The 60,948-nt window shown below is 49.1% G+C and overlaps 3 protein-coding genes and 1 non-coding gene across 6 annotated transcripts in view; 1 reads left to right on the top strand and 3 right to left on the bottom strand.

Moving 5' to 3' along the window:
• Nucleotides 1-3,033: 3,033 nt before the first annotated feature.
• Nucleotides 3,034-15,151, bottom strand: LOC132005135 (zinc finger protein 773-like). The gene is made up of 5 exons (XM_059381966.1): nt 14,946-15,151; nt 13,994-14,032; nt 11,988-12,114; nt 11,385-11,483; nt 3,034-5,678 (listed from the first exon to the last, which is right to left on the bottom strand). The coding sequence occupies exons 1-5, from the start codon at nt 14,976-14,978 to the stop codon at nt 4,582-4,584; spliced, it is 1,395 nt and encodes a 464-aa protein (XP_059237949.1). The 5' UTR covers nt 14,979-15,151; the 3' UTR covers nt 3,034-4,581.
• Nucleotides 15,152-21,583: 6,432 nt separating this feature from the next.
• On the top strand, nt 21,584-29,220 carry ZNF772 (zinc finger protein 772). 3 transcript variants are annotated; one of them, XM_059381955.1, is made up of 5 exons: nt 21,584-21,867; nt 22,453-22,491; nt 23,885-24,011; nt 24,367-24,474; nt 25,087-29,220. In XM_059381955.1, exons 1-5 carry the CDS (start codon nt 21,790-21,792, stop codon nt 26,229-26,231), a joined length of 1,497 nt encoding a protein of 498 aa, XP_059237938.1. In that variant the 5' UTR covers nt 21,584-21,789; the 3' UTR covers nt 26,232-29,220. The 3 variants fall into 3 exon arrangements, with proteins under 3 accessions (XP_059237938.1, XP_059237939.1, XP_059237940.1); XM_059381957.1 differs by lacking the exon at nt 21,584-21,867 and adding an exon at nt 22,034-22,112; XM_059381956.1 differs by lacking the exon at nt 22,453-22,491.
• On the bottom strand, nt 27,600-27,734 carry LOC132006264 (U4 spliceosomal RNA). The gene has a single exon (XR_009401037.1). It is a non-coding gene; the product is annotated as a U4 spliceosomal RNA (small nuclear RNA).
• An 11,859-nt stretch (nt 29,221-41,079) lies between the features above and the next one.
• LOC132005140 (zinc finger protein 419-like) overlaps nt 41,080-60,948 on the bottom strand; it is a 23,927-nt gene continuing 4,058 nt past the window's right edge. Inside the window, exons 2-4 of the mRNA XM_059381971.1 lie at nt 52,344-52,382; nt 50,196-50,322; nt 41,080-49,506 (exon numbers count right to left, since the gene is read on the bottom strand). Coding sequence (XP_059237954.1) covers nt 48,422-49,506; nt 50,196-50,322; nt 52,344-52,358 — 1,227 coding nt within the window. The 5' untranslated portion in view covers nt 52,359-52,382 and the 3' untranslated portion in view covers nt 41,080-48,421. The remainder of the gene's footprint in view (nt 49,507-50,195; nt 50,323-52,343; nt 52,383-60,948) is intronic.

Here is a 60,948-nt window from a genome sequence, read left to right as displayed (position 1 = left end):
AAATTTTTATGTCTCCTTTACTTGAAGGAGATTTGTATGTCTCCTTTACTCCTTTTATTGAAGATTTTGTATGTCTATTCAGGTCTTCTGCCCATCTTTTAATTGGACTGTTTTCTTGGTGTTGGATTTGATAAGTTTGTTTTATATATATTGGATACTAACCCTTTATCGGATGTCATTTGCAGGTATCTTCTCCCATTCTGTCAGTAGCCTTTTAGTTTTGTTGTTTCTTTTGCTCTGCAGAAGCTTTTTATGTAGTCCCAGCTGTTTATTTTTGCATTTGTTTTCCTTGTCTTAAGGGACCTACATTTAAAAAAAAAAAAAAGTTGCTTTCTCTTTATTCTTTGTGTATTAGTATTAGGGTGGGTTTTTTTTTTTTTTTAAAGATTTTATTTATTTGTCAGAGAGAGATCACAAGTAGGCAGAGAGGCAGACAGAGGGAGAAGGGGAAGCAGGCTCCCCACTGAGCAGAGAGCCCAAAGTGGTACTTGATCCCAGGACCCTGAGATCATGACCTAAGCTGAAGGCAGAGGCTTAACCCTCTGAGCCAACCAGGCATCCTGGGTGGTTGTGTTAGTATTTTATTTTAGAGAGCGAGCACTTGAAAGTTGGGGGAGAGAGGGAAAGACTCCTCAAGCATACTCCCTACTGAGCATGGAGCCTGATGTGGGGCTTGATCCCTGGACCCTGAGACCATGACCTGGAGCTGAAATCAAGATGGCTGCCCAGCCGACTGAGCCACTCAGGTGTCCCTAACAATTTTTTTTTTTTTTAAGTAGACTTCACACTCAGCATGGAGCTCAGTGTGGGGCTTGAACTCATAACCCTGAGATCAAGACCTGGGCTGAGATCAAGAGCTCGACACTCAACTGAGAGAATCACCCACATACCCCACATATTAGTGGTTTTTGATATGTGGTTACCATTAGGTTTGTATGTAACATCTTCTGCATATAACAGTCTATATTATTAAGTTGGTGGTCATTTAAGTTTGAAGCCATTCTTTACACCCCCACCCCACGTACACATTTTAGGTGTATGTTGTCATATTTACTAGTTTTGTGTTTCCTACCCTCAATACTGTCAGTTTTGGTCTTTCCTTTCCAAAGAGTCCACTTTAATATTTCTTGCATAACTGGTTTAGTGGTCATGAACTTCTTTAGTTTTTGTCTGGGAAACTATCTCTCCTATTATGAATGATAGTCCTGCTGGGTAGAGTATTCTTGGCTGTAGATTTTTCCCATTCAGCACTTTGAATATATCCTACACACTCCCTTCTGATTTGGAAAGATACTGCTGAAAAATCCCAACAGACTTAAGCAGTTGCATTAACTGTCTTTTTTTGCCTTGCCACTTTTAAAGTTTTTTGTTGTTGTTGTTGTTGTTTTTTAACCACTATATTTTGCCTTTTTAATTACAATATGCCTTGGTATGGATCTGCTTTTGCAGATTTTGTTAGGGGTTCTTTGTGCTTCTTGGATGTAGATATGTTTGTTTCCTCAGTTTAGGGAATTTTTTTTAAGATTTTATTTATTTGAGAGATGACAAATGGGGAAGAGATGGAGAAGCAGGCTCCCCACTGACCAGGGAGCCTGATGCGAGCCAAAGGCAAACACTTAACCAACTGAGCCACCCAGGCACCCCAGATGAGGGAATTTCCAGCTATTATCTCTTCCAATAAGTTTTCTCTCTTCTCCTCTTTCCTCTCCTATAATGAGAACGTTAGCACATTTGATGGAGTTACTGAGTCTGTTCTTGTTTTGCATAATTTTTTCTTTTGTCCATCTTTATTACTTTCCATTACTTTTCTAGGTCATTCATTCATTCTGCTTTTTCTAGCCTGCTGTTCATTGCATCAGGTGTTTCTAATTGCATTTATTGCACTCTTCATCTGATTGTTGTTTTTGTCACCATGCTAAGGGTCTCAGTGATTATCTTCCTCTCTTTTTGGCCCTTCATGCCTTCCAAGCTAATTGCTACAGGTATTTTTTTTCCTGTGCATTCCCTCTGTGGAAGTGTCTTGATTATCTCCATCAGCATGATTCCCCACATCAGCCATGATCCTGTTCTCTTTTAAACCATATCACCACACTTCATACCTTCTTTGATGTGGCCTCTTCTCTTTTGTTGTGGAGTTTGTTCTGCCAGTCTTCAGGTTGATTTCTGGGGTATTTAGGATGATCATATTTAGTTGTATTTGTGGGATGAGGCAATCTTACAGTCCCCCTACTCTGCCGCCATCACTCCACCTCCAAAAACTTTTCGTCATGGTTTTGCTGTATCTTATGTTCATGTGGGCATTGCTCTGTAATTTGTTTCACTATCATCCACATTTAGTGTCATGTAGTATTGTGTCCACTTAATTAGTTGGGAAGTGTTTAAACTTTGTTTTGTAAGACTTTGTATGCAGTTGGTACTGTTTTAGCTTTAAATATTGTAGGGAAAGTTCCTACATGTTTCAGGGACAAGCCTAAGCTGAGAGTCACAGAGAAAACAGGAAGATAAGCCCTACAACCATAAGGAACTGAAACAGTCCAACAACTTAAATGAGCAGAAAACAGAATCTGTCTTAGAGACTCCAGAAAAGAATACATCCCTGTGAACACCCTGATTTTAACTTATTGAGACCTGTCCTGTGTAGGACTTCTGACCTACAGTACTATAACAGAAAATGTTTAAGCCACAGGTTTGTGGTAATTTGTTAGGATAGCACTAGAAAGCTAATACATCAGCATTATTCTGTGAGCATTTACTGACTAATCCAAGACTATTTCCTAGGCTCATGTTCTTTCTTGCACCAACATGGAAACAGCCTCTAAGGAGTTCTGGTTCTTTTTACTGAAAACCTGTACCAGTAACTGGGTAAGCTCACATCTACCGGAACGCCACTGCTTTCTAGGCTCTTTCAGAAGAGTTAGGGGATATGTAAACACATAAGTATTTCTACATACACTGAAAATCTTTAAGTACATTTAAATCCACAAAGATTTCACAAGTTTGGATAAGAACACATAAGACACCAGCATACTCAGATTAGGCTTTAATTTATAAGCAAAGATATAGTACCATAAGAAAAAGAGAATGTAATACCAAATGTGCAGCTGCTAACAAATAAAGAAATTGAAATTTATGAAAATTAATAAATTCTGCCCTAGGAAAGAGACTGTTAAGAACTGAAAAATTTGGGACGCCTGAGTGGCTCAGTGGGTTGGGCCTCTGCCTTCAGATCAGGTCATGATCTCAGGGTCCTGGGATCGAGTCCCGCATCGGGCTCTCTGCTCGGAAGCAGGGAGCCTGCTTTCCCCTCTGTCTCTCTGCCTGCCTCTCTGCCTACTTGTCGTCCCTCTCTCTCTCTGTCAAATTAAAAAAAAAAAAAATCAAAAAAAAAAAAAAAAAGAACTGAAAAATTTCGGGGGGGAGGGGGGTTGGGAAAAGGTGGTGGGGCTATGGACATTGGGGAGGGTATGTACTATGGTGAGTGCTGTGAAGTGTGTAAACCTGGCAATTCACAGACCTGTATCCCTGGGGATAAAAATATATGTTTACAAAAAATAAAAAATTTTTAAAAAACTGAAAAATTTTTAAAAAGGAAAAAAAAAAGGGAAAGAAACTCAAAGGCATAGACTGGGAGAAAACACTGGTAAACCATATAGCAAATAAGGAACCTCTATGTATATAATATTAAATCACAAAACAATAAGAAACTGACCAATTTTTCTAAAAGGAAGCAAAAAACATGAAAAGATAATTCACTACAGATGTATGGTGGCAGGTTAAGCAGAGACAGATGCTCAACACTGAGTCATTAGAGAGGTCACAGCCACAAACTTACTAGAATGGCTGGAGTGAATGGCCCATGTCTTACATACAAGGATCAGCAATGATGTGAAGAAACTGGAAATCTAACACTCTGGAAGGAAATATGAAATGGCATAACCATCTAGAACACAAGTTGGCAAGTTCTCATAAAGTTAAATATTTAGATCAATTTCCTGCATGACAATGTGTGAAGAGCTTTGCAGGCCTGCTTCCCATCGAAACTGGGGGAAATGATAAAAACACAACTTAAGAGTCTCTGGAAATGGTCCTAGGGCATATAGCAAATGAGGAAGCACTTCCTCAAGAACATCTAATATTCAGTAAGAACAGCAAGAGCCAGTCACATTGAACTAAGCCCATTCCCTCTCTCCCCACTCCAATGATAGAGGCGGCCACTCCATCCAGACTAGTACAGCCAAGAACACAGGGCTCCCTCTCCCTGGAGCTTCCAGGCAGAGAATTCTCTTCTCAGAAGGCAGTATGTGAGGATATTTGGATGAACAATGTTCAGCTGCTGGCTCCCTCATAAGGGCTACTTCCAGAGCTGCTCTCTGTTTTGTTAGGTTGACAAGGAGACTGTGTGTGTACTGCACTCCTAAAGTCTCTCTCCAGTTTGAACATTCTGGGGCTCAACAAGGTTAAGCCTTTGGCTGAAGACTTTCTTCCCATTTACTGTATACATTAGACTTATCTGGACTGTAAAGTTTCTCTTGCTGAATCAGAGCTGACCTCTGGTTAAAGGCTTATCCATATGAGCTGTATTCAAGACTTTTCTCCACCATGAACTTTCTGGTGTTGGAGGAGGTTGAAACGCTGGCTAAATGATTTCCCACAATTGCTGCACTCATAAGGCATTTCTCCAGTGTGAATCCTCCGATGTTTAACAAGGCTGGAGCTGTGGCGAAAAAATTTCCCACATTCCCTGCACTCATAAGGTCTTGCTCCAGTGTGAACCCTCTGATGTTTAACAAGGCTAGAATTCTCGCTGAAGAATCTTCCACATTCGTTGCACTTAAAAGGCTTTTCTCCAGTGTGAACTTTCCGATGTTGCATGAGGCTAGAGCTTTGGCTAAAAAACTTCCCACATTCACTGCACTCATAAGGCCTTTCTCCAGTGTGAACTCTCCAGTGATTAATAAGGCTTGACTTGTGGCTATAGAATTTCCCACATTCACTGCACTTATAAGGTCTTTCTCCAGTGTGAACTCTCTGATGTTTCATGAGGCTTGAGTTAAAGCTAAAAAATTTCCCACATTCACTGCACTCATAAGGCCTCACTCCAGTGTGAATCCTATGATGCTGAACAAGTGTGGAATTATGCCTGAAGGCTTTCCCACATTCACTGCATGTAAAAGGCTTTTCTCCAGTGTGAACCCTCTGGTGTTGAATGAGGTCAGCATTGCGGCTAAAGGATTTCCCACATTCACTACACCCATAAGGCCTTTCTCCAGTGTGAACTATTTGATGTATAAAAAGGTTTGATTTATGGCTAAATAATTTCCCACATTCGCTGCATTCATAAGGCTTTTCTCCAGTGTGTAGTCTCTGGTGCTGAACAAGTAAGTATTTCTGACCAAAGGCTTTCCCACATTCGCTGCATTTGTAATGCCTTTTCCCAGGGTGAAAGGCCTCCCCACTTTTGGTGCTCCCTTGTGGCTCCCCTCCACCACGGGTCACCTGATGGTTGAGAAAACCAGAACTAACTGGGAAGTCCGTTCCACCCTCCACACTCTCTTCTGTTCTCAGAGGTTTCTCTCCACAGTGCAGCCTCTGGCGTTGAAGTTTTGCTCTGAGCACCCCTTCTATATAAACACTCTGCTCCCGCGGGGCTTCCTCAGCTTCCCCTCTATGGTGCCAACCTGAAAGCAAAGAGATGCTGATGAGTGTCTGCAGGCGTCAGTGGGAAGGCGCAGCGTGCTTACAGATGTCTCACACACCCAGGGAACAGTCTGTCGTGGTGCTGGCAGAATCAGGCCCGAGGTTCAGAGTGAGGAAGGGCTCGCTGTGCTGCACTGGACCTGGCAAGCTCGTGGGTTGGTGGGAAGCCTCAGGAGCAGCGAGGACACTAGGACAGAGTGCAACTCAGGGAGGAGAGGTTGGGTCTCCAACACACTTCTCTGCAAATGGCCTTCCGCAAGGCTGCTGACGGGAACACAGTGCAGGAGGGTGTGGGCAGGCCCAGAGGACAATCAAATGCAACCAAATAGCTGGTGTTCAGGAACTCTTAAGGATATGTGCACACACCTCATGACACATTCTCTGAAAGCTGTATTACGACCCTGAAAACTGCATATTCTACTGCCTCAACCTCCCCACAAACAGGCCATGAACTGCGACCACATACACTAGCATGATGTGGGCCCCTGCCACAAGTCCTCCTTCCTACCCTCCGCCTTGACTGCGACCTAGCCCCATTCACACGCACCAGGGAAATCCCCTCACTCCTTTTCTTGTGCAGCCCACCCTGCCTCCCCATGAGGGGGATCGGCACAGGTCCTCTCTATATCCCCCCGGCCTGGCTGGGCCCATTCCCTTGGGACTCCCTCCCAGGTGACCCCCCCCTTCTCAGTATGCAGTGACTGTCTCTCCAAGATCTTTGGGTATAATAAATTCTTTTATTCCTGCACCTCTCCTGTCATGGCTGCTCCTATTTTCATAAGAGAATACAAAATGATTTACATAGCAAACAGGATGGTCTGTGATGCCAGTCACTCACAAGTGAGGGAAGATTTAGTAAATGCCCCTTAACTGCTTGGCTTACTAACCGGCTGTCTACTGTATGGAAAGGCTGGGTGTCATGCTGGCCTTCCTGTGTGCTGCTCTGGGCTGCTCTGTGTGGCCTCTCCCAGGCACCGCCAAGGCTTTCCACCCTAAACCGTGGTGCTCATTCCCCTAAAATACCCTGAGACTTCACTTCTGGCCAGCCCTGACTCAACAGGTGCTGGTGAGGAGAGGGAGTATTCTCCTAGTGCTCCTGTAAGAGACAGACTGGTAGCATTGGGTAAAAACATTATGAAGGCTCCACTGGAATTGAGCGTGAGCGTGGAAGGGTAAGCTCCTTGCGGCCACCAAAGAAACACTGCATATCAGTTGTTGGCTATTAGCTGATCTGTCAGCAGAGGAGGGCTGGGTAGCCCTTAGGATAGAGAACTCCTGTGGACTTGTGGCACCAGGACTGGGAGGTTTCTCGTGTTCCCATTCTAGTCCATGTTGCCCCTCATTCCTAAGCAGGGATGTGGCATCTCAGTCAGGAAGTCTGCCATGGCACCCTGAGAGGGTCGGTGCTGCTGGTGACCCCTACACTGTGTGTGTCACTGCTGGGGCTCTCTGCCTCCCAAGCCCACGGGCATCAATGGGTCCCATCCCTGGAGATAAATGGCTCAAGTTCTTATGGCCCAGGATCCCAGCATTTCATTCTAGCACCTCTCAATAACCAGAGGAAGTTAGCCAATAATTCAAGAAAGGTAAATGCCTTCAAAACCCTTCTGGGTTCTGCTTCATGCCACTGCCTATCAACTTGCCAACTCTGCTCCCAAGGTCCGAGACCGATCCCAAAAGAACATCCGGCCACCACAGCTCTTCTCAACAGTCCAATCCAGCTGAGGTTACCCTAAGAAATGGGCCACAGGAAGGAAGCACCCCATGTCTTTCCAGACCCAGCAGGTCAAGAACACAGATCACAAGGAATTAGAAACTGAAACAAGTGACTTCAGAAGACTGGAAATCCAAACTACTTTGAAAGATCTCATGCAAAGAGATGGGGGAAAGGCACTCCCTGGTTACCAGGAGCACTTAGTACAGCCCTGCAGCTCCTGCTCACAGGCGGCCACAGAGACGAGGCAGCTGCCGGTGTTACTGAAGAGCCTAAGATACATACTTTACCTAAAGATCCTCTGGCCTGACAAGTTTGAATCTCACATGGCATTTTGGGCTGAAGTCACCCAAGGAGGATAGAGGACATCCCAAAGGCCAGGACAGGGATGACAGAGACCACAACTCTTGATGCGATTAGAAAAGACTCAGGTGAGGAATCTGAAAGTTCTACCAGACCTCAGGGTTCAGAAGCCCTGCCTTTACCGACTGGGATTTTCACGGCCTGGAGACAGGCAACAGAACCATAAGGAAGCCCTCATGCTCCTCCGCAGAAACGAGGACAGTTCGGTGGGTCTGTCGGTACTCCGAACAAATCCCGAGTGTGTTTTCAATCCAGGGGAGGCCCCTTTGTCAGAGTCTAGGAGTTGTTCTTGCAGGTGCCCTTCCCAACAGAGGGCGGCGCTGCTTAACCTCACCAAAAGTCTCACACCACACAGGACGGAACTGGTTTCCTGACGGGCCATGAGGGCTTCCCCTGACACAGTCTGGCTCACCACATGGGCCTCCCAGTGTGCAAGTCCCCCCCCCCCCCCCAACTTATGCTACTTAGTCTGCTCCTTCTTTCCCAACTTGCTGACAACCCTACTGCCTCTGGGGGACTCACGGACAACTGAGACCCCAAGAAATAACTACTAGGCAAGCCATCCCAAATTACAACAGCTACAGGAACTATTAGAGGAGCCTCACCCTTTATTACCCACAGGTCTGGTAGCTCAGAGAGCCACTACTCTGGAACCACCCAAGGATGCTTCCAGCTCCAAAATCCGCAACTGCCAAGGCCAAGTTGGTGAGGGTCCAGCTAGTCCTCAGGCCCCATCATACCACCCAAGGGCAATCACCCACATACAACTCAACTAATTCCCTGGAACTCTTAGACATTTCCTAACTTTATGGGCTACAAGAGCCCAAGTCACCAACATTCCAAGCAACCCATTCACACTTAAAGGAGGTGCCCCTCTCAATTACTGGGTAATGCCAGTAAAACCACTCGTGCTAAAGAAACTGCACTCAGTGTCAACATTGCAACGGTCCTTCTTAATTGGATGCCTGTCACCGGAACCCCTAACGCTTTGTGTTTTCCTGCTATAGACAGAGGTGCCACAAACAAAGCTGGAATGAGCCAAGGTCCCTGGTGCTACCAGTCAGAATTACCAAATGGAAACCTCTGGGGCTGCCCCTGCTGCTGAAGGTAGGAAACACACCACAGTATTACCTGAAACAAGGGACTGCTGGCCTTCAGAGTGCTGTTCAAGATCTACTAAATGAAGGGGTGATGATTCTCATTTCTTTCAGTGATCCTATCTGACCAGTTTTCAAGGTTTCTACCAACAGTGCCACTTAACTGTTGATTATCAAAACCCCAAAGCTTAAGCTCTCCCCATCAAGGCTCTAATACCTAACATAACTGAATTAACTGAAGATATCCAAAGGGTGCCCAGTGACAACTTTGCTGTGGCAGATCTGGGCAACATATTTTATTCAGTGCCTACCACCAGTCACAGCCCCTGTTCACCTCTACCTTTCAAGGAACCTAACATACATTTACTGAGTTGTCCATGAGTAATTTTTTAAGATTTTATTTATTTATTTGACAGAGAGAGATCACAAGTAGCCAGAGAGGCAGGCAGAAGAGAGCAACAGGCTCCCTGCTGAGCAGAGACACCCCCCCACTGCGATGCAGGGCTCAATCCCAGGACCCTGAGATCATGACCTGAGCCAAAGGCAGAGACTTAACCCACTGAGACACCCAGGTGCCCCTATCCATGAGTAATTTAAACAGCCCAATTACTGCCCACAATCGGTACTGTTAGGACCCAGACAGGGTTCCCCCAAAGCACCTTATCTGCTTACACCACCTGCCTTTGTTCCCAACGTACTCACGCAAAATGGCTGCAAATTATAATCAAGTCACCCCCATGGACTTCTTGCTTGTGCCCCCGAGCCAGCTGCACTTGACAGTTCCCCATGTTAGGTCCCTTGCCCTCTTCATGCTAACTATCTCATGGGCACATTATGCTGTAAATAACAGCACCTGAGGGGCACCTGGGTGGCTTAGTCCATTAAGCATCCAACTTCTGGTTTCGGCTCAGGTCATGATCGTGGAGTAATGGAATCGAGCCTGGTGTCAGGCTCAGCGCAGAGTCTGCCTAAGATTGTCTCCCTTCCCGCCACTCGCGCACTCTCTTTCCAACAAATCAGTAAATCAGTAACAGCACGTCTGGGTTCTACTGCGGCCCAAACTCATGGGTATAGCGCTTTATATACTCTCCCCTGCTGACACCCAGTGAGTGTGAGCACCAGCGAGCAGCGGGTACCCTGAGGGGCCCCACGGTTCTTTATCTGCCAGGTTCTTCCCCTTGGCTATCACACCAGGCGAAACAGGCAATTTTTATTCCCATCTTATCAGGACCCACCATACCACAGAACACCAGGGCTGACCCCAGTAGAGCAGGCTTTGTGTCCGACGACTTCACATCATGACTGCCAACCAGCACCTCTTGGCAGCCCGCTCAAGACCATGGACAAAGGCTGCTAAATATTGTCCCTTATGCAACAAGCACGCAAATCTCTAAGCCCAAATGGCATGGGTAACAGACTGGCTTAACTGTTTACTAGCCATGAAAGGAGTGTTGGAGCTATTCGGGGTACCTCCTGCTGTATATAAATGAGTAATTCCAGACAGAAGCAAAGCTATGAAAATTAGGCCAAGAAGTAAAAAATCTTTCATAATATACCAAAATCTTCCAGTAGATTCCCTTAAACCAAGAGGTACATGAGCTGTTCCCTTGGCTTTCTCCCTACTAAGCGCAGGCCTGCCCATGGCCTGGGTTTCAAATCCTCATCATAGGCCTACTAGCACTCCTCTCAGTTGTCACCTATGTCAAAGTTTGCCTTTGATGGGTAGACCTAGCTATTCCAGTCACCTTTAACGTCCCTACAACCCAGGTGGCAAGCAGTAGCCATCACCGTTAGTACCGGTAATGATGTTGAGACATCACAGCGTTCGTTGTATTGTAACCTTTTAAATTTCGTATTTTCCTGTTGCCTCAACATCCCCACAAACAGGCTGTGAGCACCTTAACCAGGCTGTGACCAGCTTAACCAAGTGATAAGGCTGGTTCCTGTCACAGTCCCCCTTCTTGCCCCCTCCTGTGACCTAGGGACACTCAAATGTTCCAAATGAAATCCACTCACACCAAATCTTGTGTATCCCCAACCCCAGACCCCCAGGAAAGGCACATGCTCATAGGTCCTCACTCACTCTCCGCTTCCCCCTGCCTTCCTGAGCCCACTCCCTGGGTGCTCCCTCCCCTGGGAACCACTCCCCACACTCACCCCCAGCATGTCATGACTGTCTCTCTAGACCTGCTGAGCAGAATAAGCTTTGTTTCTCCTGAGCTGCTCCTGTGTCTCCGCTTGTGGCCGTGCCTGACTGACCATCTCACAAAGAATACAAAGGAAGGCCACTGTTGGGAAGCATTGCAGAGGGAGCAGTAGGAAGGCTAGAGATGTGGGGGACAGCCCTGGGTCAGAAATCAGAGTAGACATAGTAAGTGTGCAACTGAGAAAAGACGGAAATTAGCCATGGACCGTGCCTTGGCACCAAATCATCAAGGCCCAGCAGAAGGGTTCCTGGTGTGTCCTGAGCCCAACCCCAGGTTCACACCTGCCCAGCTCCACCCTCCAAGTACCTCTCGGCGTGGCTGCAGTCAGGACTGCACAGGGAGGCACAAAGGGTTCTCTCCACCACTCCAACTGGGTGATTGCATGAGCGCTGGAAGATGCAAGTCCTGGGGAAGAGAGAACACAGGCAGGTAAAAGTGACCACCCCATGGCAGCCCACAGGAAAGAAAACTAAATATTACAGGAGAAAGTGGAGGAGACTCTTGCGAGAACAACACAGGGAGGCAGTTGCCAAGTCGGCGCCTCAACTGCTGGGACAGGCACTGCCCGTATGTTAGCCAGAGGAGGAGAGCAGAGCCTAGGGCATGGAGCTGCTGGGGATCTTTACGGCATCCCCAGGCCACAGGGAGGCCAATAGGCTGTAATCTGTTAGGCTGATGGCAAGACTCCTAATCCCCAAATCCAAATTCAGCTTTGGGGCAGCAAGTACTGAGGCTGCTCAAGAGAGAAGGGGTGGTGCACGCAGCCCAGGCTATCACAGCACCTACTCCCGTGCACAGGGCAGGAAGAAATGCCCATGGTCCGGCCCTGGGAAGGCGAGACCTGCCCCTGAGGGAAAGGGGAAGAGCAGAGCCCAGCCCAGGACACTGCAATGGTTGTAAGGACCTTACCCAGAGAGGCCATCAGTGCAAAGTTCTCCAGCATCACATCACGGTACAGGAGTCTCTGGGCTTCATCAAGGAGCCCCCACTCCTCCCAAGAGAAGTGGACAGCCACATCCTCAAAGGTCATGTGATCCTGTCAAGACAGGAAAGTTGAGCTGATGTGTGGCTTCCTTTCCCAGGACTCTAGGCACCCTCACAAGCGTCCACCCTCCTCCAGAGGTCCCCACCTTAGAGGAGATATCAAGCCCTGGGGCAACTGATGGCTGCTTGCTCCCCACTGTCCCAAGAGGCCCTCAGCAACAGCAGGTGCACAGGTAAATGCCATCTGAGCTCTGGGCCTGCCAGACAACTGACCTGCGGTCTCCTAGACTGTGCTGTCCAAACACATCTAACTTTGGGCCACTGTTCTCCCTTTAGCTCCCAGTACAAGAGCCTGGAGCCATCAGTTTACACTCCCACCCAACATGCACATTGCTGTACCACACCTCCCTTCACTGCCACCAGCATTCCCAACCCACATCCTGCATCTCCCTGGCCTCACCACATGCTAGTGTGGCACATGCCATCCAGAGGGTGCCTGGAAAATGTAATCAGAATCCCATTCTGTCCCGGAATTCCAATGACCCTGACTGCCAGAGGCAACCCCTCAGCCTGCTTTCAAGGCTTTCCTGCCAGGCCCATATCCTTGCTTCATCCTCAGCCACCAGGAACTACACAGAGATCTCAGACACCCTTGGACCTCTTCCACTTCTGTGTTGCAAAGGTGTCCCCTCACCTGTCAGTTTCCTCTGATGCTTATTCGAAGCCCAAGCCCACTTGTCTCTCCAGGGAGGCCTACAATTGTCCCAAAGGATCCCATTTTTCTCTTGAGCTAATCCCCTGGTCCCAGCAAGAGTCAGAACAAGAGCCTGGGAATCCCAGAGCTGAATGAATAAGCAGTGGCACCAGCCTCACTGTCACCCCGCTGCTTTGTCTCTGTATCTATCTCACGTCTGTTGGCCCTGTCAGACCCTCTTCATGCCTACACCCTGACCATAGGGACACTATTCTCCCTCCTGGGTCTTTGTGAAGCCCACTACCCCAATGCAGGTGTCCAGCAAGAGACTCAGTCCTTGGCCCCACACTCTCCTCCTTGTCACCTGAAGATGCTCCACCAAATCTGACCCCTGGCTCTGTCCCGGTCCACACACTATCTGTACTCTGGGTGTTTCCAATATGACCTCTTCACCTCAACTCCACACTCATGTCCAGATGCCCACTCGACACATGCACTGTGTGTCTCTGAAGCATCAGTTCAACACAGCCCCAACCTGACTCCTAATATTCCCATGGAAAATGACTCTTACCACCAACTCTGACATGGTGGTACTTGCCTGCTTCTAGCTACTACGGCCAAACATCTCCAAGTCACTGCTCCTTCCACTTCTCTCTCCCACCCTCCACATCAAAGAGTCTGCTTGCACCTACTGAAAAAACAGACACAGATTCCCCCACATCCCACCTCCACAGCCACGAATGAATAACACTCATTCGGACAACCGCAGCCACCTCCGCCCCCCAGTTTGCTCTCTGCTCTGCAGTGGGAGCAACTCATTAAGTCTGGATCTGTCACTTCCCCCTTCTGCTCCAAACCTTCCCTGGCTCCCACCACTCCAGAAGAGAGGCCTAGCTCCTGGCTTCCATCAGGTCTTATTTCTGTCTCCTACTATTTCCACCAGACATGATGGACCTAAGTTTATATGAGCATTCCCGGCCCAGCCTCACCTCCAGCATTTTCTAACATTCATCACCATGAACGTAAGGTCTTACAAATGTCATGCCACTGGTTGCCAGAAGTGGGAACCAATCCCTGTAATTTCTGGTCTGGACTCAGGCCCCTGACCTTAGGTGATCATCTTCCAGGGATCAGGGATGGAAGAGTAGGGACAAGGGCAGGCAAAGAGTCACAGAATCCTGCACCCCATACAGGTGGGAACTAAACAGGATGAGGATTTGGGATACCCCCTACTTGCCTCTGCATGGTTTGGAAGCAAATCTGCAGCAACAGGAACCTACAGAAAAGCAAAGCCATGAGAAGCAGGCAACAGTGTTGGGCCACAAAAGCCCACCCAAGCCCATCACATCATCCGGGCTTCCTCCTCAGGGATGCCCATTACGTCCTCAGGGATGCCCATTACCAGCTGTGTAACTTAGGATAAATATTCGACCCCCGAGTGCCTCAGTGTTGTCTTCTATAAAATGGGAATAATAGTGGTGCCCAGCCTGTGGGGCCATTACTGGAACTGAATTCTTTCCTAAGTAGTGACTCTTATTGTCCTCATAATTAACACCTTTGTCAATATTTTCAGTGCAAATAAACGGATAGGTATTGACAATGTGTTTTGCACATGACTTTTAACTAAAGGAATGTGATATTTATATGAAGAAGGCGTTTATTTAAACATTAACTGGTAGGGGCACCTGGGTGGCTCAGTCAGCCTTCAGCTAAGGTCATGATTCTGAGCCCCACATAGGGGCTCCCTGCTCTGATAGATCTATCAGCCCGCCCTCCACTGCCGTCAGGACGGTCCAGTCCGGGTCACAGCTCTCCAGCAGTCCGTTGTATGGGCTTCCTCCACCCTCCTTACCCCATCCCTGTGTTCCCCAAAAAGCCTCTGAAAACTTTGAGCAACAGATGGGTCATTCCTCTGTTCACAACCCTCCGTGGCCATCAGCGCCCTCGGAACGAAGGCCCGGCCGCTCGGGCTGCCTTTCCACCGTTACCACCCCCTCTCAGGTTGTTCCGAGGACACGCGGGAGTCCCCAGCTTTAAGACTCTAGCTCGGGCCCCGTAACCTCCCCACGCCCCATCATACTGACCAACAGAAATGCGGCCGCGGACACGAGCGCCTCACCGTCCCGGACCCGGGGGGCCGCTCCCTCGGGGCTCAGCTTGCGCGGGGCGAGCCCGGTGTCAGCGCCTACCTGAGCCAGGTCCCTCCGCGCGGCCGCTGCCATCAGACTCTGTGGGCGAACACCGGGAGGAGGACCAGCCCGCGCGACCCCGATCCCTCGCCGCTGCCGTACCTCAGACCAGCCTCCTCTCGCGGCTCCCGGCTCCCGCCACCCCCAGCCCCTGGTAGCCTCCCCGAACCTCTGATCAGAGAGAACGGCCCCCAAGTACCCCAAAACGCCCGCCCCTGCGGTCGCGCCAGAAGTCCTGCCCAGCGCGTTCCGCCGTGGGGAACGACCGCTTTCATTGGCTGAGCGCGGGCGGCGCGGGGCGCAGCGACTTTCGGGTAATGTAGTTTTCACAGAGCCCAACGTGACAGAAGGGGGCGAACTGGCAGAGACATGGGGCGGTAGAGACCCGGGTCAAGAGCTGTCCCATACTCTCCTCCAGAGACTGTCCTACATGTAGATGTCCCTGGATTCCGGTTTCCCTGCGGAGCTAGTGCTACTACCGTCTCCTTCTCCTGAAGGACTTTAAGAGGGTCTTGAAAACCACGACAAAGGGCTTCCTTGTACTGAACCAGTTGTACGTTACCAAATTTCCCTTGCAAGGCGATGCCCAGTGTCAGAGACAGCCGTGGTGAAGCAAGGCCTGATGGACTAGAAAAGCAACGCAGTTCTGAACGTAGGCGGGGAGACAGATGTTCATCCCAAGCATTCGCCTTCTTGCCTCACCCCGCACATCTGTGCCCTTCCCCTTTTTAAGGGCCCAACGTGGGTGTTCAAGTAGGACAATGGGCCTCAAAACCATAAGCCAACACGCTCTCAGTCCCAGGTTTTCCTTCTTCATCCCTTTCTATTCTGTGTTCCCACTGCCCTTTCGTCTCCACGTACAAAGCAAACCCTTGCAGGCAGAGCGGACTATAGCTGGACTATTACTGACACCGGGAAGAGTTGGTAAAAGAAATGCCACCACTTTAGCATGTGCTCTCCTAGCACCTCCCTTGCCACTGGATCCATTTCTTTCCTGTCCATCTTCATTTCCCCAAAATCTTCTGTCCCTTTTATCTGTGGGCTGAGCAGTGACTAAATTCATCACTGCCTTGGAATGACTCGTGAGCACCAATGATGATGTAGCATTAACTCCTTCCTGAAATTCCCTGGAAGTACTTGTTAAGTACTAGCGAAATACTCTGGAAAGGAGGTGAGGAGTCAGCATTGGAGTTGAGAACATGACATGACAGTGGCATTAGTTATTTAGTTATTTAGTTCAGGCTTCGACATAGCATGGGTTAGGGTGAAACCTAACCCAAGTGTCCACCTGACGCACAGCAAAGCTGATCCGGGATGTCAGGTATATGATAGAAAAATGGGAACCGAACTCTTGAACTTTGATCTTTATAACTCTGCCCCCTTCTTTGTCTTCCTCAGAGCACTATCAAGGTTTCTACCTGAATCTCTGTCTCCAAATTGCAATTCTAATTGCCCAAGCAAGAGTCCGTACGCTTTACTTGGCAGTGAATTCTTTCTTGGTCAACAAAATATACTCCAAATTTTTCCTCTTCTGGTCTGACAAGTATACATTCTGATTCTATGTATTGTATTTAAGCTAAAATTCACAAATATGTATGTAATACATTTGAGCTGTGAAAATTAGTAACGGGAAACTTCACTAAAATGGAGTCAGGAGGTTTCTGCAAGGGAAGTTCTCACTCCCACCCACTTGTAGTTAATTGCAGACCCAACAGGAAGAGATGGACTTGGTCTTACCTGAGCAGGACCTTGCCTATTGATACTACTCTACTAATCCTCTAAGGGCCTACTTAGCCAGATTGGGTCCATCTCGGTTGAACAGCCATTTTGTTGTTTATGCAGTAAAACTTAAACTAACCCTGCCTTCTCCCTGAGGAATTTACTTAGAACCAAGTCCCAGAAACCAGTGAAATGTGGTCGACCAGTCCCTGATAAGAGAGCCCAAATACAACGGCGGGTCAGGTCAGGTGGAGATAACAGAGTCCGAATGCAGGGTTGAGTCGGGCCAGGTAAACATACAGTCAGTGGAGCATGCATGCCGTCTCCCTAGCTACCACGGAGTGTGGGCCCTGCCTTTTGGGCGCCAAACTAGGGCACCAATTCTGACCAAGGTGATAGGCTAGTTCAAATAGCTACTATGGGGTGAATTGTAATTCAATTGGCCACCCATGTGTGACCTAGCATGACTGTGCAGCTTTCTCTGTGTGTTACAATTTCATTGGCCACCTGTGTGTGGCCAGGCTCAACCACATGGCCTTTGCTCTATAAAAGTTATTCTGTGAGGCTGGGAGTCGCTCGCTCTCTCTGTAAGAGGCGGCCCCAAATGGTTTTGAAAGACCCGCGGATCCCCTAACCCAAGAATCCAACACTGCCACTGGATGCAAACAGCAAGAGGTTTATTATCACGCAGGTACCGGCGGGTGGTCGGCAGCTCCGGCTAACCGAGCACACCTGGCTGGGGTGGTGCAGGATTTTTATAGACAGGTACAAACAAGTTTTGGGTGGGGTGCAACTGATTGGTTGACAGTTTGAACTTTTGAAAAAGGCATACTTGGTGTTAGCGGATTGGCTTTGGAAGACCCCCTCGCGCGAAGAGTAAGGCGGGAAGGGGAAACAAAGAGGGGAAGTTTGACCTTATTACTCAGCAGAAAGGCATCCTGCCTACCTGACTATGCAGCCCCCTGTCTACGTGACCTACATGACCATGCAGCCCCCTTGCCTACGTGACCATGCCCCGGCTATTAGGGGAGGGTATCTTGTTCAAACAGGAGTTAAGTGTCATGCCTTAGTAGCCAAGCTGTTACAGAAAAGCAAACAAGCGGTTAGTTATCCTATCTATCTTCCCGGGTATCTAAAAGCCAGCGGTTTACAGAAAAGCAAAAAGCAGTTAGTTATCCTATCTATCTTCCCGGGGAGGGGTCTTTCAGTTTGATTCTCCATGCTTGGCGCAAAATAAAGCTTTGCTTGACCTTCGCTTTGTATCAGTCTCACTCCTTTGATCACGGACCCTAACACTCCAGCCATAGGAAGAAATGTTTTCCTCACCTCCCACCCCAGACAATAGCTCAGCCCGTGCAAAACGACCACACTTTGAACTCCCTCTTTACTTCAATGGATGTGTAGTTCATAACAGCCTTCCCAAGTTCCCTTGCTTCTCCTTGAAAAATTCTGTCCATGGGTGCCTGAGTGGCTCAGTGGGTTAAGCCTCTGCCTTTGGCTCAGGTCATGACCTCGGGGTCCTGGGATGGAGCCCCACATCAGGCTCTCTGCTCAGCAGGAAGTTGGCTTCCCCCTCTCTCTCTCTGTCTCTCTGCCTTCTTGTGATCTCTCTCTCTCTGTCAAAAAAAAAAAATCTTTAAAAAAAAAATTCTGTCTGTCCTTTGTTCCCCAGTCTTGCCTATGGTTTTGCTGCAGCCTGTTTGTCCTGGATTGCAATTCTCTTTTTCCAAATAAACCCATTTCTTGCTAGTAAAATAACTGGCAGCCTCTATTTTTAAGGTAAACAGAGTTACAAATACATTTACTTCCCATTTAGAAATATAAGGGATTTAGAACTTTAAACAACTAGCCTTCTCTCAGTGGATGTTGTCTGAAGGAATGCTTGGGAATTCTGATGCTGAGAACAAAGGTAAAAGAAAAAAATAGATTTCCTTACAACTTAAAGCCCATTAACAAGTCTTTGAGATAGGCAGGTGACCTTCCTCTTGGAACTCAACTGCCTTGATGTTAATACTTTGCTGAGGGCAAAAGGCAATCTTAGCTTAATATTATCTTGACCTCCAAGATCCTGTAAGTCTAGTTTAGCATACAAAAATGCCAGGAATGTCTGGCTGGCTCAGTTGGTAGAGTGTGTGACTCTTGACTTTGGGGCTCTGAGTTCAAGCCCCACTTCGGGAGGTTGAATTTCCTTAGGGAAAAAAATATTTGTGCTGCCCTAATACATAAAAATTCCTTTAGAAATTTCCCTTATCTCTACCCCACCAAAGATATATGTTAGCAATCATCCTTCAAGCATATGACCCACTTGTATACATGGTCTTGTGACTAAGGTTTTGCTCTGCAGTAATAAATGACCTTTTCCTAATGATATCTAGCCCTTCAAGGGTTTAGTTCGTCAAGGTCCTGGAAATCTTGCTTCCAAATTCCTTAGAGACTTAGGCTATGCATAACCCTCTCCCAACTTTAGATTACATAATCAGTTACCCCCTCATAAACCCAGTGCTGCTCCTTCTGCCCACAGGTTCTGTCTCCATGTTGGGCTGGCAGGAAGGGGGCTACCAAAGATGGTGTAAGTTCCCGCCACAAGACCTGAGCTCGGACAGGAGAACAAAGGCCCAAGCAGGAATCTGAGACCCCCGCCCCGGGCTCCTGTGGACCAATGGGATCCCGATGAGCAGGCGGGATATCCAAATAAGGGAAACTTCCAAAAGACCCCTGAGCTTCCTCCGAGACCCCTTAAAAGCCCCCTCCTCCCTGCCTTGGGTGCGACTTCCGCCACTCTGCTTTCCAGAGTGGCGGAACCTCGCCCGAGGGTGCCCACCTCCTCCCGGCGCAACTTTCCTGGCTCCCCTTCTCCTGAGCCCTGAAACTTCGCCGGAGAGCGTTTTTAATAAATCTTGCCTTGCACCCACTCTGCCTGGTGTTGTGTTTATCTCGCCAGAAAAAACTTTACACTCCATACTTGAATTTTAACCATCTTTCTGCACCAATAACGTCTCAAGAATTTCTTCTCAACTTTTCACTCCAAACTCCAACATTTGCATATCAATTCCATCATTTTAATTCCATAGGGGGATATATTTGCATTTACAAAATAAATGATCATCTATTTTGTAAAAAAAAAATGTACCTCTCTCACAATCTTGATTCCTTCTCTCATTGAGACTTTTCATCTGGGATCACTCTTCCTTGATCTTAAATATTTTGCTTAGAATTTTATTTTCTGTGGGTTTGTTTTCCATTACATTCCTCATTTGGGTCCTCATATAATAATAGTCTTATGTCACAAATTCTTTTTTTTTTTTTTTAGATTTTTTATTTATTTGACAGAGAAAGACACAGAGAGAGAGGGAACAAGCAGAGGGAGTGGGAGAGGGAGAAGCAGGCTTCCTGCTGAGCAGAGAGCCTGAGGCTCCATCCCAGGATCCTGGGATCATGACCTGAGCTGAAGGCAGACGCTTAACGACTGGCACCTCTGTCACAACTTCTTAAGAGACATTTTTACTGTGTATAGAAATTTAATTTCGTGGCCACTTTTTTCTGCATAGAGACTGTTCTTACTGCCCTCCTGACTCCCAAACGACATTTGGTACATCGCCTTTCTTTCAGACATTTGTAACATACCTGATGAGGGAGCAGGAGGCTGGCTGAGGACAAAGCAAAAGCTGGCGCCTTGCACCCCCTCTTCACCCGCTCCCCTCCATATGTGTAGCATTCCTCAGGCACCCCTGACTGCCATAAAACGATAAATAGTTAACTTGCAGGGATCGCAATCCTGCAGAACAGGAATCTCCCTTGCCCCACAAGATGTCCTAGAGACCTAAACAGGGAGGTTACCTTATCCATAGCACAAATTTCCAGAGGCAAATAACTCTTGGTTCCTGAAGCCCTAATGTCCCCCTCCCACCATAAACTGGAGGAGACTGGAGTAGAAAGGAATGTAAATGATAGCCAGATCATAATGCCCCACCAAGAATCCCCCATTATCTTGATGTTAGTGCCTGACCTAAAGACGACATTGATCAAGCCATAAGGGCAAAGACTCCCCCCCCCCCCCCCGCACCTTGTAGGCCCTCCCTAGCATGTGAGAACTCTGTCGAAATCTCCCATTCCTTCACCACCTCCCCCCAACTGTGGGGTATATAACATGCCCACCTTCACAACCCGGGGCAGCAGCTCTTCCTGCCCACGGGTCCTGTCCCGGTGCTTTAATAAACCACCATTTTGCACCAACGACGTCTTAAGAATTCTTTCTTCAGTCGTCGGCTCCGAACCTCCTCACCCCACCCAACCTGACTTAGGTTCTGGGACTTCATCATACCTACAAGGAATTGAATACATCTCTATGTACAGAGTAAGAAATACTATTTTGTAAAAAGGGGCTGCACCCCTGTTCTACACAGTCACTGATTATACAGTCAGGAGGAATGACTTCTGAGGTGATCAGAGGCACAAACACTGCCCACGTGCTTGAGCGGCGCTTAATATCCCTCTTCATGTCCACCTGGTCGGGTGTCAAGTCTTTCCGGTTCCTCGCCCTCCACGCTGAGCTCACAAAACTAACTCCAGAGTTGCAGGCTACAAGAGTTTACTTGATGACAATATTTATTAGCTTCCACCTGTAAAAATCTGAGAGAAATTAATTTTCTGGTGAGCAGTCTCTGCGCAGAGTCCTGAAATAATATCTCTAAGCATTTCTGTAATGTGTTACAGCTCGACCTTATGGGAAATATGGGGACGGCTCCTTTAAGGGAAAGAGCAGCCCCGCCAGTCCTCTAGGAGACGCAATTTCTAGACTCCGCTAGCTACGGTGGCTCCAGAGGCGGCGCAAACGCCTCTCTCCAGTGTGGTCGCGAAGGAAACCACATTACCCAGGATTCTCTGCGATGCTGGGCCATTGAAGCCTGGGGAGAGGGGCATTTCCGTTGGTGCGGGAGATGTCAGGGAGAGACTTCCGTTCCCCTCCGGAGCAGACATGTTGTTTGTTTTTAGATTAACCTACCGGGTCAGTGTCCAGACAGCTGTCAGGCTTGAGTGACACGAGAAGGCAAACGCGAGAGGAGGCGTTGTCTCCCCTGAACAGAGGCGGACCTGAGGATCGGGTCCTTGCACCTGTCGACCGCTAATGACCCCCTCCCCTCCGCGCGCCTTCCCCGGTCCGCAGGTTCCGGTGGCCGCGGTCGCGCTGACCGACCCGACGCAGGTGGGTGCTGTGCCCTCGGGTTCTCGCGCGACCTCCGTTTCTAAACGCAGTCCCTCGAATGAGAGCCGCCTCAGGGCGCTGCCGCTTAGGCCCCTGTGTCTAGACAGCAGGGGCGCCCCTGGTTGGGCCCCATTTCTGATCGCCGGTGTGGCGGGGTGTGGAGGGACGTCGCGGACAGAGGGGCCAGCAGATGCAGAGGCTTGGAAGGCGACACAGACGGAGCATTCGGGAAACCTGGAGCCTTGGTGTGTACAAGGATTAGAGTGTGAGGAGGACTTAGACCTGCGGTGTCAGCCGGAGCAGCTCTAACGTCACTGTGAGCGTGCTGGGAGCTATAGAGGGTTCATCTGAAGGCTTTTAAAAGTATTTCATAGGCTGCTTGTGGAACGGACAGACAAGGTTAGGAAATGAGGCGGCCGGTGAGGCACAGAAAGAGAGACCTAGTCCGAGGTAACACAGTGGCCTGAAGACCTAGGCACAGAAGGTAGGCAGTTAGCCCGGGGTATTTGCGCCTGGTCAGCAGTAGGGGACAGGCATGAGCTCCTTCGTGCTTGCTTGTCTCTCACAGTCTCCCTCTTCCCACAGGTTCCGATGAACTCAGAAGTAATTATGGACCCTGTACAGGTGAGGGAAGGGTGTCTGTGCTCTCAGCCATCTGACCCCCCCACCCACCTGGTCTCCAGGATTTGGGTATCATACAGCACTCTCTTATACTCTCTCAGGTCTTGAGTCTGAGGACCCTGGAGAGGTCTCCAGCCCAGGATTTTGAGCCCAGGCCAGGGGTTATATAGAAAGCTTCTCATTTTGGGTAACTGTTGGAATAAGATGTGGAGAGTTGTTCCAGGTACAGGAACTAACATGTGCATGTACTTGGAGGAGAGACTGAGAGGGAAGTTTTCAGGAAACAGCAGGTCTCACCCATGGGTGGTAGGAATCAGGAGCAGGTTGCCGGGAGTCAGGTCTAGACCAGCTGATAGCTAGGCCTCTGTTCTGAGAGTTGTGTAGCCATGGGGGTATGGAGTGGAGGAGGTAGGTGGTCTGCTCCAGGTTTTAACAGGCACCCTGTTGATGCCAAGTGGAGAACAGACTGTGTGTGGTGAGGGTAGAAGGAGCTCTGGTGTACACAAGGAAACGGGGGAGGGGGTTGCTTCAACATTCCAGGTGAGTGGTAGGAAGGGATGGGCCGGAGGGGAGCTGTGTAGGTGGGAGAAGTGTGATCAGATTTTTTTTTCATGTGTGAGAGAGAGAACCCCAAGGTTTTAGCCTATATTAGCTGGAAGGGTAGAAGCTCCGTCAGCAGAGATGGGCAAATCAGTGCTAGACATAACTCAGATTGGATATTAGGATTTTAAATTTGTTGCCTATGTGAAGAGTCTAAGATGTTCCAGAGAACACCAAGTGGAGGCATCAGGTGAGCTGCTGGACACAGGACTGGACTTCTGTGGAGGGGTTCATGATGGAGACATCCAAAAAGTAGCAGGTGGTGTGTAGGCAGGTTTAAGAGGAAGAATGTGCCATGCAGTGCAGTTAGTGAGCCAGGAAAGTGATGGTGGAGGCCAGTGACTGGGTGGGGGGCCAGAGTTGTGAGACAGAGTTGGATCCAGAATTTTGTGCACCTGAAAAGTAGTGTGAACTGATGGCTCCTGGGTCTTGGTTTTGGGGGCCTAAAGGAGAAAGGTGAGCCCAACTTTGGTTGTGGGGTAGCATGATTTTAGTAGCCCCAGGAGAACTGGTTGTCAGGAGGTGGGGGTGGGGGATGGGGAGAACAGAGCAGTCCTGCAGGCTGGGCCCAGAGGTTAGATGGTGCCTCTCTGACCACATGCCTGTGGTTGCTATTGGCAGGCACCATAACAAAGGCATGGTTAGGAGAGTGCAGACACCATTGGCATCCATTCCCTATATTTCCTGAGTTGAGGAATTAGGTAGGAAGAAATGCAGGAGGGACATCTGTGGGGGCCTGGATGGGTGTCCTTGGGAGAGAGGCTACTCATGGACTTGGCTCTCCCCATTGTGGCAGGGACAGGTGAACTTTGAGGACGTGGCTGTGTACTTCTCCCAGGAGGAGTGGGGTCTCCTTGATGAGGCTCAGAGATGCCTGTACCGTGATGTGATGCTGGAGAACTTTGCACTTATGACCTCGCTGAGTAAGTCCCTCACACCCACCCCAGCGTCCTATATTGGGCTCTGCTGCTCCCCTATCTCCCAAGGATAGTCTAGTCCTTCCTGTTAACAGAGTTTGTTCTCTCCCTGCCGGGATGCCCTGTCCAGATCCATGTGCCCATGTCCCCCAGTTTCTGGCCCCTCCCTCTATCTAATGTCTGCAGCAGCCTGTCTGGGTCAGGAACTGCAGGACCAGAGTGGTCACTGCTGGCTGAGACCACTGAGATATTTGTGCAAGACCCTACTTTGAGGTTTATTTTATAATACTTGGTTTTCTTCTCTGAGTGGTGGGTTACCCAAATCAGTGCTGCCCATTTACCTGTCTCGTCTTCCCTTTAGGAGATGAATCTTCCATGTCCCATGGGGTTCCTTCCCTGGAGCTGGGCAGCAAGACCTGGATGTCTGACTGGGCAGATGTTATTCCAGCCAGGACTGGAGAAGCTCAGGGTGGGTGTGGCCCTGGGGAATGGGAATGGGGAAGGATGTAATGTTGGGACTATGTTCCTGTCATTCCCTAACCTCTCTCCCACACTTTACTTTCCCATGTACACACTTGTCTTATGCTCTGACCTTTGGCCTCTGGCTGTTCCCCACCTCAGCTTCCATAGCTCACCTGTTCCTCTCCACTGCTTCCTCTGCAGTGCCCCTCAACATTGGCTTATACTCTGTGTGTCGTGAGATGTGCACATGCCCTAAACTGCCCTTAGATACCAGCTACTCAGTGGTAGCTCGTCAGTAGTCAAGCTGCACAGCTCTCACCTGTCCCCCCGTGGAATGTACTTCCTGGGTTGTTACCCCACAGACTGTACCCTGTCCTCCTAGTCAAGGCCTCTTCCATTCCTTTTTACTTTCTTTTTTTCCCCCTTAGACTTTCCCATTCTGTGATCTTTAGATGCCAACTACTGCACGCAGCCCTTTACTCAGCTTGAGCTTGGGCCTCTTGTTCTGACGGCATTCCTGTGACCTTGATCTTACTTCGGTTAGACATGCATATGTAATAAGGCCACCCCTTCCATCAGTGTTAATTTGTACTTGTCCTGTACATTTGTCTGCTTTCAGGTTGTTGGCATGGAATGGATGACGAGGAGATAGCTTTTGAGCAGAACAGTTTTGTGGGAGTGTCACAGGTCAGGACTCCCAAGGCACGTCCTTCTACCCAGAAGGCCCACCTCTGTGAGACATGTGGCTTGGTCTTGAGAGACATTTTGCATGTGGCTGAGCCCCAGGGAACACACCCTGAGCAGAAATCATACATGTGTGGGGTATGTGGGAAACAATTCTGCTTCATTGCAAACCTTCACCACCAGAAGCAGCACAGTGGAGAGGAGCACTTCAGAGGGGGCAAGGGCAGCCCCTTGTTTGTGAGCAGCTCCCCTGTCGAACCACTGGAGATCCCTTGTACGACAGGGAAGAGTTATAAGGACTTCCCAACTAGCTCAAATATTTTCCAGCAGCATGCTCCTCATAGTCAATGGAAGCCAAACAGTAACACCAAATGTGTGGGTGCCTTTCACAGTGGACAAAGGCATTACGAGTGCAATGAATGTGGGAAAGCCTTCAGCCGCAAAGACTCACTTGTCCAGCACCAGAGAGTCCACACTGGAGAAAGGCCTTATGAGTGCAGCGAATGTGGGAAAACCTTCAGCCGCAAACCCATACTTGCTCAGCACCAGAGAATCCACACTGGAGAAATGCCATATGAGTGTGGCATATGTGGGAAAGTTTTCAATCATAGCTCCAACCTTATTGTACACCAGAGAGTTCACACTGGAGCAAGGCCTTACAAGTGCAGTGAATGTGGGAAAGCGTATAGCCACAAATCCACACTTGTGCAGCATGAGAGTATCCATACTGGAGAAAGGCCTTATGAGTGCAGCGAATGTGGGAAGTACTTTGGTCACAAATACAGACTCATTAAACACTGGAGTGTTCATACTGGAGCAAGGCCCTACGAGTGCATTGCATGTGGGAAGTTCTTTAGCCAGAGCTCTGACCTTATTGCACACCAGAGAGTTCACAATGGTGAAAAGCCCTATGTGTGCACTGACTGTGGAAAAGCCTTTAGCCACAAACATGTACTTGTTCAACACCACAGAATTCACACTGGAGAAAGGCCATATAAGTGCAGTGAGTGTGGGAAGGCCTTCAGGCAAAGAGCTTCCCTCATCCGACACTGGAAAGTTCACACTGGAGAAAGGCCTTAGGATGGCAGGGAATACACCATTTCCTTGTTCCATTGGTGACTGACAGCAAAGAGAAGCTCTGAGATTAATTAGCCTTCTTGAGTAGCCATCAGCCAGAAGTTGAACCGCATAACATTTAAACATCCACCCTGAGGAGATTGTTCTGAGTGCAACATATGTGGGAGCTTTCTGGTGCAATGTTGCCCATTGTAACCTGTCCAGAAGCCTTGCCAGAATTCTGTCACTGCCCGTGTCTCTGGAAAAACAAAAAACAAAAAACCAGCCATGTATGGAATGGCAGAATCCCACATCGTGCACAAGTCACCCCAACATGTTCTAATAGGCAGTCCTCTGCTCCTCCTCCCTTCCCCAGAGGGAATCATCAGTACCTGGAGCCCATTAAAAAGCCACACTCCTTCCTGCCATCCCCACTACCAGTTGGTATAAGCATATACACGACCTAACTTTGGTCAGAAGGTGGCAAGCTTTGTTCTGCTGGCTGCTTGCAGAGAAGGTTTCTGTTTTTCATGGACTTCATTGGTCTCATTTTGCACTCACGATGGATTTGTGCAGTCTTCACATCACCTACCTTAGGAGTTGTCTGTCTCATGTTTTGTTTTTGCAACAAATGACTTACTTTTTCAACTATAGTTTTGGGGATTCTGTTCACTCTGCGTTGTATTGAAAACAGAATTGGATTCTGCCAGCGTGAAGGGAGGAAGAGCTTTTGTGAGAGTGCCAAATGTTGCGTCTCAGTGGTGTTAGCAGAATGGCAAGCAAGGAACATCTTTCATTTTGGCCTAACTTGCATTACTGCTCAAGGTCTCCTATGAAAGAATACTAATCTTGGTGGGCCTAATCTTTTGACCTATATGCCAAGATTTGTGATCATGGTCACCCTGAACACTGGGCAGTTGTGACAGCCTCTGGTGTATCTGGGGGCAGTATGAATTGTTTCCCTTGTCCCAGAGGGAGTTTCATAGTCCCATATTCTCTTGAGGAGAACTTGACCCCTGGGACCTGCCAGTGCCCCTGAAATCTATTATTTAATAAGCAGATGTCACTGTCTCCTAAAAAGACTTGGTAGAATCATAAATTGGCACAGGTACTGATTAATAGGGAGTTGGGAGCAAACTACAGGGAGTGTGACTCTAATAAACTTAAATCCACATGTTTCCATCACTATGGCTTTGGTACGAGGTTACAGAAATTCTCAGGATTCCCATATTTGTGTCTCTTATGGCTACAGTCACTGTCAGAGCAATCAGTTGAAGCATTTTCTGCAATAAAATGCACATATTTATAGTGTACAGTTTGATAAGTTTTGATACATGTTTGCACCTGTGAAGCCAAGTTTTCTGATGTGCCCCACAATCCCTCTGCCCCTTACCTATTCCCAGGCAACCATTCATCTTGCTTTCTGTCACAGTAGATTTATTTGAATTTCCCAGAATTTTCTTCAATTAGCAATAATTGTGCCTCGGATAAACCTCATCGGCTACAATACTGCCACTGCGCAAAGCTCCCAGAATTTTTTTATCTGTGGAAAAATTTCTATACACAGGTAACACTTTAATATGTACTCTTACGTATCTGGCTTTAACTTTGAATAATTATCTTGTGATCCATCAGTGTTAGGACCAATTCATTCCTTTGCATTTATGCTTTTTCTCTGATTTTAGAGAAGTTCCAAATCAGGTGATCCAGGTGATCCAGTAGAGGGCTCACACAAAGACAGTTACAGTATCTGTTCAACCTTTTCCTGGACGTGATGTGTTAACTTTCCTGACTTACTCTGTGGGTGACACAGACTCATCCTGGTGTAAAGTGGAAGGGGATTCCAGAACAGGGATAATACAAGAAGGTAGGGGTTTCTAAGAGAATGTCTTGGATAGTGGCTACCACAATCATAAGCTTTTTTTTTTCTTTTGCATTTTTAATCTTTCAATGATGAATTACATGGACTAATTTTAAAGACTTAAACCAGTCTTACATTTCTAAGATGAGCCCCGCTTGGTCATGATGTATTCTTTTTATGTATTTTATTTATTTGCCTTTTTTAAAAAATATTTTTGCATCTGTGTTGATGAGAGATTTGGTTTCTAATTTTTCTTAATGCCTGAGTTTAATTGGTATCACCATAATGCTGGCTTTATACATCATGTTGGTTAAGTATCTCCTGATTTTTAATTTTTTAATTTCAGTTTCTGAAGAATTGGTGTTGTTTCTTCCTTGTTTTGTAGAATTCACCAATTCACCACGTCCAAGTGAAATAATTGGACATGGAGTTTATCTTATGGGAAGATTCGTAATTACAAATTTAATTTTCATAGTGGATCTAGATCTATAGAAGTTATCTTTTTTCCCGTGGAGTGAGCATTGGTGGTTTGTGTCATTCAAGGAGTTCATTTTATTTAAGTAATCAAACTTTTCAAACCATTATTATTTTAGTGTCTACAGTCTTTACTGATGCCACCTGTAATTCCTGTGTTAACCTTAAAAATAAAACTGCCAGTTATTTTACCAGCAAAAAAATGGCTTTTTTCAGGAATAGCTGAGATTACAATCTAGGACAAGTGAATTTTAGCAAAACCATAGGCAAGTCCAGAGAACGGAAGTGAAGAACGCTTTTTTATAGAGGAAAGGAGGAAGTTGGGAAGGGCTGTGATAAACTAAAAGTCCACTGACCTAAACTGGGGCTTGTAACTACAGTTTGTTATTACTGAGCTGTCACTGTCTCTAATTCGTTGGATGTTGCCAGGAGAGGAAGAAATCTCTCCTCCTGCTAGGATAATAAAGTAGTACTGGCTTGCAAGGTCCACCTCTTCCTGTCGAGTCTGCAGTAGGCAGCTAGTGCCACGCATGAGAGCACCCCCTGCTGGCCGCCTGACCTCATTCTAAATGAGGTTTCCTTTTATTAATGTGCCCATTTCCCCGTTTTGATTAAGATCTTTCTTTGAAAGCATTGCCAATCAGTAGTCAGAATCTTTATGCTTACTGGTTTTGTCCCTCAGTACCAGGAAGGTTGTCATGTCCTACGTAGGAAGGAAAGTGTTGCAAGTAGAAACCAGTTAAGGCCACATTTGAGGAATAAGGAAGGTTGGGAGGGAGAAATTCAGAGTCTTGAAGCATCAGCCAGCATCACCTTATTGGGTGATCATTTAAAAAGATTAAAAAAGGGGCGCCTGGGTGGCTCAGTGGGTTAAGCCGCTGCCTTCGGCTCAGGTCATGATCCCAGAGTCCTGGGATCGAGCCCCACATCGGGCTCTCTGCTCGGCAGAGAGCCTGCTTCCTCCTCTCTCTCTGCCTGCCTCTCTGCCTACTTGTGATCTTTGTCTGTCAAATAAATAAATAAAAAAAAACAAAATCTTTAAAAAAAAAAAAAAGATTAAAAAAAAAAAAAGAAACCTCAACGGCTACAGTCAAAAGTAACAAGTCAAAAGTAACAATTTCAAATTGTATGATGGTTCTTTTTATTTTATTTATTCATTTATTTGTCAGAGAGAGAGCGCACGCACCAGCAGAGGGAGCAGAGGGAGAAGCAGGCTCCCCGCTGAGCAAGGAACCTGATGCAGTACTAGATCCCAGGTCACTGGGGTCATGACTTGAGCCCAAAGCAGATGCTTAACCAACTGAGCCACCCAGGCATCCCTGTATGATGGTTCTAAACAAGGACCCTAGGTCTTAAAGTGAAATGAAATGTTTATTGGCACTTATTCCAACTTAGGGGAGAAAAGTTCTCCCTATGAAATCAAACTTGGAGTGATGTATTCCTCTTGAAAATGTTTGCTTAAAGTGACCATGAAAACAGACTACCGAATACCACTAGAGCACAGGGGAAGAGTGAACCACGTGTGCTTGGAAAGATAGAGTGTGGGTATGAACATGGAGCAACAGCCGATGAACTGTTTGCAAAACAACAGAACTTCAAAGATATCTTAAAACCATACCATTACCAAAACAAAACAAAATACCATACCATTACCTCAAAAAACTTAGAGGGCGCCTGGTGGCTCAGTTGGTTGAGCAACTGCCTTCAGTCCAGGTCATGATCCTGGAGTCCCAGGATCAAGCCCTGCATCGGCCTCCCTGCTTGGCAGAGAGTCTGCTTCTCCCTCTAACACTCCTCTCTCTCATGCTCTCTTTCTCTTATCCTCTCTCTCTCTCAAACAAAATCTTTAAAAATATATTTAAAAATTTAGAAACAAATGTGTTCTTGCTAATATGGCCTGTGAGGTTGAAAATTCAGAGACCATGAATTTGGAGATGGATCTGAAGTCAGTCGATAGTTCAGATGAAGGAGACTTCCGAACTTTGAACCTTCCAACCTGTAAGGAAAAGCAGGTGAAAACTAACTTGTCCCAGGGTCATGAGGCTGTTTCTGAAAGGCCGCGATCAAAAGATGCTCTCCTGCTTGCCAGGGCTTGGAAAATGCAGACAGTGGGACCGTCTTCCCATTCAAGAAGTTGCAGTGAAAAAGGTATGGATGCTTGTTTTGCACATCTTGGGAAAGCTGTTGTCAGACGTCTGCCTCAATTCCAAGAAATCTTTACTTTCAAGTCACCAGATGGGTCTGCAGATCCAGTAAAGGTTTGGTGCTTTCTGTAGAGGTGTTACAGATACCCAAGTCTTTTCCCTGGAGTTTGGTGGCACAAGGGTTGGTTAGCAGTTCCTGACAATGGTCTTTCCAGTGAGGCTGAAGAGTCTGGAGGTGTCTTTTCCAACAGCCCAAATCTCCAGGTTGCAAAGTGTGATGCTTAAGGTCACGGGGGGAGTACTCTGAGAAGATCACTCTACCAAAACATGGTTATCTTTAATAGAAGTAATTACGCCTCTACACGGTTTTATCAACTGTGGGTCAAAGAAGGCAAGGACCAAGTCCTGTGACTACACCAAAGGGTAGAAGTCCATGAGTCCCCACAGGGGTGGATGTGAGGTATAGAAGAATTAACAGCCAGAGCCAAGGTATTGGAGAGTCTAAAGTCTTGCCAATTGAATCTTAATAAGTGCCGCTAGTGCATTCAGTGAACTGAGGGTTTAAGATAATATGCACAACGAAAGTGTAAAACTGGCCAAGCTACACAGAAATGTCAAAGTATATGACGAGTAAAATGGGTTCCCTGATCGCTGGGAAGACTGAGAGAGGTTTCCCATAAGGTACAGAGATCTCAGGTCCTGGGATTGAGTCCCCGAATTGGGCTCTTTGCTCAGCAGAGAGCCTGCTTCCCTTCCTCTCTCTCTACCTGCCTCCCTGCCTACTTGTGATCTCTGTCAAATAAATAAATAAAATCTTAAGATCAGGCCCCCTGAGTATCTAACCTGAGACTAAGAAAATTGCAATTTTTCATTGGCAATTTTATGTCCCTTTAAGGCCAAAAATTTTAACAAGTGGATGCGACCTTCCCACGAAGAGATTTGAGAAGGGGACAGAGAAGCAAATCATCTTGCAGCCAAGTAGAGAGTGCACAGAACTTTCTGTCATCCAAATCAAGTTCTACAGTTTGTGAAAAGTAAGAGGGACTCTGTGAGACCTTGAGGTATGACTGTCCAGGTGTTATTTCTGTTCTTTCCTGGCAAAAACAAAATGATATTGGCTGTCCTTATCAACTGGAATACCAGAAGTGCACTGGGTAGTCACAGTGAAGCGGTTTGCTTCCTGCGGGAAGGGGCACTAGCAGCAGGGTGTCAGGAACAGCAGGGTGCCAAGCAGGGACAGCATTTACTTGGTTTTCATTGCTCAGAGGTCCTGGGCTAACCCCCAACCTTGGCCTTTGGGTTTTCTCCCAGTTAAACCAGGAGTGTTATGGAAAATAAGGCAGGGGATAATGAGACCTTATAATCTGTAATGGGCTTGATACCCTGGAGGGCTTCTTTATTCATAGGGCATTGATTATGGGAGGGGGTTTTGAATCTTGAAGGGAAGTGCCCTGGACTTTGCCAGTATCTGCTGTTTCCCCATGGAGAGGATGGTAGCTCGTTCAAGAACAAGAAATGATCAGTATCTCAAGTCAGCTACAGTGCTGTCAGAGACGGAATAAAAGATACCAAATGGTCCTCTAGTTCTCTTGATGGGCTATTTTGATTACTACTGTAAAATTCCAGAGTTATTCCCCCTTTTGGAGAGGAACTGTGGCATGATACTTTTCTAGGAAACTGTGGCCCAATAAATGAATGGGGTGGACTAACTACAGAGGAAATGAGTGAGTGGCTCTCAAAAGGCCTAGACAGAAGGGAATAGGTACAGACACAGGAACCTCCGAAGTCTGCTAGAGACCCCCACTATCTGAACTGCTCTAGTTTTCTGAGGCAGGGGCAGCTTTACAGCAGTGGGTTAAACCCGAGACTGTAGCTCTGGCGTCAATGACAGAGATTCACTCTCAAACCAGAAAATAGTTTCTCCAAGCTGATTAAGAGGGAGGATTGAGAAGAGCCCCTATAGTTTCTCAGACCCCATCACTGGGAATTAGGAAGACATTCATAAGGTGGCTAAGGGCCGAAGGCACCTGGAGGACTCAGATTTGTTAAGTCTTCCCCACCCCCCAAAATACCCTGGATTTTTGCAAAAAGAGCAACTAGAGGGGCTTTTGTTTTGTTCAGGGAATGTCATTTGCCAGGATCAAAAGTTGAGAATTTTGGTGGTCTTTCTTTAGGTGACTCATCTGAGATGTGAATGAGCTGGTTTGCCATATTAACTCCATCGAGGGGATGGCTTTCTGTTCCATCCTAGTCTCCTAGGCCTTCCAACCAAAAGAGAAAGATCCTGGGTCAATACATTAGTACACATAGAGTCAAATGCTACCCAGGTGGATTCAACACCTAAAGGTAGACCAGAATATTCTCAAAAGACAATTTTGTGTTGATTGTAATAGTCATGGGCAGGTTCAGCAGGTTTGTGTGTGCAAGCCTGAATTTTGTTGCCACATGTCTGCAGACAAAGAAGATGAGACAGAAGAGAAAAAGAGGCCTCAGGCCATTTTGACTTCTTTTAATTGTTTGCTTCAGTTAATTGAGAAATAGTATTTTACAAAGAGCAAACTTAGAACCCTGAAAACATCTAGAAGACTTGAGATACCATTTCAAACAGGCATCCCATTCAGGGTTTTTCTGTTTGTTTGTTTTAGGAACTGCAGCTTTCTAATTGAATTTTGAGTAAAATAAGTAAGTTTGGGGAGATCAAAAGTTCCCCATAATGGCCACTGAAGCTCTAAATTGCTTTTGGTTAAGTCAGTCTACTGATTCATAAATGTGCATACGCGTGATCATAGTTTTTAAATATAAAATGAGAGTCCCAGTAGGGAGGAGTGCCCTCAAAAGCATTTTGATGACTGGGATCTCATTTCTTAGACGTTTTTCAGAAACAGTGGTTTAGAGGCTGGTGCAGTTCCAGTAGGAACAGCCGGATGCTGAGCAGGAGCTGAGCTAAAGCTGGTGCAGTTCCAGCCAGAATAATCCGACCCACAAAAAAGGCTCGGACTGAAGGCTTATGCACTTCAAACTGGCACAGTTACCGCAGGAACAGTCAGAGTTGTTGGGGTCTTCTCTGGATCCCTATTTGGTCCAACAACTCACCTTAACTTTAAAAATAAAATTGCCACTTATTTTACCAGCCAAAAATGGGGTGGTTATTTGGGAATAGCTGATAATTGCAATCCAGGACAAGCAAGCTTCAGCAAAACCACAGCAAGTCAAGAGAACAAAGGTGAAGAATGCTCTTTAAAATATATATATATATTTATTTGACAGAGATCACAAGCAGGCAGAGCAGCAGGCAGAGAGAGAGGCAGGCTCCTTGCCAAGCAGAGAGCCTGATGTGGGGCTTGATCCCAGGACCCTGAGATCATGACCTGAGCCAAAGGAAGATGCTTAATGACTGAGCCACCCAGGTGCCCCCGATGCTTTTTTTTTTTTTTAAACTAAAGGTCACACTGATTATTTCATGCGACTTTAAAATTAGCCACAAAGGTGATCCAGAGGACGAGCTTGTAAGAGCATCTTGAGAATAAGTCTATGATGGTAACTGTGAAACCCGCACAGTGGTTTGCCTGTGAAAGTTCCAGGCACTTTACAACACGCCGCCGAACCTTGCGTAAGCTTAAGTAATGAGAGTTCTTCATGTGTGTTTTCCTGGGTTCATTGGGTACTTTACTTGTGTTTGTGGTAGCTGTAATTAATAGCTGTAACCTATAAACTTGGTATGTATACCTAGAAACACCTGACCACTCAGGAGTAAACGACCTAAGAAACCCCAGAAGAGGAGAGAAGTAGGGCTCGCCTGGGGTGGCCTCCTGCTAGTGATTATCCCCACACCTTGAGGGAAATGCAAATCACCTGAACAATGGCGAATACTCCACCCTTGGTCCACCATCCCTGAAGCTGACTCAGTGCCTGCTGAACCCTCCAGTAGAGTCCATAACTGCCCCCTACTCCACCCCTGCTCTCTCTGCCCTGGTTCCTTAGCAGGCATTTCCAAGTTTAAGTTTTCTGCCACTGTAGCTTGGGCTGATTTGCTCCCATCATGTGTCCTTGAGTGTTTACATTCAGTATTCAAACCTGTTTGAGTCTCCACACTGAGCGAAGAAGGTGTGCACCCAGCTCCCCGTTCCGACCGCCATCACTGCATCATCAAACCCGCAGGGACAGGGCTGGGGGGGGGGCAGGGGTGATGGTTCTCTCCCAGCCAGGTTGAAATCACTTGGTCACGCTCAGTTCATAGAGCTTGTTGGATTGCGTGTTTCCACACCAGGATTTTGGGTGTCCCTATGCCGTGCCTTTCTCACAAGTCTCCCTGCAGTATTTGCGTCTCTGTGTCCTCATACCTGCTAGGGCCTCTCCCTCTGTCCTCACAAGCCCCTGGCGCAAGCTGGATGTGTCGTTGTGCGTGCCACGTCTATTGTGCATCTTTTCTGTCAGTGGACATGGTGTAACGCACTACGTGCGTAGTCTTGTTGTGGGGCGTCCGCATGCCTCAGTTGTCATAGAGTGTCCCCAGGATGTGTGGTGTGTCATCATCTCCATGATCTCCATTGCACAGCTGTCCGCCTGGAGTAAACCTGAATCACCCATCCCCCTGGTGTGAAGAAATATGGGGGAAGGTGCATAGGTGTAAAAGCAAACTAAGAAGGAAAACGGAGTTCTCTGTGGTACAACAAAGGAGACTTTTTCTGCGATCTTTTTTTAGAGTCTTTCCTTGACAAGCACAAAGAGGAACGGGAACTGTGCCTCTAAGACTAGAGTGGTGGGAAGCAGCTAGGTGGTAACGTCCCGTATTCGGCAGGAAAGACAACCGCACTCCGCAGTTTGTGGTTGGGAGGTGTGCGATAAGACTTTCTCGCTGCGGAGAGACACGGTCCGCGGTGGAGCGGGAGGAGCTCCGACGTCCCGGCCCACCGCAGGCGGTGCACCCTCCTGGGCCGGCGGTGCAGAGCCTTCCCGCTGACCTTCGCGCCGGCTGTCGGGCGCCACCCAGTGGCCGCTCTTGTACGTTCTCCCCCCGGAGCTCCGGCGAAACCGACGAAGGAGGGGATTTGGCCCCGGTCCCCGGCGCCGAGTTCCAGGAGGCTGGCGGCGCCGGCGGGATTGTCCCGCTCTCGCCCGCGCGTCGCGGCCCATCCATTCGCGGGAGATTGGATGCGCAGGTCTGCCGGGGGGTGGGGGTAGGCGCCGAGCCGGGCGAGCTCCTGAGGCTGCCCTGGAGCGCTGCCAGCCCCCGCCGGGCGTTTCTGCGCCTACGGGAGCGGACCGTGACGTTGCGGGGTCGCGGGAGAGGGTACCCCGCGCCCAGATGTCGTTGGCTCCGGAAGTAGAGACCGGCCCGGAATGTGCTGGAGGCGGGCTACAGCGTCCAAGTCCGGGGTGCGACTTCGCGAGCGCCTCGGTAGCCCGAGGCTCTCCCCGCGGGAAGTTCTTCCAGGTCCTGACGGGTAGGTGGGGTGGACCAGTCAGGGCCCGCGCCCGTGCGCGTTCCCACATGGGTCTTTGTCATTATCGCTCAGTTTTCCGAATTGTTGGCTTGGAAAAAATATTGGCGTGGAACGCATGGCTGGGACATGCCTGGCCGGGACGTGGCTGGCTGATTCCTCGCAGGGCTGGTGGTCCATCCACGGGCTTTTCAAGCCATTGCTCCGGAGCTGAGAACGAGCAGGAGCCCTCCTGCGAGGGAAAGGGGCGTGACGTTGGCCTTTCCTGGTGGGAGGGACTCCGTGGAACCGACACTCCAGTCCGGAGACACGTGTGGAGAGACCACTCCTTGCATGCGCACGTGAAAATGTCCAGCCTCCCCAACAATTGGCCTCTATTGGTGGTGCGTTTCCGCGTCTTCACAGCGTTTGGTCTCTACGGAGGAGTGTGTTTTCACATCTTTCCACCCGGCGTCCACTGAGGGTTGCGTCTTCGGCGCTGCTGGAGTCCACCGGGTGGCCGCAGAAGCTCCAGTCCTGAAAAGGGAGTTGCGCTGGGACTGGGAGCCGAGCCCCACTTCAAAAAGGCCCCGCACCGTCTGTGGCAGCGCCGTCCCCGAGCACAGCGGGGTTTCTCCCGCGGCGCAGACCCTTGTAGCCATGGAAACGCGTCAGGAACTTGGGCAGCCTGTGGAAACCGCTACGTCTTGGAGCGCGCATGGGAGCGCTGAGCTGGAAACCCGGTACTCCTGTTGCAGCTGTTCATGCGGGTTTTCTGTGGGCTTGGACGCGGGGGACGCATCCTGGGGCGTGTGACATCCTTGTGGTGCACGGAGCGGTGGTCACAAACCTGCTCGGCTCCCCAGCGTTGTTGGTGTAAGGGTCTGCCCCTCCCAGAGGAACTTGCTTCTGGACCCTGGATATAAGGGTGGGGCAGACTGAGTGGAGATATCCAATTAGTGAGGCGTATGTATATCTACTGGGGAAATTGGGATTCAATTGGCCGCCTATGTAGGGGCGGGGCTCAACCACCCCCCATAAAGGTTACTCCGCCAGGCTGTCAGGGGGGCTCCTGCTGAAGGAGGGTCGGGGGAGAGCCGGAGAGTCGGCGGAGAACCGGAGAGTCGGTGGAGAACGCTAGAGTCGGCGGAGAGCAGGGGAATCCAAGGTGAATAGTAGAGCTGTAACAGCTCTTGTAAGAGCTATCTCGACGCCTGCGGTCCTGAGACACCAGCGGTCCAGCTGTCAGCGGTCCCTCGACGCCTGCGGCCCTGCTCCACACACCAAAACCCTCAGCACCGTCGCAGTGGGAAACAGCTGTGTTACTCCAGGGAGCGGCTTCATCAGGAAAGAGGCCTTCCCAGTGAGCGGCCCTACGAGAGCCTCTTCATCACTTCATCAGAGAAAGAAGCCTCGTCCAGAACAGCCACGTTGGGAGTGGGCTAGCCGGGGTCAACATTGTCTCCTTTTTATAAAGAAAACCTTGACCGTTCAGTGTGATTCTTGATGCTTGGCGCGAAATAAAGCTTTGCTTGACCTTCGCTTTGTATCAGTCTCGTTCCTTTGATCACGGACCCTAACAGTTGGGTGCTAGAGCGAATGGGGAGCAGCGTCTACACGAGCGGCAGTTTCCGGCGAGGGGGCCATGGGGGGCCCGCGGTGGTCGTCCTCCCGGTGGGTTCCAGTTAGGGCCATTGAGCTGGTCGCTGTGCTGAGTGCGCTCTTCGCCCCAGGCCCAGCTCGAGGCTAACCCGAGGCGAGTGTTCGCGGCGCGGGGCACTGCTCTCCCTGCTTCTCTCGGCGGGGCGGGTACGCGGGCAGGGGTGCGGAGCCAGGCAGCCTGGCTCTTCCACGCAGACGCGCTTGGGCCGGGGTTTCCAGCTTGGCGGGTGTTGTCTTGCCGCCCCGGGGTGCCTGTTCGCAGTGGCCTCGGAGCCCCCTCCCGGTTCCGTAAACAGGAGCCTGTGCCCGCGTGGGGAGAGCGCTGCGCCCAGACGCACGCGGAGGCTTGCGCAGGTGCAGCGGGTTAACGGTGGCGGCAGTGTGAGAGAGGCGTGTTGGGCGGTTTTCACGGTTGTGGGATTGCGGGGTCCGTCTGGGCTTGCAGGGAGCACGGATGAGCACTGAAGTGGCGCGGTTTCCCAGTCGGGCCCTGAGCCCGGAAGGGCCATGTGCTGAACGGCATCTTGGGGTGCGCAGCCCGCGTGGCTGGGTCTCCCGGACCATGATTTGTAGTCGGAAAGCAAGCCAGTCGCCCCTGGGCATTGTTGTCGCCCCCACTGCTGCTCCCCTTTCGTGCTGCATAGGCGCTTGGCCCACGCCGTGGGGAGAAGGCCGCTTTTTGGCGTGGAGTTCTCCGTGAGTGGAGCAGCGTCTTCCGCGTGGGGAACCCGTGTCGTTGCCTCCGAGGCAGGGCAGAGTTTTTCGTGACCGCCCGGCGAGGGGCGCGTGTACGGGTCTCGTTTTTGGTGTCCTGAGGTCTGTCTCCAGCACCCCTGTGCTGCGGTGGGGTCTCTTGGCCGCTCCTGGCTCCCGATCTGCTGGGTGGCTGGCGACCACTGGGACCTGCCTCGTTGGAGCGCTTCCCGGACGCGGTCCCACCGAAGCGAGGACTTTGAGCGTGCAGGGGTTGGCGCACGTCCCAAGCCTCCAAGCCCGCTCCTGTGTCTGTTGAGGAGGCCTGAGCGTACGGTTTCCTGAAACTGGGCCCACATTGCGCATTTCTCCCTCTCACCGACTCTCCGCCATGCAGCGCGCCGGGACCACAGCTGCTGCCAGCATGCGTGTCGGGGTGTGCGCGCGGCTGCGGGGCAGCGCCCGGAGCTTGGTCGCTTATGTCTGGAGTCGGTGCAGGGTCTCTGAAAGCCAACTGGTTGTTGTGGGTATACCCGAAGTGCCCCCCACTTCCTGTGGGGCCTTCAGGACCGGAGACTCCGGGAGGGCCCCGGGGGCTGAGTTACTGGGAGACGCTGGCCAGAGGCCCCGTGTCCGCCCCATGGTTTCGTGCCCTCGCCTTGCTGCGATGTGGGGCCATGCTCCAGGACCTCGCTTCTGGGTGTAGCTCCGTCGCCGGCCGTGTGTGCAAGCAGGGACGTGTGGCCCGCCGCACCCTACGAAGAGACATGCCGGCACGCGGGTCGGGTCGTATCTACCCGTTTCTGAGCCAGGGGCATGCCACTCCCGTGGGGCAGGGCCTGGGCCTGATCTTTGTCCATGCGAGGCGTTGGCTTGGAAGGGGATGGTCTGGCGTCCGCGCCGCCCCTGGAGAAGCCGCGGGGGAGGGGGCTTCCCTTCTCCCCACACCGGGTCAGGAGATGGGGGAGCGCCTTCAGGGGGCTTCCTCGGCTGGCTTCTCCCTGGGAACGCGCCCCGCAGACCAGCGTTTGTCGGCTCAGCCCCCCGCGGCCCTGGCGTGTGATCTCCTTTGGCTGTAGTGACGGGACCTCAGGGTGGTCGCACGCCGCCAGATTGCCAGCCCTAAGTGGATGCTTACTGTTGTGCATCGCGACGGTAGTTCTTGATTCTGGGAGAGATGGTACCGAGGGATGGGGAATCCGGATCCCATTTCGGTGGTGGGAGCCTCAGAACCGAGCGCTGCATCAAGGGGTGCAGCAGGAGCCCTGATTACTCATTCTTGGCTCCGGACCGGGGGAAACGGAGGTTCCCTGTCCCCGAAGGGGAGTGCCTCAGATCCTTTGGTCGCAGGCTTTCTGCGGGGTCGAGTCTGAGCCCTATGCTGGGGGTGGGGGTGTGGACAAGAGCCTGTTCGAGGTTGGCTGTGGCCCATCCCCTCGTGCTTTGCTGTCATAGCTGGGTGGGGGTCCTTGCTGGCCCTGAAGGGCAGGGTGGGTAGGACCTTGTCCCCGGCTGGCCCTGGATCCCACAGCCGGGTCCCCATGGACGGGTGTGTCCTGGGAAGGAGGAGCGTCTGCCGAGTGTAGCTTCCAGAAAATGAACGCTGGGGCTGAGAAAACAGGGTTTACGTCACAGCTGTGACCCGGTGTCTTGCGATAAGGTGGCAGCTGGGAGAACAGAGCCTGTGTTCTGAGGCATGTGTGACTGTGAAGCTGTCACTGAGGCAGGGTCCCCAGTGGGAGGGGAACTGCTGGCTCCTTGAATGTGAAGCACTGAAGCTTGGGGTCATTAGTCCCATGGGGATGGTGCCCCACAACTGCGCTGGGGTCTGGGAACGGTAAGAGGGGCTCCGTGCCCTTAGAACACACACCGTCCCCTGCCACACACTCCTCCTCTGGAGTGTGTGCTTCTATGAGGCATTAAGGGCCCCCCACACTTTTGTCTTCTGTGTCCCTGTGATAAGGCTGTCCCCACCCTAGGTGTGTGGTTGTTGCCTCTGGAGATGCGGGGTTTCCTTACCCCCCACAGGGGTTGGTTCTCAGCTACCTGGCCCTCGCTGGTTCTCATACTACCCTGGCCTTGACCTCCTCACCTTTGCACCCCCATGCCCCACCGCTGTCTGGGGCTCTCTGTATGGACCTCCAGCCTTGGCCCCAGATGTTCTTGGGGGAGGACACTGGTGCCAAGATCTCATTTGCTGTTTTTCTGGAGACTAGAAGTGTTCCTGGAAAACAAACCAAGCAACACCCCCACACCCACCTCCATCACACAGAGATGACAATGAGTTGCTTTAGGGGTGTTGGGGTGGGGTGGGGTGGTGCAGTTGGCTTTACCACCCCCAGTCTAGGTTTTTGCATGGGGGGGGGGGGTTAGGCCTCAGAACATTTTCAAAAGTTGGAAAGTGCATGTTGCCCTATTGTAGGGGGTACCGTTTTCCATTTTATTAGTGGGTTTTTTTTTTTTTTTTAAGGCACATTGTTTTGGGAATCCTGGTGGACCACTTTGCTGCCAAGAGGGTTCTTCTGAAATGGATCCAAGGAGTTTTAAGTCAAACCTTCCATTCCACAGCTGGAATTCGGGGAATACTAGAAAACCTTAAATTAAAAGGAAGGGTAGCCACATTGTGAAGACAACTGAAAACAGCCAGTGGTTTTGGTTTATTTTTATTGCACAAGCTGAGTTCCAACACTCCCCCCTTCATTAGCACTCGGAGAGCTTACAGGTAGCAAAGTGAGCAACTGGATAGGGGAAATGCGTAATTCAAGCACAGTGTTACACGACACTTTAGACTTAAATAAATGTGACCATTTCAACTTCATGAGCATAGACCTGGTGTGACCAATGCATTTAGAGTGCCAGCTTCTGTGCTGCGAAACCTAACAAGACACATTCTATAAAAGGTTTGTGTGTTTGCAGTAAGCTTATCTGTGACAGCCCCCACTCTGCAAACCAGACAACCCCTTGTTGAAGGCAAAGGATGAACATCGTGTCATTTCAGCAGGTTTTTTAAAAGTCCGTTATTCAATGCAGACTGTCCTACCTACCCTTTAAGAAGCCAACTTAAGAGCAGGAAACAATAATAGTACTTGCCACCAACATTACAAAATGAAAATACTGGGACACATGGGTAGCTCTGTCGGGGACCACCTCCAGCCGGGAAAGTCCCCACCATTACAGATGGCGCTTGGCTCACTGCCAGCAAAATACGCTGCAAGTAAACAACAAACGTTCTGGTGAAGCCCGCCTAAAGGAGGACACAGTCATTGGCTGTTTCAAATTTAATCAGCATAGTAACAGGACTCTCTTTGGCTCTCCCCATTGCTTGGCCCCTTATTGGTCACCCTGCCGCATATAAGCTAAGGAAGTTGACGAAATAAACAGAAGCATTAACACCATACCAGGCTGATTGTCGGTTCTTGCGGGCCGAGGGCGACAAATGGTGCTGAAACCCGGGAATCATTAACGAGTAGTAAACCTTGCAAGGAGAAAACCGCAGGTAAACGGGGAAGGAACCACGATCAAAGTGGTGGGAATCTTGTACAAGACCGCAACAAGAAGCGGGGCGGCCATAGAGCCAGGATTTTCTTATCCATTGTGAAATAAACCTAAGCGGCCAGATGGGTTCTGAATTATCAAAATCTAGATTGGAGGGTTCTTTAAAGGACCTTCTCAAAGCCAACGGTGCCCCTCTGAAATCAAAAACCAGCATTTCTAACTACAGTGGAAACCGTTGCACCTTCGTTTTTGGACAAGGGTTTGTTAAATATTCCACAATGGGACCATTTTAGGAGAGGATCGGTCCCGGAACATTAGCTATATGGACTCTGGTCAGAGGATGCCTTGGGGGACATAAGCCGAGATGTCAGTCAGCTATTCAGGAGGGAGCTGAGGCCCTTGAGGAAGTTAAAGAGGAACGGTCATCTCGTGCTTCAGAAAGAAACAGTTCTAGCGAAGAGGAAATGTCAGGGGAGGAGTTAGAGCGAAAGGTGGGGCAGAAACCTGAGCCCTTACAGTCTTTGCCCACAACAACCCCTAGTGCCCCACCACCGTATAACACTTGTACAAATAGGGATATATGTGGTTGTCATGCACCTACTACTGAGAGTTGGACAACTAAATGGAAAGAAGCTGGTCTCACTTCAGCTTTCAAATCACTGATACCACCAGCCCCTTGACTTTAAGTTAGTCAAGCAATTGAAGTAAGCAGTTATGCAGTATGGCCCTCAAGTGGCTTTTACGATCTCCTTAGTGGAGTCTATAGCAGGAATGAACTTAATTCCAGAAGACTGGGGGAATCTAGCAAGGGCCGCACTTTCCAGGGGACAATACTTGGTATGGAAGACAGCATGGCAAGAACAGTCTCAAGATGTTGCTTGGCACAACGCCACAGCCGGTAACCCGCAGTGGAATTTAGACATGCTTGTGGGCATGGGACCCTTATGTGGGCAGGAATGAGCAATTACAGTATAACCCTGCAGTATACTTACAAATTGCAGCCTCTGCAACCAAAGTGTGGAAAACACTTCAGGGTAGTGGGGACTTACAAGCTCAGTTATCTAAGGTAATACAAGGATCAAATGAAGCGTATGCTGATTTTGTTGCAAGGTTGATGCAAACGGCTGGAAGGATCTTTGGTGATGCAGACACTGCTATGCCTCTAATTAAACAACTGGCTTATGAACAGGCCAATAAATGGTGCAAAGAGGCTATCAGACCATGGAAAGCTAAGGATTTAAGTACATATATCAAAGTATGCAGAGACATTAATGACAGTGTTATACAAGGGCAGGTGCTAGCGTCGGCCATTACCCAAGGTTTTCAAAGCATTCAAGGACCCCAATGTAGAAATAATAAGGGAGGCACAGAGAGGGTTGTTATAAATGTGGAGCCCAAGGGTATTTCAAGCAGAAGTGCCCTGGAAACAAGGGCCCAAACCAAGTAACAAAACGACCTGGCTTGTGCCCTAGGTGTGGCAAAGGTGCTCATTGGGCCAACGAGTGTCAATCAGTGAGAGATACAAGGCAATCCTCTACCACCCAAAGACTCAAAAAATAGGAAGCGGGGCCCTTCACCCCAGCGCTTTCAAATGTATGGGGTGCTCCAACAAGTGGCACCCTCGCATTATCCGCCAACGAGCCCAGGCGGGCCACAAGAGGGAGCGCCAGATTGGACATCCGTGCCACCACCAGACTGGTATTAACTCCTGAGATGGGTACCCAAATAGTAGAATCGGATTTCAAAGGCCCATTGCCTCAAGACACTGTGGGCCTCTTATTAGGGCGAAGCTGCATTAACAGGATTAACTGTTCATCTGGGGGTTATAGATGCTGATTACAAAGGAGTAGTTAAATATTAGTGTCCTCCCCGCGTGGCATTACGATAGACCCTTCTACTCTTTATGGATCAAAAATAAAAAATTCATGGGCCTATTGGATACTGGAGCCGATCGCAGCCATCGTTAATGAGATTGATTGGCTGAAAGAATGGGTCAACCTAGCCTACTCCCCAGGAAAAATTCTGCCATGGTATCCAAACGCCACTGCAAAAATTATACTGAAGGTGTAAAATTCAGTGTCACAGCATTTGGCAGACAACCTGACATCTTCGTCACTCCCTACACACAAGACCAATTAACCTGCTTAGGAGCATGTGATGACGATTGGGCTATAACCATGACCATTGTCACAGCAAAGTTCGACAATCATTGTCGGGGGCAGCTAAGTATATAACATGCAACGTGGCGCTTGCACCTGCGGCCAGGCAGAGGATCTGCGCACCACCAAAAGAATGTTTGGCTATGCCCAGAACAGGAAGACCGTGGACACTGCGTGCTCTCTGTTGTGCTAAGCGCTGATCATGCTTCCTTTCACGTGCACAGCTTGCTGATTGGAGGAAAGGGGGATATAAAAGGAAAAGATATTGGGGTGAAGGGATAATAATAAAGAGACTGATAAGCTTGTCACTCCTGGTCTCCTGGTCGTTCTTGCTGGCGAGAGCAACAATCATTATCCTACAAGCCCATGACTTCAATTTAGCTTAACCCATCCACTCATTTACCCTAGGGCAACTCGCCACAAACCACTCAATGGTGCTAAATTGGTTTTCACTGATGGATCCAAACATGGGGTGGTTGCTATAGTCACAAAGGAAAAAAATTGGACCTTCCTGTTTCAGAGCTCTTCCCCACAGGTCACAGAGCTACTTACCGTTACAAAAGCCTTTCAATTATTTCATCATGAACCCTTCAACCTTTTGTCAGATAGCAAATATGTTGTTCAAGCTGTTTCCATTCTTGAAAATGTAGGTCATATAGTACCAAAGCCTCTATTACCAAAGCCTTAAAAAACCTCCAAACAATAATATGGGACAGAAAAGCCCCCCTTTTTATAGGTCATATCAGAGCACATACAACTCTACCTGGTCCTCTAGCAGAAGATAACCGCACCGCGGATCTACTAACAAAAGAACAGTTTATCTTTACAATAGTTTGTCTTTACAACAAGCAAAACACTTTCACAAACTTTCACGTAAATGCACTCACACTCAGATTAAAATTTAATATAACAAAAGCTCAAGCCCGAGACATAGTTGTATCCTGTAAAAACTCTGTGACACTGCTTCCGTCACCTTCCGTTACTCCCTAGGAGTAAATCCACGCTGTTTACTGCCCAACCATATATGGCAAATGGATGTAACTCACATCCCTGAATTCGGCAAACTCAAATATGTACATGTCTCGGTAGATACCTGCTCGGGGGTCATTTTTGCCTCTATCCATACAAGAGAAAAAACCAAAGACGTTATTTCCCACTGTCTTCAAGCCTTCGCCACTTGGGGTAGGCCCTGCATATACTTCACAATCATTCCGCAGTTTCCTTGCCCAACTAGGTATTACTTTAAATCATGGTATAACCCGACAAGCCCCAGACCCTGAAGATGGCGCTAAAGAAGATGCCACTGATACTACTGATGTGGGGAGAATTAACACTCCACCTCCCGCCAATAGCAACCTGTGAATTGTGGGCAATCCTTAAAGCCTGGCCCTACCCTTTGCCAGTTACTAACTCCTCATTAATATTCCCTCCATTTTTCACAACTAATCAAACATTAGGACTGCCTACTGTACACAATTCACCCAACATCGCGTCTTAGAATCATACCTTCTATCTGCTAGAACTTTATGATTTACTATTACCTTAGACATGAACCAAACATCACCCCCATGTATCCAACTGAGTAATCAAACACTCGGACATTTTCAGCCATATAATCACACTGCCGTTAAAGGTAATGTTACCGTCTTACAGGGTCTTACCCCCATCAAACCCCCAAATGCTACAGGGCCCTATCAACCTGTTACGTTACCTCGCTGTAAACAAACAAGATCCTGGCCCCCTGAATGGTCTGGATGCCAAAACACTCTTCAATTAGTATTTCTCACTGAAACTCATGAGTATACTTTTACACCAAAGTTTCCTACTATTAAAAATGAGACTTTCCACAGATACAATTATACATACCAGAATCCCAAGCTAAGCAACCTCTCTTCACCTTTTGAGGCTTGGTTGCTTTGCAATACCTTAGGAGCATGCTCTGATATCTCACCCATGTCTATGCTTAAAGGCGGGGTTCTCTTATCAAAATATAACAGTATGATTCGAAACGACAGTGCACGTGAACAAATGCAATCAAAATATGACCTTCCCCCCAACACCTGTTTGCATAGCCCCTCTTCTTTTCCTCCTCTTTAATGGCAGCAATCTCAATGACGATCGTCTCAATTGCTCAAATGACAATTGCTCCTTATCCCAATGCTGGAACAGTACCAACTTTCACTCTGCTGTTGTCATGCGTATTCCCACTAACATTCCAGTCCCTGTTTCTATTACAGATGATGTATCCATAGTTCTTCTCTCATGAGAGACTTCGGAATCACTGCTGCCATAATAGCCGCTGTTGCAGCCTCCGCTGCGGCAGCTACAGCTGCCGCCATGGCATTGGCCACTGCGGTACCAATAGCAGAGGCCTTAAATACTTTAGCTGAGGGTACCGCAGCTGCCTTACAAACGCAGTCGCAGTTGAATGCCCACCTTAAGGCTGGTTTATTAATTCTCAATCAATGAGTGGACCTACTGCAAGAACAAGTAGACATCCTGGCAGATATTATGAGTGTTGGTTGCGTCGTTCCCTACCCCGCCCTTTGTGTTACCCCTGTAAAATTCTCTCAATTTAATAAGGCCAGGAATTCCTCCCAACAGCTCTCCCAGTATTTGCAGGGTGCTTGGTCTTACGATTTTCAAAATTTCACACGAATCCTTCTGGCTGAGGTAACTCGAGTAAATAGTACGCGTGTGCAACCAGCTTCCCTCCCAGAGCTATTTCAAACATTCAGCAATATGTTCCAGTTCACCAAACAATGGGCTGGTACAATTGGTCATCTTGTCCTCCTCCTTATTGGCATTCTGCTTCTATTCAGAAACGTTCACCAATGGAGAACACAGCAGCGAGAGCAGAGCCAAGCTATAGCACAAGCCCCTATGTCAATAGAGGCTGGGACATCTCCCCACATATGGCTAAGCACACTAGATCGGTAGTCAAAGACAGGTAAGATCAGTAGAGAAACATACCAACCTAAGACAGGACAGAGATCATCGATATCTTGTGTCTGATGATGGGTAAGGATGTTTTCTGCTACTGACGACCTAAGACAGGCACGATCTCTGCCATAAAACAAAAAAGGGAGAGATGTCGGGGACCGCCTCTGGCCGGGAAAGTCCCCACCATTACAAGATGGTGCTTGGCTCACTGCCAGCAAAATACACTGCAAGAAAACAATGAACATTCTGGTGAAGCCCGCCTAAAGGAGGACATAGTCATTGGCTGTTTCAAATTTAATCAGCATAGTAACAGGACTCTCATTGGCTCTCCCCATTGCTTGGCCCCTTATTGGTCACCCTGCCGCATATAAGCTAAGGAAGTTGACGAAATAAATAGATGAAGCATTAACACCATACCAGGCTGATTGTCGTTCTTGCGGGCCGAGGGTGACATAGCTCTATCCTTATGCACTGCCTTTACCTTAGATCATGACTCATGACTGTGGGGTCCTGGTGCCCAGGCCCGTGGTGGGAAGCCTGCTCCCTTTCCCACCCCCCCACTTATTCCTCCTTCTCGGTCACACTGAGGGCAGTTACCACCTGTTGCATCTTTGTTCAGTGCATAGCCCGTAGTAACCAGCCCCATGAAAAGTACATTTTAAGTATGATGCAGGCCGATTAGGAATGGCCGCTTGTGTGGATCTCTGCAGTTCCCCTGGATAGGTAGGGGCTATGGGCCATAAAAATTACATTTCCTCTCCCTTAAGGTGTCTGGAGTTCTAGTTCTGCTTTTAAGTGGAGCACCTGGCTCTAAAAGCCTCAAAATTTCTGCAAAAACCTTCCTATAAACCAGGCACAATCCACAATCCCAGGGAGGTATGGGGCATCCCAGCCCCCAGTCTGCTGTACTGAAAGGGGTTCCAGGGAGACCAGTAATACCAAACAGGGTCATATGTGTCCTCCACTATGAAAAGAGGCTGATCCAAAAAATACAACTGTCCTCCAAGGAAAACCTCTAGACCCACAGAAAACCACAACATTTGGATTACAAGATTAGTGACTTATCCCAGAAGGCCTGGGGGCAAAAAAACTAGACATTTAGTGCCATGATACCATCCATCTACCCCCGCTAATGCCTATGAAGTTGGGACACGTGCAGATACAGGTGAGGAACAGCATCACCGCCCAGGGTGCCGCATGCTGCTGTGTTAAATAGTCCGGCTCATTCTCCACCTCCATTGTAAGGCCTTTCTCCCGGATGAACTTTGTGCTGTCAAATGAAATTAGACCTCCAGCCAAAGGCTTTCCCACATTCGGTGCACTGGTAAGGGTGGGTTGGGCTGTGCACTTGCTGGGGGGTGCATCAGAGCAGCCTTGTGGCTGAAGCCTTCATCACAGCTGCCGCTGCATTCACGAGGACTTTCCGTTGTGTGCTCTGGCTAGAGAATTGTCTGCCTCCACTGCACTCATAGGGTTTGTCTGCGCTATGAACTCTCTGGTGTTGAGTGAGGCCAAAACTTTGGCTGAAGACTTTCCCACAGTCGCTGCACTTGTACGGTCTTACTCCGCTGTGAACTCTCTGGTGCTTGATGAGGGTGGAGCTTTGGCTAAAGAGTTTCCCACAGTCGCTACATTCATAAGGCTTTTCACCAGTGTGAATTCTCTGGTGCTTGATGAGGCTGGGACTTTGGTTGAAGAATTTCCCACACTCACTGCACTCATACGGCCTTGTTCCCGTGTGCACTCTCCGGTGTTTAATTAGGTTGGAGTTGGAGGTGAAGAATTTCCCACACTCCCCACATTTGTAAGGCCGTGCCCCAGTGTGAATTCTCTCGTGTTCACTAAGGCTGGAGCTCTGGCTGAAGAATTTCCCACAGTGGCTGCATTCGTAAGGCCTCTCTCCAGTGTGAATCCTCTGGTGGCGCACCAGCGTGGGTTTGTTACCGAAGGCTTTGCTGCACTCGCTGCATTCATAAGGCCGCTCCCCAGTGTGCACTCTCCGGTGCTGGACAAGTATGTGTTTGTAGCTGAAGGTTTTCCCACACTCAGCACACTCATAAGGCCGCTCTCCGGTGTGCACTCTCTGGTGCTGAGCAAGTCTGTATTTGCGACAGAAGGCTTTCCCGCAGTCACTGCACTGGTAGTCCATGCAGTCAGTGGTCTTAGGGGGTGTCTCCTGGCTGTGAAGGAGCTGCTGTTGGAGAAGGCCTGAGCTAGCACGGAAGGGCTTCCCTGACGTGTGGGTGGCACAGCTTTGCAAGTTCCTTCTGAGGGGCTGCCCCACACTGTGCTGCTTCGGATGCTGGTGAACATGCCCCTGCATCCCACAGGTGGTCTGGCCAGGGTTTGTGTCCAGGCTACAGTCCTGGGCGTAGGCCTTCTGTGACCCTCCTCCAGACACGTTCTGCTCAGAGGGTGCTGCCGCCTCCAATGCTCCCTGGCCGCCACCTGTAAGCAGAGAACAGTGAGGAGCTCTGTGAGGAGGAAGCTAGCCCACCCCAAATGTGCATCTGACAGTGGAACGAGCAAGGGCAGGGAGGAGGTAGTTTGAAAGACAGGGCTGTGTCAAAGGGAGGGCTCACCATGGCCAAGACACATGGATGGGGTGTACCACGGGGAGGAGGGGCTGTGTCCACGACTCCCTTCTGTGGAAAGGTGTTTGTGCCAGAGCCTTGTACACCCGTGCTCCAGCATTGGTGGAAGGGTTCGGTGGTACATAAGCCTGCCGGTGCTGCAGAGCCTGGGGGGTGGGGGAGGATCTACTCCCAGGTCTTTTCTTAGAGGAAAAATGACAAGTGGGCAAACTCATGTCAAGAAAGGGGAGGAGTCTCTGACCTCGGCACCTAATACTGTTGAGCCTGGGACATGACATGTTCCTGGTAGGATTCCCAGCTACAGATCACATCCTCCCCCATCTGGAATCATGTCCACTTTGTCATGTATGCAGTGCTCTCCCAGCTCCAGATGGACAACATGGCATCTAGAAGATGCAGGCCTTTAAGGGAAAGACAGGACGGGTCCATGGAAACCTTTCCTCAAAGAGCTTCAGACCAAGGAGTGTTAGAGCAATTTGTGAGAGGAGGTACAGTATGTGTGCCTCAGCCCCTGGACCTTGGGGTTGGGAGGAGGGGCCTTACCCAGTGAGGCAATGAGTGCAAAGACCTCCAGCATCACATCGTGGTACAAGTGTTTCTGAGCCTTATTAAGAAATCGCCACTCCTCCTGGGAAAAGTACACAGCCACGTCCTCAAAGGTCACAGAGCTCTGTGAGGAGTAACGATAGTTACAACCAGACGCAGTCTCTCTCATCCCACATTCATTCCCCTCCTCCCTTCCCTGCTCATTATCTGCCCTAGTTCTGCAGCCTAAGCACTGGTACCCCGGAGGAACAAAGAGGCAGGTGGTCAGATGCTGCCTGAAAGGCAGGACCCCCATGCATCTCCTGCATGACATCCAACACTCCCCAGGATCTTGCCTCCCACACATAACCATGCTGGGCCCAGCATTTTCTGACTCCTACTCACCAGATCTGACACCTCCACGGTATGTTTGATCCCCACCCACTACTTGGCCCATAAAAGTGACTTTTTTTAAAAGACCCTATTTATCTATCTGACAGAGAGGGAGCCTGAAAGACCCTATTTATCCATTTGACAGAGAGGGAACAGGCTCCTCACTTGAGCGGAGAGCCCGACATGGGGCTTGAGATCATGACCAGAGCCAGTGACTCTTATCAGTGCGTGGCATCTAGAAGTTCCTGCCATGTGCAATAATAGATGCCAACCTCCCATGAACCCACAAAGAAGGGGCTTCTCCACCTGACTTTGTTCCTGGCTTAGACCACATGCAGATCACACCCAGATCTCAATAACCTTGGTCACACTCCGCCTCTGTATTCGACATTTTATGTCTCTGTGCCACTGCACCAGGTATATATGTCCTAACAACACTTTATGTGAGGTGATCTTGAGAGATCCTGAGAGAACCACCACAAAAACCTGGTATTAGGTACCAGTGTGACTTTACCAACTCACCTCCATTATTGCTCTGGTCTCATTCACGCCCATGAAAATCTGGTTACCTGCTGGACTTTCCCCTGCCTCTACCTCCCTCTACATTTCTGTTTACAGCTACTCTGTTTACAGCTCTCCTTCCTTGTCCCCCAGTGGCAATGCCATAATCCAAACATGCCTCCTCCTGTATCAGATCCTCAGTTCTATTTTGGAATACACACCATAGTTCTATTTTGGGATACACACCACATGCCACAGTGTGAACGTCTTGAGGACTATATGCCCAGCTGTCCATTTGTCCCCCATACTTGGGAGTCTCTGAATTATCTGAGACTCAATATGGCCAAAACCTAATTCCTTGATATTCTCACCAAAAATATGGAGTTATCTGTGACCTGGAGAGGCCCTACTTTAAAAAAACAAATCCAGGGGCACCTGGGTGGCTCAGTGGGTTAAAGCCTCTGCCTTCAGCTCAGGTCATGATTCAGGATCCTGGGATAAAGCCCCACATCAGCCCCTCAGCAGGGAGCCTGCTTCCTCTTCTCTCTCTGCCTGCCTGTCTGCCTACTTGTGATCTCTGTCAAGTAAATAAATAAAATTAAAACAAACAAACAAACCAAAAATCCAGGGGCACCTGGGAAACTCAGCCAATTAGGCATCTGCCTTCAGCACAGGTCCTGATCCACGAGTTCCAGGATCAAGCACAGCATCAGGCTCCCTGCTCAAGGGGAGAGTCTGCTTCTCCCTTTGACCCTGCCCTTTCTGGGGTGTATACTCTCTCTCTCACAAATAAATCGTTAAACAAATCGAGGGGCACCTGGGTGGCTCAGTCAGTTAGGCACCAGCCTTCAGCTCAGGTCATGATCTCAGGGTCCTGGGATCAGTGAAGTCTATTTCTCCCCCTCCTTGTGTGTTCTCTCATTCTCTCAAATAAATCCTACTTCCAGATCTACCACTGTACCAGCCTTAGTAATGATCTTTCCCGGGCTGTGGCATATTCTATCTCCTCTGCTCCAGAATTGTGTGGCTACTACTCTGACTCGGTTCCTTGCCCTCTGTTCTCAGCAGACATAACAGCGACGTATGAGACCTACAACAGTCCAGTCAATACTGAAACCTGAGACAACCTTTCACATCTCACCCTGCTGTTTGCCAAAAGTGGGACTCTCTCTCCATATAACCTCTGACGCAGGCTTAAGGGCTTATCTAGAGTCTCTAGACACCAAAGGCAGGACGAGTGGCAGCAAGAGGTCCAGGACACCTGACACTCACCGGTGCAGGGTCCATAAGTGCATCTGCTGAAAGCAGAACCTGCAGGAAGAGCAGGGCCACGTTAATTTAATTCAAATCAGGGACACAGACAATATGAAACACTTAATAATTTCAGGTAAAGATGAAAGCTGAAGAGGATAAAGAAAGTATTTATACCAGAAAGTAGAATGTGTTATGGTTATGTCAAAAGCATGTGTGCATTCTCAGGTATGTCCTTCCAAAGTGGGAAAAGGGAGTATAGAGCCTGTCGGGGTTGGGTTGTGTTTGGGTAACGTCCCTTAGGCAAATGAGCAGCAAGAATAAGGGATATAAGGTAAGTCCATGTTTATGTGTGGGTGTGCTTCTGACCCTTCTGTTTTATTCCTTATGATTCTGATTCTTCTTATGCCAAAAATGCGTTCCTCTCTTCCTATACTTCCTGGTTGCCCCTAATAACTGTTTAGATATGTGACTCCTTAATCTTCTTTTCCAAGTTTTTCAATAAATGTGCAGGAAAATACTGCGAATATATTCTCCCCCAGGGCAGACAACTAAACCACACTCCTAGAGTCTGGACTGTGCCTCAAAACTAATCTCTCCGCAGAGGTTGTTGGAGCCTTGGCATCCCGCAGTTCAGCGCAGCAAAGGTGCTTTGGCCTCCTGCAGTTCAGCACAGCTGCATTTCTGTTTCAGCTTCAGAGAAAGGAAACAAGCTAGGACCTAACCTTTGCTCCATCCTCATTATGTAAAGTTATTTACTTTGAGGCATTACTTTCTATCCTTACAATGATTAAACTTCTGCCTATGTTAGCAAAGTAGCTTACCTGAAGTATCCTATCATCATTTTCTCTTGTAGTGGTACCAGAGGATGATGAAGGAATACAACCACTTAAAAAACAAAAATCTTGTGGGTGTAGAGTATAAAAGTTTATGGTAATTTTAAGTGTGTGTTCACAAAGATAAAATTAGTAACATGGCACATAGATTTATCAGGAAGTGAAAACAGTTAAGTACAGTAATTTTAACAAATCTTAATCACAACTTAAGAAAACTGCATCAATATACACAAAGAATCTCAAAAAAAAAAAAAAAAGCCAAAGAAAATATACATAAAGGGTAAAATTAAAGAGAAAAGACAAATCTTGACAATATCCATAAGAAGGAGTACCCAAAACAACGTGGAGAAAAGATATCATAACAAACTGGAGCCAGGAAACTGAAACCCAAAACTACTAAAAGGTTCACAACAACCAAAGCCAAAACCTTTGCTTAATACATGTTATTAAAGGATGCCAGGGGGCACCTGTGTGGCTCAATCCATTAAGCATCTGACTCTTGGTTTCAGCTTAGGTCATGATGTAAGGGCTGTGATATCAGTCCCACATGAGGATGCTTGGGATTCTCGCCCTCTCTCCCTCTTTCACCCCTCTCCCCCCACTTCACACTCTCTAAAACAAGTAAGTAAATAAATACATACATCTTTTTAACAAAGGATGCCAGGATGGGAAGAAATATTCAAAGGGGAAAAAAAAGAGATTGAGGCAACAAAACAGGAACAGCCTGTATTTCATCATAAAAATGCATGTTTTGGGACGCCTGGGTGGCTCAGTGGGTTAAGGCCTCTGCCTTCGGCTCAGGTCATGATCCCAGAGTCCTGGGATCCAGCCCCGCATGGGGCTCTCTGCTCAGCAGGGAGCCTGCTTCCCCATCTCTCTCTGCCTGTTTCTCTGCCTACTTGTGATCTTTGTCTGTCAAATAAAATCTTTTTAAAAAAATGCATACTTTGTGTTACTGCAAATATAAAAGGTCTACAAACTTTTGCTAAAATACCTGAGTATGCCAAGTGTTTTAAGAACATACGAAGTTCTTTCTAAAGTGACAAGGTTACATAAGTAAGAATAAACATTAAACATAACTTTAGAATGCAAGAGTAATTGTTCCAAAAAACTAACACAGAATTAGGTTGAAAAAACTAGAGCTCAAGGTGGGGCACTCATGGGTCTTGATGCCTCAGTGGTGGTACAGAGCATGGAAACAGCAGCTTATAAAGTGTTCTGTGAGGGAAAAGTTTCAGGAGAATAGGAATTAATTCTTTATTTTATTAAAGATGTTATTTATTTATTTGACAGATCACAAGTAGGCAGAGAGGCAAGCAGAGAGAGAGGGGGAAGCAGGCTCGCTGCCGAGAAGACAGCCCAATGTCGGGCCATCCCAGGACCCTGAGATCATGACCTGAGCCAAAGGCAGAGGCTTAACCCACTGAGCTACCCAAGCGCCCCTCTTATGAGTTAATAAAAGAACAGATTTCTCAAACCCAAAAGCATCGCAGTAAAGAATCCCAGTACATTACAATGAAGGGCTTCTGCGATCGCAAAAACTGAAATGACAAGCCACAGAGCTGAGCAAAAATTACACAAATTCTTGAATCCTCCATACTTGTTACAATAAATTATCTAAAATCTTAATATCTAACTAATTGAAATCGTGTATGTAAACAATTCCATCAAGCACTTTTTAAAAATGCAAATGTCAGGGGCGCCTGGGTAGCTTAGTGGGTTAAGCCGCTGCCTTCGGCTCGGGTCATGATCTCAGGGTCCTGGGATCGGGTCCCGCATCGGGCTCTCTGCTCGGCAGGGAGCCTGCTTCCCTCTCTCTCTCTCTCTGGCTGCCTCTCCATCTACTTGTGATTTCTCTCTGTCAAATTAATAAATAAAATCTTTAAAAAAAAATGCAAATGTCATGGTAATCATCAAAGCAAAACTTCGGAAGGCTGGACCTAGAAGCGGCCGCTGCGCGGCGCCCGCAGAACGGTGGAGATTCGTGGATATCGTGAGCGGCAGCAGGTATGCAGACTCGAAACATCTCTAAAGCCAGTTTCGCAAGATCCTGTGAATTCGCACGTGGACTCCCTGCGAGAATCCAGGCTTTCCAGTTGCGCTGGACCGCGGTGCGCTCGCGGACCCGCACGCGCGGCCGGAGCAGCAACGCTTGCCCGCGAGCAGGACTCCCCGCACGCCCGCGGTCACAGCACACAACGGCGGGGAGAAACGGGCAGACGCAGGAGCCGGAGGGCACCGTGTTCCTGTGACCTGACGCACGGCGGTCCTTTCGGAGCGATTCAAGACGTGCGGAAACTACACCTCCACGACAGCCACTGATGCTTCCTAGAAACGCGCCCACAGGGACCCACTCGGCGGGTTCCGGCACTCCCTACAGCCCATTTCTGCGCGGCGCCCGCGCTCCCCGGCAGCGAGCAGTCAGGCCAGCAGCGTGGCCCTCAGCCCCACCGCCCGCTCCCGTCTGCGAACTCAGCAGCAGAGCCACGCGCGGGGCCAGGAGCAAGAGCTGAACTGGCCCCGCGGCAGGCAGCCCAGCCAGCCCCCACCGCAGCGCTCTCGCTACCGCCCGCCCAACAGGCACGCGCGGTAAAACCCACCGGCCGGCTCTTCACCGGGCGCAGGGACGACGCCAGAGTGATTGCAGCTGGTCACCTAAAGGCGCACCTCCAGTCTGCGCGGATCCCTCTGGCAGGTCTTACCTCAACATCTGGAAGACCAGGCAAACGGCAGCCCCAAGAACAAAAGTACGAAATTCTAACACAGCCTGGGCTGGGCGAGCGCCCCGAGAAGCGCAGCACTCACCTGGGCTGGAACCGCCAAGGCGGCGGCAGGAAGGGGCGTGGCACCTCAGCCTTCAGCCCCAGCGACAGCTACGTTGAGTCTCGGAGCACCCGGCGCAGCCCGTCTCTCCTCCCGTTACCTCAGCACCCCCCTACTCCCCGCCCCACCAGGCAAGCCAAGGCTTCCGTCCGCAGGACAGAACCAGGTTTACGAGATGTCGTGGAGGCCAACGCTGGAATGCCCATCCAGATGCCGACCTCCGGGCGGGAAGTGCCTCTCCCTGAGCCCTCACTGGCCCAGCAAAGGGGACGCACAGCGCACTGCCTTCCGGGTAATGTAGTTCTGATGGAGCCAGAGGGTCACCAAGGGTCTCCATTCTTGACCTCAGGGAAATTGTCTGGCGACATCAAGAAAGGCTCTGGGTAGGGATATCTGCAGGCTTTGAGGAAGGGGTGCGGCGGGGCTCCAGCTTCTTGGGTCAACACCCAGATTTTCATGGAATGTAGTTTGTGCTGATCACAGAAATGTACTGAGACAGACGTAAGTTTTCAGACGTTCCCCCAAACTACAAATGGTCACTCAGACACACAGTGCATCCACCCATTGCTGGGATCTAAAATACGGTCCTACTGCTTTTCAAGTACATGTTCGACTGTAACTTCATCAACTGCAGGAATTTTTCCACTGGAAACAAGGTACAGGGGCTCAGTCCGTTAAGTATCTGACTTTGTATCTCAGGGTCCTGGGACTGGCCTGCCTCAGACTCCCAGCTCTGGGTGGGGGGGTAATCTGCGTGACCCTCTCTCCCTACCCTCACTTGTGCTCACTCTCAAATCTCCCCCCCCCCCCACCAAAAGTAGAGCTGGTGATTATATCCAACCTTCACTCCACTATTACATTTTTCTTAGATTCTAACACCTATCTGAAAAGAGAGGATGACTTTATCACAATGGGGGAAAGGGGCCTTATGAGACACAAAAACCGGCTGAGGAGAAACTGGACACCTCACACACACCAGTAACGTAAAATGGTGCCAACACTACGGAAAACAGTTCCTCAAAAAAATGACCGTATTACCTTATGGTCCAGCAATTCTACTTCTTGGGGGTATATGCAAAAATAATTGGCAAGCCAGGTGCTGAAGAAATCTTCTTTGAAAGTAAGGTGTTAGAAGAAATACTTGTACATTCGTGCCCATAGTAGCAATTATTCACCACAGCCAAAAGAGGCAGAAACAACTCATGGTTTATGAACAGATGTATGGATAGAGAGAATAAATGGATAAATAAAATGTGCCATACACATACAATGAAATACTGTTCAATCTTAAAGAAGAAAGAAATTCAGATTCACAAGGTACAGCATGGATTGGGTTCTGGGTTCAAGCCCCATGTCGGGCTCCCTGTTCAGCAGAGAGCCTGCTTCTCCCTCTCCCTGCCGCTTTGCCTACTTGTGCTCTCTCTCTCTCTGTCAAATAAGTAAAATTAAAAAAAAAAAAAATACAGCATGGATGAACCCTGAGGAGGATGCTATGCTATATGAAATAGAACAGTGGTTTCAAGGGATCGGGGGCAGGAGAAAATGGCGAGTGGGGTACTGGATTTAAGTTTAACAAGATGAGAAGAGTCACAGATACCCACAGTAAAAGTGAATGTACTTCACATTCCTGAACCATACCCTTAAAAACAAGATAAGCTTCATATGATATGTATTTTAGCAGAACTTTTTTTAAATTTTTATTTATTTGACGGAGAGTGAGAGAGGGAACCCAAGCATTGAGAGTGAGAGAGGGAGAAGCAGGTTTCCCTCTGAGCAGGGAGCCCAGTACAGGGCTTGATCCCAGGACCCTGGGATCACGACCTGAGCGAAAGACAACTGCTTAACTGAGCCACCCAGGCATGCCTTTACCACAACTTTTAAAAGAAAACTATATATTGTTTTTTTCCAGTGCTAATTTAGAACACACTTTCAGCTGAAATCTTTCCCCTTCTGCTGTACTCATGAGTTCCCATTCTTCCCAGATGCTGAATGAGGTGGGAGTCTTGGCTAAAGAATTTCCCACATGCCGTGCATGCATCATGTCCTTACCCAGTGTGAATTCTCTGATGGTTAATGAAAGTGGTTTGTACCTAAACACTCCCCCACATTAGCTGCACTTGTGAAGTTTCCTCCAGCGTGCATTTTCTGGTGACTGAAGAAGCCAGACTTTCTAACAAAGGCCTTGCTATATGCTGAACTCATAAAACATTGGCCTGGGATATTTTGATGATAAGTCCACATTTTTGTGTAAAGATTTTTGTGTAAAGAATTCCCCCACATTTTATAATGCTGAAGGAGGTGGGACTTTCTGATGAAGGCCTTCCCACATTCACGACACAAAGGCCTCTCTCCAATGTGACTTCTCTGTTGTTTAAGGAGACGTGAGTTCTGTGTGAAAGATTTCCTGCATTCACCACACTCTTTCTACGCTACGAACTTCCCTGTGGCTAGTGAGTGTGGAGTTGTACCCACAGTTTCCCACGTGGGCTGCACTTAAACACCCTTTCTTCACTGGGATTGCTAAAATGGTTACTGAGGAGATGCCTGGGGGCTCAGTAGTTAAACAGCTGCCTTCAGCTCAGATCATGATCTCAGGGTCCTGGGATCGAGTCCCACAGCTGGCTCCTTGCTCAGCAGAGAGCCCCCATCTTCCCTCTAACTCTGCCTCCTGCTCTCCCTTCTTGTACTGTCAGTCAAAATAAGTGAATCTTTAAAAAAAAAAAAAAAAAAAAAGGACAGAAGAAGTCTTGATAAAATGTTTACTGAAGTTGTACCTAAAAAATGTCCCACTTCCACTACACTCTAAGGCCCTTTTGCAGCGTGACTTTCTTGGACTCTATAAGCGTGTCCTGTGGCTGAAGGCCTTCCCACAGCACTGCACTTAAAACCATTCTGTCTGATTTCAAAGGCGTCTCCACTTGGTGTCCCTGTGTGGCTTCAACCCACTGTGAGTGGCTGGGAGGGGGGAGGGAAAAAGACTATGGAGCCCTCTCCATCCTCCCTCCACACCAAGGTCTCAGCTAGATACGCTACATGGTCCAAATGAAGGGCTCCCCTCACTTTCCCTGAGGGAAAGTTTCTATTCTGCTTCTTTTGATGCTGCTGAAGTTTCCCCCACAAGTGTGTGGGCCTCGCTCAGGGCGTGTACCATCATGCTCAGCCCAGCGCAAAAGGTCCTTCCAGAGCAAGCTACATGGCTCCCAGGGCTGGGACTTCTGGGTGGGTGGGCCTGACTTTGGAGTCTTGACCTGTGACCTTCCTACAGAATCACCGTGCTCTGAAGGGGCCGCCTCGTCCTGGACTCCATGCCAGCAACCTGTAAGCAGACGAATGCTGGGAAATTGCCAGCTGAGTTCAGTGGCAGGAGGCAGCCCCCTTGGGAATGTGTCTCAGACATACCCAGGGATGAGGCCACAGGACTGCTGACAGGCGAGTGGGACTCAAGACAGGGTGAGGAAGGCTTGCGGTGTGGAGCTCAGCCTGGCAAGCCCCCGTGATGGTAGAGCCCTGACTCTGGGGAAGGACATGAGGGAGAGGAAGTGCGGGGAGAAGGCAGGCTCCCCAACCCCCTCCTCTGCAGGTGACTTTCAATCAGACCGTAGCTGCTGGGGACCGCTGAGCACTGACAAAAGACTGGGTCCAGACGCAGAAATGGGTAATTACAACACAGTGGCCGGTGTTCAGAGACTATCTAAGGATATGTGCAGCCCTCCAAGGAAGCAGTGGAAGGCCAAAGACAAGAGCCCAAAGTCAGAGCGGAAATACTAGTGGGAAAGAAAAGGTAAAAATGAGGTGTGGCCACTGTCCTAGGCATCACACGATGGTGGACACAGGACAGAAGCTCTGCATGAGGGTCATATTCCTTTGAGCTTCTCCTGATGTTCCAGAAGTGATGTCCCCCCTGTCTGGTATCCGGGGGCCTCCTGTTGGTCAATGTGAGAAACCAGCTGGGCCTGGAAGAGGCCAGTCCAGTCCTCAGGGAAAGGCAGGGAAAGGGAGTGGCCAGCACCTCACATCCACATCCCACATTCTAAATTTACAATGCCTTCAGAGGAAGGTCTTCAAAAAACAACCCAGTGGTCCCTACGTGCGGTGACCAGATCAGTGCCTGCAGTCACTGGCACAAGCAGGCCCCAAAGTATGTTAGCAAAAGGGCTGGGAAGGCCTGGGGGCACAGGCGCTCCAAGCATGGACAGGCACCTGACCAGGGATGGCTGAGGCAACGGCCCTGGCCACACTGGAGGCATTTCTTCGGCCTGCTAACATGCCAGTCTGCACAGAGCCCAGGCGGTACGCCGCAGATGCCACCAGCACCCCCTCTGCCCCAGTCCTGCATCAGCACACCCAAGTCCCCCCGCACTGGAGAGCAGCTCTCATTGTCACGTGTCCCCACCTAACTCTGTGTCGCTTGAGCTCAACTGCAGAGGCATCTGTGAGGATGTGACGATTTCATAAGCAATCCTGACCTCCTCTCACCACTGGACCTTCATTCAAAGCCTCAGACAAGCAAAGCTTCCGGCTGGCCCCATTTCCCTCAACGAATCTACCAGCCTGAATGAAAGGGTCCCAGCAAAGATCATCAGGAAACCTCGCTGCATCTACCGAAGGATGATGGGCCCTGTCCTGCCCTGATGTCCAGCCTTCCCTGCAGAGGCACCTCAGCATCCATTTTATGTCTACTCAGGCGGCTTTATGACCTCCACCCTTCACCTCACAGGCGCACACCCCCAACACCACTGTCCAGGTGCCCACCTAACACACACACTTACCCTCTCCTTCCCTTGTCCCTGGTGTGCTGCCATCATAATATAAAGATGCTTCCTCTGAAATCAGACCCACAGCTTTACTGGGGTCCACACAAGAATTATATTGTGGGGGGCACCTGGGTGGCTCAGTGGGTTAAGCCTCTGCCTTTGGCTCAGGTCATGGTCTCAGGGTCCTGGGATCAAGCCCCGCATCGGGCTCTC

This window comes from Mustela nigripes, chromosome 17 (assembly GCF_022355385.1).
Source record: "Mustela nigripes isolate SB6536 chromosome 17, MUSNIG.SB6536, whole genome shotgun sequence".
Taxonomy (NCBI): domain Eukaryota; kingdom Metazoa; phylum Chordata; class Mammalia; order Carnivora; family Mustelidae; genus Mustela; species Mustela nigripes.
This window is presented reverse-complemented; position numbering and strand designations above follow the sequence as displayed.

Excerpts from the sequence above, each read along its gene's own strand:
- LOC132005135 (XM_059381966.1), bottom strand. The coding sequence starts at position 14,978 with ATGGCAGCGGCCGCGCGGAGGGACCTGGCTCAG. Across the intron at positions 14,033-14,945 it reads CGCGGAGGGACCTGGCTCAG|GTTCCTGTTGCTGCAGATTT; the intron begins GTAGGCGCTGAC and ends GCTTTTCTGTAG. Across the intron at positions 12,115-13,993 it reads TGCTTCCAAACCATGCAGAG|GATCACATGACCTTTGAGGA; the intron begins GCAAGTAGGGGG and ends CTGTCTTGACAG.
- ZNF772 (XM_059381955.1), top strand. The coding sequence starts at position 21,790 with ATGACCCCCTCCCCTCCGCGCGCCTTCCCCGGTCCGCAGGTTCCGGTG. Across the intron at positions 24,012-24,366 it reads TGCACTTATGACCTCGCTGA|GAGATGAATCTTCCATGTCC; the intron begins GTAAGTCCCTCA and ends TCTTCCCTTTAG. Across the intron at positions 24,475-25,086 it reads CAGGACTGGAGAAGCTCAGG|GTTGTTGGCATGGAATGGAT; the intron begins GTGGGTGTGGCC and ends GTCTGCTTTCAG.